Source organism: Amphiura filiformis, chromosome 6, assembly GCF_039555335.1.
Source record: "Amphiura filiformis chromosome 6, Afil_fr2py, whole genome shotgun sequence".
NCBI lineage: Eukaryota > Metazoa > Echinodermata > Ophiuroidea > Amphilepidida > Amphiuridae > Amphiura > Amphiura filiformis.
In genome coordinates, this window is record NC_092633.1 from 22500089 (window position 1) to 22560253 (window position 60165).

A 60165-nucleotide genomic window follows, 5' to 3' on the forward strand; every position below is an offset into this window, starting at 1 on the left:
ATCCTGAGTTTTACCTCAAGTTTGGTAGTTACGCTGGTCATTAATTGTTTGTGTCACAAGCATTTTTACAACCTGCCTTTGTATGCATGTGTATACACTCTGCAGAATTGGATAAGCACTCAATATTGGATATTATACAGTCATATAAAGCACCTACGTCACTACAAACTCAAGGTGAAACAAGGTATAGGAAGTTACAGTTAACACTTGCCAGGCAATTGGAACAAACAGGTCACACTAATACTTAATCAGTTACAGAATAAAGCACGACTTATGTAATGAATAGAAGCTGATAAAAGGTATTCAGCGATGTACCTTAAATTTAGGCTAGAATCTCCCATAATAGCATACCAATGGCCATCTACGATGAAGTTGACTAAATAATCACCTAATTGATTTATAAATATATTTTCATGTGCTACCTGCAATGCATTCCTGGTCCCTTGTTAACCTTGTCAGCAGGGGCAGAATTTTGTCATTTGATTCTGGCAATTTGTGTGAATCAGTTGATATTTAATTCTCAGCCAATCTTTGTGCATGAATCAAGTAAGATTCACAAGAATCTTAGCGAGAATGGATTGGATTCACAGATTCTTTCCAAATTCTAGCCTTCGCTGTGGTTGTGCCAACCAGGATTATATGTACTTACAGAGATATTAGGTGGAAAAGGTTTAAGAGAGACCCTCTGCTTCATAACATCAAATAATAAATTTTCAGTAAAGTTGAAATAAACAGCATGTTTCCATTCTAGCCCTATGCACACACAGTTAAAGAAGCAATGCGAGAAATATGCAATGATAGTTTAAACCAAGAGGACCATAGCTATGAAGCTCAATCGTTGGCCAGTTAAAAGTTATGTAATTGTGGCCCTTGAACATGTTTGAAACAAAACTGCCAAGAGGTTATACAGGTGGTTTTGCTTTAAACATGTTCAGGGGCCAATGACACATGTTTTTACTGCCCAATGATGTCATGTCATTCTCAAGAATATCAGCATATCAGTGTACACTTGCACATATTCAGTTAAGGCATTTTCATATGAAAATGATTGTTTACTTTGATTAATCCGAGTTGAAGGGCACACAAGTCTTAGAATACCTTACATAATATTGTTTGTTTCCACTTCAGCTTGTAAAACAAGTAATTCTTGAATTGCTTTGAACTTGCATTGAAAACAAAAACTCACCTCTGAGGGAACAGTTAACGCTTTCTTTCAATTCAAAAGTCAAAAATGTTCAACCCTTTTTTAAGATAATTAATACAGAGCTTTCTTGGTAAAAAGATGATAGTGTTTATATACCAAGCAGCAGCAGCAGCTTCAAATTTATAATACAAGACATTTTCAGCATTTTAATAAATCGGTTAAAAGGGCCGGGCCACTTCTTTGAGCTAGTGTTATTTTAATAAGAAAATAAATATGTGACGCCATCTGATTCAACCAAGTCAAAGGATACAACTTTGGATATTAATCATCATCTTGCCAAATTTTTAAGGGTTTTTTTTGCTCCCTATTTTTGCCTTAATATCTAAATAAAAGCTTACACGTCATACACTGGCACTTGAAACATTACACACCAGTGCACAAGATTAATACGATGCGCATCATGTTTTTGATCTTGTGTGTATTGTTTTCCCTGACAACTAAAATACAATGCGTCATTCATTCTTCCCTTCGGCCTGGTTGAATCAGATTACTTCACATATGTGATGCGATCAAGCAAAATCAGTCGTAACTCGGAAATATTGATTTTGAGATATAGCCATACAAAGGAAGTATTTTCTTTTGTTTCCTGTTGTTTTGGAAACTCTTTAATTAATTGCTCATATCTTTGGAACTAATTGTTCAATTTCAATGGGTTTTTCTGCAAAATCCAGATTTGTAAAATTAATGCGCTTTACTAAAATTCAATATTTTTAAATTCCGACTGATTTTGCTTGATCAAGCAAAATCAGTGGGAAATTGGATATATTGATTTTTAGATATAGCCAATCAAAGGCAATAATTTCTTTTGTTGCATTTTGTTTTGTAAACACTTCAGCTGTTCACATGTTTGGAACTAAATGTTAAATTTCAATTGAGTTTCCTGCAAAATTAGCTTTGCAAAATGCTTTATACAATCATGTAAAAAACTTAAAATTGAATATGCCCGACTTCAGACTGATTTTGCTTAATCACACTACATATGGTATTCTGTTCATAAGCACACTAACATACTCATCCACAAATCTGCTGAAATGCTACATGGTCTTGCAGCCTCACCCCACACAAAAATGCTGTATTTTTGCAATCTTTATCAACATGTTTATCATTTGGAAACAGACATCGCATCTATGCATTATTTGTTTACAAATGTGAAACGTTTCACACAAATATGAACCAATGTAGCTTGGCAGTTTAATACTGTGTTCGCTCACAAATATTATATATCAGAAATATTAAGCAACAAATCCGACAGGTAAATTAGCGGAAGATAAGGCAACACTTGATCAAAAATCACTATTTCTGCTGTTTCTTTACAACAATATAATGCAGAGTGATAAGAAGCAGCAAAATGAAATACATCAGATGTTGCTGAAATTGACTTGAGATAACACCAAAATATTGGGATTCTTTCAATTGGTTACATTAATCAGCAATTGATACATCTGAATATAAAGTACAATTTGGACGGTGGTTTCAGCACGCCATTGGGCCATTTAATACTAATCTCATTTTGCTTGATTACATAGAATTTTCTCAAACCTAACAATGCTAATTTACTTTCCTATCAATACCTGCTATATCTCAATTGATTTCCCCTTTATCAAGAATCGTTGGGCTTGGTAAGTCCAATCTTACTGAGTAAATGTTCTCCAAAAAACTGTTTACACTAACACAGAACCACAACTCTATAATAATAAGCAACCCATAAAAACTTTGCCCAGAAATAAAGAAAATATTGTAATACAAGATGTTTCTGTTAATTAATTTATTAAAGGTTGTATCAATTTTGAGCAGCCTGGTCATACTCAGTGCAGTGGATACCACTTACGAATGATGTGGGTTCTTCACACCGGTATACAATCCTGTTCTGTGTATGTCTTGTGCATCTTGCAGGACTGTAAATATTGTTCACAACCAACATTCATTGCATCCTTGTAACATGGACCACATTCCTTATAGGATATTTGCTAAGCTCCCCAATCTCATAAAAGAAAGTCTCTTGCCCAAACTAAGCAATTATATAACTATACTTGTCAGAGTTCTGGGTACCGATGGCGATTCATAACCTCATTAATAAACGCGATGTGTGCGATCCAATTATACTTAGTTATTTGTGAAAACGCTAACGCAAATCGAGGTCATTAATATCTCACAATTGACCGCAAAATGCGTAATTGTTCCAATGTCGCACACAATTGACCGGCGTTCGCGTGTTGTTGTGCGTCGAACAAATTTGCTGGCGCTGGCTGCCGTATTTGGATTTGCGCTACCATATTTGCACAGATTGTGATACGTACTTTTGTTATTGGTCGTCATGTTTTAGCCTGATCGATTTTTGGAAAGGGAAGATGTAAAAATCATCTATTTTTATAAACTTTTGAGTAAACTTTTGTGTATTTTGTAAGGTGAAGAGATTAAAGTGATGGTTATGAATGAGGTTAATAACTTTGCATCGGTAATATATCGGGCATTGTGAAAAATCTAAACATTTTGCTTTGGACCTCGGAATATCCCTCGGGCGAGGCAAAATGTTTAGATTTTTTCACAATGCCCTCCAAATAACCGATGCATGCAGTTATTAACCTCTAATCATTGAGCATGTACATGAGGTTAAGTCTCCACCCCTCTACCAACAGGCTATTCCAATTAATATCCATGATACACCTATGGAAGTCATAGCCTTAATCTCACACACATGGGATATGAATTTTAAATGGAGTCAGCCATTCAGGTAACCCCATTTGAATTTCACACTCCCTATGTAGGAGATTAAGGTCTTCCATAGGGGTTGTATGGATTTCAACTGGAATAGCTCAATGGGCCAACCTTATTGTGGACATCATTGCTTTTTGTAACACTTCCGTGTTCACCCTTGACGACAGCACATAACTCTGAACAGTTAGAGAATTTAGTTTAGTCCAGTTTTATATTTTCAATTCAAACTGTGGCTGGATGGAGAGTTGATGGCTAGGCAAGCAAGTGTTGTCATATACATGCATAGATGGGGGTTTTCAACTCTTTGTACAGTAGCAAAACATAAAAACCTAGTTCTGGAGTTGAGTTTTTCCCAATTTAAAAGGTCAAGTGATGCCATCATGCTTTGTATGTACACACCACACACCTCACAACACACCTCACAAGTCTACAACTTGCATGACTGATTAATGTTTTTCACATGATTATCTAGAAACAATAACATGTTTACAGACATGTATGCATGCACAAATGTTAGATTTTACCAGCAGATTCAAAATGCTCACGATTTATGTTTCAATGGCTGGGGAATTTACACTGTACGTATTAAATTAAAGTTGGAAGACAACAAATAATTGGTTATTCCATGTAAGCAAATAAATTAGGGTACTTATCAATTGATAGTTGCAAGAAACATCAATGTACTAATATTTTCTACCTTGCCACCTGTAGACACTCTACCATCTCCTAAAACAGAGAAACTAAAACGGAGAAAAACACACACAGGCAAGCTTTTTTCATGCATTGAGTGATAAATGGTGAGCAAAGGGAATTGGGTAACTTAATTTTAAGTTGAAAACCAATTGAGTTTTTGTTTTGCTATGAAATTGACCACCAATTGGTTTTTGGTTATTCAGGCATGATATTGATCATTTGTCAAAAATAGGAAAATATGAAAAAAATTCGGAAAACACAAAAAAAAATGGGCTAAAATGCCCTAAATTAAACTGAAAAATATATGAAAACGTGTAAATATTGGCTATAACAAAATAGGGATTCCTATTGAAATAGGAAAAATATCACACCTGTTATTGCAGCATCAATTATTTTCAAACTTTTAAGAGCCACCATTAAAGGTTAATATAAGAAAGTTCATTTTGCAACTTCCAAACCGCACCCATTTGTTTCGTAATCTTTGGTGGTCATTTGTTCAAACTGCAGCTAACAAAATTGCACAAAGAAGCGCATACTTTATCTCTCATAATGCTTCTACCCAATTGTGTGAAAAACATATCGTCGTTGGACAGGAAAAACCTCCTGTGTGCTACTGCTTATGGCCCCGAAACATGTTTAAAACAAAACTGCCAGCAGGTTACATAGGCAGTTTTGCTTTAAACATGTTCAGGGACCAAAGACGCATAGGTTTTTCCTGCCCAACGATTTATATGGACAAAGTCAAACTTCAAGTGTAGACTTTCTTTTTGTGGGGTGTAAAGTACAATGTATGTTGGTCAAGCCTTATGGCACAACACAAGCAGGCTACCATATCATACTTTCAATTAAAATGCTGATATTAACAAACATTGCAACAGCTTGAAAGGATATATACCATCCGCATCACAAACCATAAAAACGTTATATATATATATTTATAAAGAAGTGTTAATAGCGCTTTTTTTCAATCTTAATATTTCTATGCTACACTAATATCAATACACATTTACCTAAATAACATATTATATCACAGACTTATTTTTTTATGATACACTATTAACTGCCTCATTTCTGTATTACATGACACACTGTGTATGTTACAACAATAGAAACCAGCTGGTTCTTAATTGTGCAAGCAAATGGGGTTGACAAATACAACATCATAATTAAATAAAGAATTGTGTCAGAAAATTAGAAACGTTACAATTTATAATGACAATTATTATCTACCGGGCTATTGCAGTTGAAATCCACACACCCCTATTGAAGACATGACCTTAATCTCCCACACAGGGAGTGTAGATTTTAAATGGAAGCCAGCATTCAGGTAACCCAATTTGAAATTCACACTCTGCATGGGAGATTAAGGTCATGTCTTCCATACAGAAATGTATGGATTTCAACTGGAATAGCCCATTGCAGCTCCAGTGACACCTCATTATTTTCCCTGAACCTTTGGATGTATTGTAATAAGAATTACACTTTGAAAATCAATAACAGGACTGTAGTGCTAGTTGTCATACCCCACCGGTGACCTAATCCTACTCAGGGCAATATGCATTGAGATGTCACTGGAATTGGAACAGATAATAATGATTTTTTGCCAAAAATGAAAGAAACACTGATGCTAGAGTTGCCAGTGACTTCATTCTAGCACAAAAACCAACAATAGTTATATTATTTCCTCTCAAATGTGATTCTATTTCGCCTGGCCGATATATCGTTCTGCTTCGTCGAAAAAACAGCTCCAAACCATCCACCAGGGCAGAAATAATCTACACTTCCAATATTATAAATACTTTTTTTTTCTTCTTTTCGTTTCTCTTTAAGTAAGTTTCTCTTTAAGTAAGTTTCTCTTACTTATTTTCTTCTACTTATGTTTTTCTTTTCTTTTCTTTTTTTTTTTTTACTTGTTTTGCTTCATTTTTGCTTTTCATTTTTCATCTTTTTTGCACGTTATAATTTTCTCATTAGGGTTGTGCATTATTAATTGTCATGTGTGGCACTTTCTCTTCACATTCATGTATACATTAAGACAAAATGGGCTATTCCAGTTGAAATAAACATTACCCGTGTTAGATTTTGGAAATATCTTCCACAGGGGAGTATGAATTTCAAATGGAATGAACACGATAGATGCTCCATTTGAAACTCGGCCTCCCTCTGTGGAAGATTCAGGTTGAATCATTTTCAGAGGGAGTATGAAATTCAAATGGAGCTGCCAAATGTGCTAATTCCATTTCAAATTCATGCTCCCTCTGTGGGACACGTTTCCAAAATCTTCCACATGGGTAATGTGGATTTCAAATGTAATAGCCCAATTTCAATCCATAGTCAACATGGACAATATACAGCATGAAAATGTCATATGATTTTTTTGTTAAAAATGGAGATCTTTGGGAATTTACTAATTCTTTGGTAGAAAGAAAATGCCACACAAATCACTTTTTTTTCTTTCTTTTTTTAAACCTACAAAGGTTCAGCAACACACATGCGACTCAATAATAATAATAAAAAAAAATCCTCTGGACCTTAAGACGCTTCTTTCATCATCTTCAAGCAGTAACTTGTGATTGCTGGTTCGATGGCTTGCCAAATCCTCCTCTTGGACCTCCTCCACGGTTAGAATACTGTCCTCTTGGAGCCCCTCCCATTCCTCCACGTCCACCTGAAATTGATATGAAATGATTTGTTAGTTACTTGCTGGGCAAAAGACCCTTTCAAAAGCCGATTGGAATGATCATCCATGAAAAAACCTGAAAAGTTTCAAAAAGCCTGAAAAAGCGTGTGAAATGAGTATAAAAAGACCAAAAACAGGCTGAAATTAAAAAGAAAGTGCGGAAATTTGGACCACAAAAAAGCAGGAAATCCTGCAAAAGCAGGAAGATTCTAATGCCTGAGTTTAGAAAGATCTTGTGTGCGGTACTAAATCATCACTATTAATCACGCATTGGTGTCAGTGCAGTCAATGAGTGTGTGCTGTGGCATGGCATGATCGTTCACTCACTCACATCAGTCATGTACTGTGTTGTTCTTACTTGAAGCAGCATATTGAATGCGGTATACACTGTGTGGTATAATTATGTTTAAATCACCAGCTGATCAGTTAAATGTTTTGAGTGTCGCCCATAATTGGGTGTTTTTCATAAAAGTCCTAAAAATATCTATGAACTACTCAACTTACATGTCCTTTATCTTGCAAAAAGTAAATCGGAACTGAACAACGATTTTGCTTTTGATATTATTATTAGGCACTAGTTAAGTGTATTTGAGCCTTAATGATATGTAACAATACACACCTCTGGGAGTTGGTCCACGGGGTGGGCCGCCTCTTCTGTAGAACTCTTGCTGTTGAGGGCGCCCTGAAAATGAGCCAAAATTGGGGTTGTTGTTGTAGCCACCCATGTCTGGTCTCCCTTGGTTGTAATTATCTCGGGGTATGTATCCGGAATTGTAATTATTGGGACCACCTGTAAGGAAACAATAGTCAATATTCGCTTTATAAAATCAAACAGTACAAGGTTTATTCTTCTTTTGGTTCTTAATACTATTCCCTACTCTGCAGACCTTATCATTTTCATCTCCACTCTAGTTCCCATCCTAAAGGTCCGTTAATACTACGCCACAATTGCTGTGCGATGCGTTGCGTTGCCGATATATCGATTACTTTTTGCCGCAACTCATTGCATTTCCAAGTTTAAAATTTACTTAACTTTATTGCAATACCGCAATGCAGTATTCTGCAGTACGATGCAGCGCAGCAACCCATTGCGGCGTAGTATGAACGGAACTTTATTCATGTATTTTTAGTCCTTATTTCCAAATGCCGGTTAGTTCCAATTAAAAAGGATTAGACTAAGTGTCATTTGGCCAAGAGATATTCTAATTAACTCTACATCTTACTTCTTGGGCTCTGCTGGTTGTTGCCGTATCTTGGGCCAGTGGCTCTTACAAATGGCATGCCAGATCTGTTATTGCGATATGTTGTAGGGCTGTTCATTCCTCCTCTTCCACCACTGCCACCAGAACCACCTCTGTTACGGTTTCCATTACGGTATGTGTTAGGGGGCGGCTGATAATTGGAATTGTAAGTTGTGTAGCTGGAGCGATTACCTGTTATGGATACACACACACACATAATTAAAAGATCAATTTTAATATACTGAGCTTCAGTCTAGAAGTATAAACTAAATCTGTCACATCGGGGTTAAAAACGTGATGCATAAAGAGTGTGGTGCGCTCGGCAAGTACAAAGAAGGCATTTACACACCCACTGCACTGAAATAATTATTCTCATACCTCCAGTTTCCGAGTTCTATTTACTTTGTACTTCTGAATTGACGGACTATAGTCAAACTATGATAAATTCAATGCAACTGGATGTCAGTAATAAACTTTGCAGAATCGCTTATTTCTGGATATTTTTACACTGGCAAAATAGGGAAGGGGTCACATTGAACAATCGCATTCTATTCTTTTTTTTTTTGTCTAACCCTTAGGAAACACACATAATCCACTTGTGCATCTAAATGTTACATTTATTATGTTGCTGCTTTATATCGTGGTAATTATGGACAATCTGAAGTACACATTATCTTGATATTTTTCCATTTTCTCCTGCAATGATCTCACTTTTCCCAGCCATCCATTAATAGCCATAGGATATACCAACCTTTGTAATCATTAGAATCAACATTAGACAATCCCGGTGGTGTGTCTCTTGTATCTTCTGCAGACATGTGTGATTGTGAATGATCCATATCTCCTTGTTGCTGTGAATCCATAGCCTGATATGAACTCATATCCTGTGGTTGCTGCTGCTGCTGCTGTTGTTGTTGTGACTGATTTATCTGTGATGACTGCATACTCTGCATTTGTGGCGATGATCTCTGTGATCCTGTCATCTGGAATGGCGGAGCACTAGCATTCATGGTGGACTTGGGTGCGGTGATATTGCTACTTGTTTGTGTCTGCACTGGCGGTGTGACTGATCCATGTGTTGAACGCATCTCTCTGGGAAGGGACATGCCTGGAGGTTCTGAGATGCCTGTCATTTGTGTTGACAGTGAATCACTTGACATCTGATTTGATCCTGCATGACAAAAGTTGGTATGAAAAGTGATGAATACACACAAGAAACACACAAAAAAAGATTACTCTGATAAATCTTAAAACACATTTTAAAACAAGTACGTAAGATACACATTTCACTGGTCTCAGACTTAAATCTCTTAAGCTGAACGGCATGTTCTTTTGATTATTTTGCTTCTTTATTAAAAAAATAATTTTAGGGTGTTTGAATATTAATTTCAGGGTGTTTGGAATTAACAAACCACTAATGACTAACAAAAATGAGGAGTCATTGGACGCATTATGAGAAACACACATTCAGTGTAATCCTTATTTCTGCTACAATTGGTTTTCCCTGGTGGAAGTAATACTATCCATCACAATTTTGCTTCACACTTATCACAAAATGATATTTTTGCTTGACAAAACCAAGTGAATTTTGACTCACTACAATATTGCATTCTTCACATCGGAGGTCATCTGATCCACTTTCGAAGGAAACTGGTTTCACCAGAACATCGGAAACCACTTTCCTGGGAAAATGGGTTAGATGACCATATCAGTCATACCCGATGTAGTCCTCCAACATGAGAGACGAAATACTGTAGTGAGTAAAAATTCATTTGGTTTTATCCAGCAAAAATACAAATTTGTTTATCACACAATTTGTTATTGTAACCACAGCATAACCTTGAACCTCTACGCACTGACATTTCATTATTGAAAGTGTGGATTTTGTGGTGAGATATGATAGTAATGTCCTACCATGGGGACCTATTATATCCCATATATATTATTACAGCGTCTAGTGGCCTCTGCCGCTCTCTTACGGCCGTGGATGGCCATAGTTGCTGTGGGTCCGCAGTCACAGACGGGCTTACGTTTGTTTGTGAAATAAAATACCCTTCTCACACACACACCCATCTGAAAGATGTATACATACCTAATGACTGAGAGTATGTACTACTGCTGTCTTGTGGCTGCTGCAAGTTCTGTTGTTGCAAACTGCCTGCAGGGTTTAACTGTGCTGTGCTTGTGCTAGGATTGCTGCTGTGTGACAAGCTTGACTGTTGAGGCTGCTGACTTCCCATCATAGGGTTGTGTAGACTGCTCGTACCACTTACTAGCGATATCGGATCCTAAAACAAATCAAATCAATTCATTTTAATAGTAATGTCAAAATTCTTTTCATAACTAAAGCAAGACCGCTCCATTAAGTTTCATCAACGAAGGTTTTCCTTTTCCCTTTGCATTATAACCACTGTAGAGGGTGATGATATCAACATTTCTGGCTAGCAAATCACATGTGTGGTGTGATCAAGCAAAATCAGTCGGAAGTTGGGCATATTACATTTTCAGTTTTCTATATGATTGCACCAATCATTTGAAGCTACTTTTTGCAGAAAACCCCATTGAAATTGAACATTTAGATCCAAAGATGAGAACAGTTGAAGTATTTCCAAAACAATAGGCAGCAAAAGAAACTATTTCCTTTGTTTGGCTATATCTGAAAATCAATATTTCCGACTTCCGACTGTGATCAAGCAAAATGAGTTGATGTCGTGAATATTGATTTTGAGATATAGCTACTAGTATTCAAATTCCTTTATATTTTGATCGACATCAGACATATTTAGCTTGTTGGCATCACATTATGGCACTTGGCATACATAAATATGCAAATATCACCACAATACTATTCTAAATAATTTTATCATCAAACCCTTTCCATCTGTCATTTCGAAAGTACGAGAAACAAATTTAAAGCATACAACGCACCTCCGACTTCATTTGTGTTTCTATTTGTGAGCTGGAATAGTCCGATAGATCCCCTAATCCTTGCGCTTGCGCCGACACTCCTAATGAGCCTTGACCCAAACCACTCTGACTGCTGCCACCTAGTGTTGATTGGCTACTCAACACTTGCTGTGAGTTTAATGTTTGTTGTGTACTCAATGTTTGCTGGGAACTAAGTGTTTGTTGTACACCGAGACTTGACTGAAGACCTTGCGGCGGTCTGTCGTAGGCTGACTGTGATGATCCATAGGACATATCTGTTGAGCTGTAAGTCTGATCTGATAGACTCCCTACTGTGGTAAGATTGGCTTGTGTGTTTAATGTTACTTGTGATGTGCTTATTGGTTCTGGAATGCTGTGGTCAATGCCTGTTGTTTGACCCAGTTGGAGAGTTGCTTGTGATGAAACACCTTCTGGAAAGAAAAAAAAACCATTATTGATATATAACATAGATACAAATTGTTTTAATGATTTATAATATTTGGCCGAAGCCAGGCAAAGCCAAATAATGCTCAAAAGCTAATACAGTAAAGGGATGCCAACCGAATATGACAAAACAAGGGTATGGGAAGAGTTCCGATTTTAGATGCATGAGGAAAACCGGAGCACCCAGAGAAAAACCTGCGACAACAAGCACGGATCGACAACCAAACTCACATATGGCAACACAAGGAATCTAACCCGGGCAGCAGAAGTGAAAAGCGAGTGAGAAGACCACTACATTAACCCGTCCTCCCCACTTGCTCCCCAGTTCAATTAAAAAACAGATCTGTAGTATATATTAACTCAATTTCCACACTGATGAGGTAGAGCTAAATAAAAGTCTTTACGTTGCTGCATCTTCAGGAAAATATTTTTTTTAAATGAAGAAACTTTTTAGTCAGGAAAGCATGTTGGGCTGAGAAGTAGTTATCCAGTGTTCAAAATCATCCAATATTTACTCATGCCTTTAGGCCTACACAATACCCCAGGGAGGAGCAAGGATTCCTGAACATTCCTATGATACAGGGCTCTAAATAGATGATATGGTGATTTACCCGACAATGGCAAACAGCCCTCAAAAATTTGATTACAGGGGCAATATTTAATACAAAGTAGCACCTAAAAGCAAACTGTTTTGAGGCTTGTGGCTCAAAATAAATGGGAATATTGGTATTTAGCCCCCAAAGTCCTGAAACTAGCCCCAGAAAGTAAAATTACGGGGATGATATTTTAGTCTTACCTGTTGCTAATGATGGCGGTGTTGATGTGTAACTTTGTGTTGGGATAAATGCTTGGGAAACTGCTAACACTGCTGGATCCATATGTGGAGCTGTTGTGTGGGAGTGAAATGAGTGTATAAAAGCGTTATTTAGATATTCAAACATGGAAAAAAATATTATGTGTTTAACTAGAACTACCAAACTTGCTTATCTGGACATGATTGGACTTTCCTCAACACAATTTTACATTAGATCTCCAAATTGCTAAACTAAGGACTACAGTAGAGTACCAAACTGAAGGATGCCTTGGAATTAAACTGAAAGGTATCCATATCATTATCATTGCCAGTGCTGTACGGTGCGACCAATTTAGGCGCATTGGCGACTAGATTTTTTCTGATGCGACTAAACCTTCAATCCTTGGCGCCAATGGCGACCAACTGTTGAAGCTTTTATTCGCCAGCAAATGCAAAATGTGTAAATAATGTAGTGTTCAATAGTACAAATGTACGGCTATGAATATCATGACATCTCAATGGGGACTTTCTGTACACTACACTGTACATGCTGTGTATGAAGTATGTTGATTGAGTACAGCAGCTATGATTCATTCAACGCAACATGTGGCTGTGACAGGGAAACCCCCTTAAAATTGAACGTAGATATAAACATTGTGGCAGAATGACTTCGAGAAAAGTTGGAATACGGTGCGTTGACGCCTCAGTTTTTTTACTTGGGAGCAAAATTTGGGCGCCTAAATTTATAAAGTTAGGAGCCATTGGCTCCTCAATCAGTTTTTGCACCGTACAGCACTGATCATTGCCAAACTATGTTACTGACAACACAAAGCAATGTCAAAGCATAAAAGCCATATCATACTAAGCAATTGCTACAAGTGTAGCACTTTTGTTTTTGTGACATAACTTACGTCACTTATCGGAAAAGCGATTGCTGGTATCTGATAAGTCTCTAGCATGTCTGATAAGTCTCTAGCAACAAATCGCAATCAAATCATTTGAAGGCAACTTTGTCGCTAGCAACGATTGACGCTGGTGGCGATTGTGAAAATGCTACCAGTGTTTGATTCATGCTGCGCCTGCTAATATGATATGGATGACACATTTGCGATACACATGTTTTCCATGAGCAATAGAAGGCCAGATATGCAAGCTTGGATTGTACACAAATCATTCAGCTCACTTACATTCATAGTCAACCATGGCATCTTGCACCATTGAATCCTGCACAAAATTAAAGCTGCCCTGTACCGATGCTAGCACTTCTGAGACATCTAGTGCTTGGCCTTTTGGTGGTGGCATCTCTATCGGTTCTGGTACAATGTGTTCTGAGGCATATCCTCCATGAGGCTCTTCCATTTGGGGCTGTGGTGGTTCTGATGCTGCTACTACTGGTAATGATGCTTCCTGCAATGAAAAAATGTAAACATGTCACACAGGGTCTTAGCTAGGAATTGAGGTTTGCCCGTCATTTGAATAAAATTGCCTGTCCTAATTTGACCTTTAAAACATTTACCAGACTTCTGCAGATATGTATTGTTATAGCCTTGTTTCGCAAATCTGGTCTACTAAAAAGGTCAATAGCCTTTCTCGACACCTACAATTACTATGTAGCATCTGTCAAAGGCATTAATTTTGGCAGTCCCAGGAGCTAATTCCCCGTCTGAGATGACAGGCAAGGGGGTGGCAAGCTAAGACACTGTTGCCACATTTCTAAGAATGTATTTCTTGGCCCAATATGTTGGAAACATACTGGTTCCACAGTCAGCACAAAAAATTTAATAATATTTTTTATTTAGCAGGCCTTGCCGTCTAGATTTCAAAGGCGAGTGGTCAATTGCTCGCTACCTTGATGCTAGGCGAGTAATTGAATCACTCGCTAGTGGTCAAATCACTCGCTAGTGGTCGAATCACTCTAGGTCTGAAAGAGCAATTAGTATGACACACTTACGCACTGCTGACATCCTGTCTTTCCGAAATCAAGACTAATTTATTACGATAAATTGAATACATTGGAAGTGTAAAACTTGAATGTAATTTAGATTCAATTTGGGTGATTGGCAGCGAGCGATATTTATTGTCTATGGTGAGTGGAAAATCGCTCGCTAGAAATTGAGTTTGGGCGAGCGGGGGCGAGCGGTGGCGAGCGAGAGCGATCGCTCGCCTCAAACGGCAAGGCCTGACTTAGGGGTAAGGTTAAGCTTGTTACTATTATGAGTAAAGCTATAGTATTATTTCTGATATAGTATGTGAAAGAATAGCTCAATTTAAGAATGGGGTTTGAGTGGTCTGACTTTCAAGAAATGGGCTTGAATTCCATACAGAAGGTGGTAACACTTGCTCTACAATGAAGACACTTGACTAGTCTTACCTCTGAAGCATCTGACGGGTCAGCTACCTCTTCAGCACTAAACATGCCATAATTTGTGGACGAGGCAGTGATGTCAACAGTTGGCTTCGGTGCAATAGGAGCTGGCTCTTCAATCTCCTCCTCCTCTTGAACAAAAGCATCCTCTCCTATTTAAGGAACAATACAAAGGTTATGTCTACAAAATTGTTTCATTGGCCTTGCATGATGTTAAAGAGCTTGAAATTGTCCCAAGTGAAGTGAATACAGGTAACTATACAAAATACACTAAGCCCCAAAAGTATCTGGACACCTTGCATGAGAGCTAGTAATAATAAACTATTCTGAGTTTAGAAAAGCTATTCACAATATTGTTACATCATCATAACATTATGAATAAATGTGATACATGCGATCCAATCATTTTCATTTATTTGTCAAAACGCAAACGCGGTTACTAATATTCAACAGTGGACCTTGGCGCTGTCAGCATAAATATTAGTAGTAGCCTACGCTGACGCTGTGTTGTGCGTTGAACAAACTGCATGTGCATTGGCCACCTTATTTGGATTTTGCGCTCATATTTGCACAGCTTGTGAATGTGATTCACACTTCTGTTATTGGTCATCCTGTTTTAGCCTGTACGATTTTTGGAAAAGCAAAATGTAAAAATTGTTTATTTTTACAAACTTTTGAGGAAAATTTTGTGTTATTTTGTAAAGTGAAGCAATGAAAGTGACGGTTATGAATAAGGTTAATAACTTTGCATCGTAATGTCGGGCATTGTGAAAAATCTAACCATTTTGCTTTGGACCTGGGAATGTCCCTCAGGGTCGGGGCCTCGGTTCTAAAGGCAAAATGTTACACAATGCCCTCCAAATAACAGATGTGCAGATATTAACCTCAAATTCTAAATATATATTTTTCTAAGAATAAAATGAAAATGAAAGTTGTGCTATTTTTAAGTCAGAGGGTCTTAAATCACTGTATCCAGTGTCCACACATAATTCAATGGGAAGTGTTGATTACCATCACCATGATCAGTATTGCGTTAAGCATAATTGGTAATGTTTTTCACCAAATTCTCTTTAAAAAGATGTTCTTCAAAAACTATGCAACACCATTTTGTGGTATGCGAGGAAAACTGTTGTGTCAAGAGCTGTTTGGCCAGTTCTATGACGTCAACTCCATCCTTCACAATTACACCTACTCACTATGAATTATGAAATTAAAGTACAATTGAAATTTATTTTTGAATCATTTTTTTTTCACAAAATACTCTTGAAAAATATTGACCATTTCTATGACGTCAACTCCAGCCTTCACAATATATATCTATTCAACACACTTCCAGCGTTGTGGAACTTCTTCTGTAGACTTAAGGTAGGTTTGGACAGGATGCAGGCTTCTGTCAATAATATAGAGTGTTTACCTGTACTGGTTTGCTCTTCAGCTGGTGCTACTGTCACAGCAGGAACTTCCTCTGCTTCAGGGAATTCTGGGATATTATCTAGGTAGCCACAGTCGTGAATTTGGTCCACTAGATTTTTGAATTCTTTGTCTAAAACGTGTACGCTAAGGAAAAGGTACGATCAATTCAAATGTAATACATGAAAATATGAGCTATTCTCATTCTGGCAAAATCAAGACCAAGTAAAACAGCATTTTGACATTCTATATTATGTTACCAATCCAATTTTTGAAATTGACACCAAAATTAAATGACACCGAATCATCAGTTTTCAAGAAAAACCTATTTGACACTAAGCATCTTATCCACATTTCATGTTAAATTGCTCAAGATACGACATGTCAAATATGTGTTCAGTTTGTATAATCCCCATTGTGGGTGTGCCATTATCAAAGAGTGTGATAACAATATTAAGGTATCAAAGCCATGAATAAAACACTGCACATTAATATTTATTAAGGGGATATAAATGACCTTTTGAATGAAAAATGAAAAAAAAAATGTCAGTGTAATTAAAATATTCCTGATTGCTTTTGGCACATGTTACTTTTTAATTATCCGGTATAATTTGTTTGTAAAATTGCTACTTGTGACATACAAAAACTGCATGACGCATTTGTAACACCCACACATCTATATTAGATGATGCAATATTTTGGTAAAATATCACATTCCCACTATGATTGATGAGTAATGTGACAATTGGTTTTGTTTCTAGCCAAGTTATTTTAAAGCGATTCCATTCCTCACATATATTTTCAAGGTTTGTTTGGTAACCCGTACTGGATCTGATGGGTAAAAGCAGAGTTTCCAAACATAATTTTCCAAAATTGCCATAAATGGTTCAGAAAGTTGCCTAATTTACTAAAGACTTATGCCAAACAATGTTGGTCTTTCACTGTCATCAAATTAATCTACCAAGTCATAGTTAAGTAATTGGATGACGTTCATATATAGGCACTAGCTTTCACTTTTAAACTTGAATTTTTGGCTTACACAACAATCAACATGTAACTTAAAAAAGGTCAACATATTTACTTCTAGTATGACTCGTATTCCTATAATCACAGCAGCCTAGCCAAACTTAGTGCTGCTACATTTGGCAATATTTCCTTCCTGCTGCTAGCTCTTCATATTTTGGATTATATATTTTTTGTGGCTGAATAATATCAGTATCTACAGTAAGACACAGTTCATTTGCTATGAGGTATCAAAGGATACAAGAAGTTCCTCCACAGGCCTCTTTATCTTCTGCTTTCACATAGCTGGTAAGATGCTCCGATGCATCATCTAACTTCTGCTCAAAACTGGAAAAAAAAGAAAAAGCATTATTAGTGGTACAGATTGGTATGAAATAACCACAAATGGTGCAGCAAAACTAATGACTGATACATTTCCCATTAATGATGGTTTATTTCAAATTTAATTCTGTTTATTAAGTCAAATAAATGAAATAAATGCAATGATTCTCACGCAGCTTGACAAAATGTTACCTTTGTTTCTTAATGCTTATATAAAGGTACAGAGAGTAATGTTATTATTCATAATACATTCAGTATGGTTTCAGATAGGGCACTCTTGCATTTTGTTAAAAGTTACCCTAGACTTGTTACTATGTGTGTGTACATCTATTTTCACCCGTAACACAGCGGACTTTTTTTGTATAAATGAAATCTCGTAAAATGTGGACACACAAACACCATGGATGACCACAGTTACAAGACCTATTCTAGCGGGCGCTACATATCTTTAAGAAAGAATTGAGCCCATAGGTCCTCGCATTCAAGAAATAATGTCAGGTCCAACATGTGGTAAGTAATTGTCAGATTTGTGTACCAAGTTCATGGTTTCAATAGTGAAATGTCACCATTTTCATGACCCCAGTTACATGTGGGTGAATGTAAGTACGGGAGGTGTGAGTTTGGTGAGAGAATTTTTTTAAATTCACCTCTTTTCTGGAGCTTCTTCTCCATCTGGGTCCTTTTCTTCCTCTTCTCCTTCCCCTTCTCTTGCTGGATTAATCAGCTTGTAGAACTCATCAAAAAGATTCAACTGATCCTCACTCACTTGCTGTGGAGAGAAATTGTAAATGTATTAGATTTAATATCCAGTTCATCTTGTATTCATCTACAATTGAACAAAACCATGCTCTGAATACTGCACGACCTTAACATGTTTCCACTTATTATTTTGTGCAGCCCAACATTTGAAAGAAATTAATAATCATTAACTCAGGCAGTATCAAGGAAACTATAGAAAATAATTCCATCTCATGTTTATGTTTCAAATTCATTTTCTTCCTGGACAAGATTTGAGGTAAAAGGTTTCTATTACAAAGACATTATATTGTTTTTACACAATGTACCACAGAAAAATATTCTGAGAAATTGCAATTTTTTTTGAAAATGGGCTTGTCCTTCCTCCACAAAATGTCAGCAGCCGATTGAAGAAGTCATTCAATTTGCTGAATGCCATTAACAATTGATATTGCCATTACTTCTTTGTGTTGATGTACAGGCATCTCAAGATATTATCAAACATTACCATGCTCAACACATGAATGAGCCAATTCGACACTAGAATGGTAGTATTCTCACAAGTGTGATCAATATACTAATCAGAGCAGAGAGGGCTACTTTAAGGCTTTTTTCTTTCATTTTTAAAATACTAGTTTTTGTACATACCACTGCACCATTGGCTCCTGTTTGGAAGTCACCTCGGACATTCTCATTTCCCAAGTGGTATAACACATTCTGCAGCAGCAGCACATCTCGGATTTTCTTTGTCTCTGCCTCTTGCTTCATAGACTCCTCCTTCTTTGCTTGCTTCTTATGCTGTTTTGAAGACTAAACAAAACATTTGGCTTTGAAATCATGATTTATGATCAAATCACTGAATGTTAATTTCACATGTTTACATCTAGGTTTATATGTTTTCAAAGCCTCAACTCACAATCACCTGCTCCCACAAAATCAGCCTAAAGTTGCCAGGGCACAATAGAAGATACAGTTCATCAATCATGACAAAATTCAATAGAAAACAAAACATAGGCAGAGTGCACCACTATCGTAAGTGCAGTAGAATGTAATAGCTGCCTTTTGTAAAACACCTAAAGTTTGAAGCACAATCCCCTCATCATGCTGACATGCTCATTGTAAAGTGTTGATGTTCTGTAGTATACTTTCCTGATGGCCACTAAGCTAACCCCAAGATACCACCTTTACATGTAGTTGGGTGTTTTTTCTAGTGTTATTGGTTAAAAGTAAGTACATTTATTGAAATGTTTCAAATGGCAGCTACACAAGTATACAAGTTGTCTGTAGTCAACGTCATGTCGCTGGGACTGGTCTTTTGTTTGATTTTCATGGATTCCCTCACTTTTCTTGGAAAAAACTTGACCCTAAATAGGGATGGGGGCCCAAGAACTATATATGATTCTCTTCTAGAAACACCATAACAAAGAACAAAAAGGACATTGTCAACATCTGGAAACACTAGAGAATCATCTGTAAGTCTACCAACAGCATTACACGGTCACCGCTGATGACGCAAAATTGTTTCTCTGAACCTTTGATGTCTATTCCCAACACGTATAAATCTCTACATTTGCGCATAAGGCACTTGAAACTTGATTCTGAGTTTAGCGTCTGCCGCCCGCGTTATGAATTTTGTGCCACGTTTGAGATGTAAAATCTGAAAATAATTCATTATTGTGCAAACTACTACTAAACCAGAAAGAAAATTTGTTGTGCAAAATGTTTAAACCCCTTTTTTTTATTTGAAGCCTTCAAAAACTATGGAAAACCTTGACAACTAGTGGAAGAATTCATCTAAATATTTGAGCATTAAAAATATACAGATTTTTGACCCTTGCTCTATCCAATTATTTCAATTATACCTTTGGGATACCAGGTTAGACTAGAAGTGAACTTAACCTAGCCATGGACATAGTGTATGTTGTAAATAATTTAAGATAGGAGATACTACAAAAGGCCTATTTTTAATAAATTGGTGCCAATAATAATTATTTCAATGTTCTGCATGATTGTTATGAGTCAACCCCCCCCCCCCCAATTTTCCCCCTATCCTTAAATGTATATGGAGAGGTTAGTACAAATTGGAGTGAAGAAGACTGATATACTTCGGAATACATTGAGTTTGTTTTAAAACTTGATTTAAACAAAAAGCAAGATAATTATACATTCGTAATTTTAAGGCCGCATATAATGAAACCTTGAAAATAATGAATAATGAAATGGTTGCCTCATTATGAGCTGAAAAAAAGGGACGCTAAACTCGATATCAAGTTTCAAGTGCCTAATGTATGAACTTGGTTTAACTTACCTCACTAACAACCGTGATAAATGTCTTTTGCAAATCTCTTGCAAAGTCTAACATGCCCAGCACCTCATCAAAGTGGGACACAGCACTCTCCTGATCTTTGTTAAGTGTTTTGCCATCAGTCACCATTTGACGATAGTTTTCTAACTTGGCCTGCAACAACAAATAAGTCATGACACATGCTAGTTAGTTTTATTATTGATAGTTCTATTTTGATCACTATGATTGATAAGTACATTCTGTGCCACACTGCACCTGTTTAAAATTCAAATGTATTAAGTTTTTATATACGGTACACTACAACAATTTAATGTCGGCACCCTCTTGCAGAATCTTTAAAGTACTGATGATTTGAAATTAACTAGCGGTCACCCGTCTTTCGCGGTTTGTAAATGATAGCAAGTTTTTTATAGCGAGTTTTCATTGTGAACAAATTTACCAACTGACTAATTTATGAGACATGAATCAGTCATTTTATTTTACTAATTTTAATCTGACATCTTCTACCTTATCTCCTCCACCTCCATCTGTTTCGCCTCCATCTTTCTCCCCTCTCTCTCTTTCCTCTACCCATTTCCTTTATCATGTTTATCCTTCTCTGTTCCTCATAAACTGTCAACAAATCCGTTTGTAAATAAAAATGGTCAGTAGGTCTATGCCAATTTTTTTAAATAAATTTGTATCTTCGCAAAGTTTGATGTCACACATGTTTTGCATTTTGCTAAATGATAGATAGCGTCAATGTTTCCCCAGATCATTAATTCAGATATTCCCATGCTTCATTTTTCCCGTTTTCTTTACTCAATTAGGCCTATCTAATTTCTAATTGAACCCCACTGTTTGTCAGGGGGTCAAACCCCCACCCTTTTTATTTTTCCACCATGCTTTTTAGCCATACACCCTTTTTACCAGAAATTGAACCCCACCCTTTTGTGACCAAAGTTTTCAACATTGTAGTTGTCAAATTTGGAAGCTTCGTCGCTACCGCAATTACATAGTCATTTCCGGCTTCTCACCCGCCATTGTCCATTTCAAAGTACGAATTGATGCAAAATTTATCCTCATCTAACAAACGCTCATGATTTTCTTCTTCATCTAAAACATTTGCAACATTATATTGGCACAATTACTCGCCCCAAAAGGTCCCTGGACGAACTGTGCGTCAGCTTTTTCGAAGCCATTTTCATCATCGGACATCGATTTCGTTTCGTTCAGATGACAACAACATGCGTGAACTTCTGCACATGGCTGACATCCTGAATTGGTTCCGAATTTCGGATACATCAGTCTCTACACAGCCACTGTGGTTCCGCTCGCTCCACTTCTAGTGTGGAGCGAGTGGGCCAAAGCAGCTGTTTTGAGACTTGCCATTGTCATTGCCATTCATAAAAATTCATGGCTAGTCGATTCTACTATGGGTGGCGTTTACGAGTTGAAAACATCAGCAAATTAATTTCCGCAATTTTCGTTCAAAATTTACAAATAAAATATGAATGTTTTTGAAGAGATCATCAAATTACTTTATTATATTTCTTTTCAATTGGTAGCTTTATCCACACGCTTAATATATTACTCACAAGCTTTTTAGAAACCCACTCTTTATACAGCAAAATTTTAACCCCCACCCTTTTTACTGATTTTCGGAATTCCAAACCCCCACGCTGTAGAAAGCGTGCCGGACAAACAATGACCCTCAATATCAAAACTCAACCTTAATAAAATAGTTATAGCTGCATGAGAAACATGCAGCAAATTATCAATTATCAAGGATTGCAAACACCCAACCTTTAAATTTAGCAGATAGGCGAGGTCTGCTTATTTCTGTAGACATCTGACAAGGAGCAGTCTTCAGTGAACGGCTCTTTTCAGAGCCACCAAATTTCTAAAATTAGCAGATAGGCGAGGTCTGCTTGTTTTCTGTAGACATGGGGCAGTCTTCAATGAACGGCTCTTTTCAGAGCGATCAGTAGGCAAGGGACGGCCTACATGTCTCATTCTTAGGTACTTGGTCCTGAAGAAGTCAGAGCTACTCCTGACAAAAGCTTGACAGTTCTAAAACTTGTCCAACGGCGAACCCGCTAAGAACCCACTAATTGAGAGAAAAAAAAAACACCCGCCCACACCATGGAAAAACTTGTCTTGCCCACGACAAACATGCAGTGTAAAAAGCTAAGGTTACCACCACTGGTCAAAAAACTGCCAGCTATATTGGGCTTGCAAGTGCCAGCTTTAAACCTAGGTTCAACAATCATACCAAATACCTGCCAGCTATATTGGGCTAGCAAGTGCCAGCTTTAAACCTAGGTTCAACAATCATACCAAATTGTTCTGTCACACATGCTACGAAAAGGAAACGGAACTTTCAAACTATGCTGTAAAAGGAAAAAAAAAAATCTTGATTGCAAAGGGAAATCCTCAAATAATCTAACAAACAAGCAGGCGTAGATCTGGTCAATGCAATCTTTGTATGGAGGAAAAACTTTGCACAGTAGTAGAGACGATTCAGCTCAGAATGCGTTCCAATCAATAAATAAGCATAATGAGCTTGTGTCTAAATGCATTCATGCATGAATCATGCATGGTAAACCATTGACACAAACCACCCAACCGAACCAAAAAAAAGAAAGAATGATTATTGATTTGAAATTACTTGGTACTCCAGGTCAGTAAACATGAGCAAGGTTTAATCTTTCCCTGGAGAAGTCCTTTTCAGAGGGCTGAGCTTTGAAGATGGTACTTGCTACAAAAGCTCAGCCCTCTGAAAAGGATTTCTCTAGGGAAAGATTAAACCTTGTAATGATATTGTTCACAAACATTAATCACCTGATGATCGTCATACATAAGGCTAAAAAAAAAAGAAAGCCCGTCTCAGACACACTATAATCAAATTAGGTAATTCTTGGCCAAACTGGAACATGCCCGTTGCGTCCATGTGGTGTACTAAGCGTGTACGCAGTGTAAGGTGTGTGTATACTTTCTTCTGTACCACGCTATATTCGTGTGTTTATCGCGGAGCCACTAGCGTTCAGTGTTCCAGTTTGGCCAAGAATTACTTAATTTGATTTATTAGTAAAAAAGCTTAGAAGTGCTATGCTTTTTTTATTTTTTTTAATGAGCTATGCGATATGCGGTATTTTTTTTTTACAAGGCACAATGTTTATGTACTTTGTAATATTCAAAAACGATCCCGCTAAAAGACTCATTCCACTAAACTTGCGACATTACGCAGTACAAGCAGTACATTCATACTCTCATGATCGAGAAATTATTATTTTAGCTATATCACCGTCTTATACACATGGTGCATAGCAATTTTACGGTCAGCGTTAAGACTACAATTACAACGACAAGCTGTATTTGATTTGATTTCCTTCATTAAAAGGACCAGTGTAGGCAGAGTCAGCGAGCTGCGGTGCAGGAAAACATTTTAAAAAGGAAGAAAATAAAAAGAATTTTATGGCCAACGCGTAGCGCCAAATTAGAGTAGCAATGTGTGCGGGACTGCGGATGGCCGAAACTTTCTTTTTTTTTGGCCTAATGTACACATGTGAAACTCAAGAACTATCTTTGAATTAATTTGTACACGATTATAGTTTAAATACGCATTCGATAATAAAAGTATGTTGCTATTGTTTTTCGGTTGGACAGCGTTGACAGTTTTTGCAACAGATCATGGGAATTGTCAATTGAGATGTTATTTATTAATATTATTGTGTTGATATTTGGATGAAGGTTATTTTGATGAGTCAACTGTGCCCAGTCAGTAGTAAAGCACAACAATAATTAAATATTTTGCAATTATCAAATTTGGAGGTGAGAGTGTGTCTGTGATTGTCATGCTCATGCTGCTCATGCATGCATCCATGAATGATGATGATCATGATGGCTTAATTTTGAAGTTAAGCTTTCCTCCATGCCTCATCATCATCCATTTCATGATTTTATTAATATTATTGAGCAATTATCCACGATCACGACGATCTTTTGAATATATTTCTTTCGTCATATTTCCTATACATTTCATATTGATGATCACTTTGTTCCCGAACGTCGTAGAATTCAGTTCCGGTACATTGCTACACGTATACTTTCGGTATCAACAACGATGACTTTAAGCCTCAATTTTGAATATTTATCGAGTACATTAATTCCCCAAACCTCACCTTTCGTTTCTCTAAATTTCTAACTTTCTTCTCCACCATTCCTATCAACATTTTGGCTGTATCTTGCGCCTCCATGGAGGCGGTTTGGTTTGCAGGTTTCGACGAAGCAGAAGGCATGTTCTCGCATGCAATTTGTGTGTGAGATCTACGTGCTATTGCGTTGGTTTCTAAATTTCTTTATTTCACGTGGTGTGGTCGACCGGTCAGTCGATGTGTTACCTTAGTCTGCAACAACTCAAAATTACCCATGATGCACCACGGTACACAAAACTAGAAAGGTAAAATATCTTTAAAAAGAGCATTTTTTTCACAAAAATATATGACATACATGTATTTAAAATATTTAAATAGAAAGTAGTGAGCTAAGAAGTGCTAAGAAGGAGCTAAATTTTATTTTATTAGAGAAATACGAAAACCAACTTTCTACAGCTTCATATTGGGGTATCGAATCTAAGGGATATGACGTCATCCTTAAAAGGACATTGTCTATCAGTTGTTCATAAATTACATAATGATATGCCGCACGATTTCTTGGTATGTCTCGGAACCGGAAAAGGGGACCGAGTCCCCATCAGTGAGTCAGTGACTCAGGGCCAAGCCCATGTTAGGGGTGGGGTCTGTAATTTTCTTCGGAAGGGGAGGGGGGGGGGTCATGAAAATACTGGGGGGGGGTGGTAAAAGAATAAAAAAAAAAAAAATAGGGGGGTTATAATTTTTTAACAACCAAAATAGGGGGGTTATAGAATTGGCTGGTGACTCAAAATTTTTTAACTTAAAAATCAAAATGTGCGCACAATCTTTAGTTATACAATCATGATGCACTACGATCAAAATTTTTATCGTGCTTTGCGCACTCCACTTCAAGATTTTGGTGCGCAGGCTCCGCGCCTGAGACGAATAGGGGAGAGCGGGGAGTGTTCGCCCTATTTTTTTCTGACCAGCCTAGCGATGTCAATTTTAAGGTTAGGGATGATCTGATTAGCCCATGTGAAAGCCCTATGTCTTAGCTATATATGACCACAATCTCAAAACTATAGGCCTTACAATAGCAACAGGATAGAGCAAACAAAAAAGTTTTGCAAAGTGGCGAACTTGCCCCATATTGGGGCAGGTTCGCCCATATGGTGGGGTAAGTTCACCCTAATCACAAAAAAGGTTTAAACATTGCGTAACAATAACATATTCAATGCAAACATTTAGCACGAGTATACAGGGCATTCATTCTCTTCTGGGGAATCACTAAATTTGTTGCAGGGGTCGGGTCAAGGCAAAATGTAGGGGTCCAAAGTGAGCTTAAACGTATAATGTTTACAACTTCGGGGGGGTTATGGATTAGGACATAAACGGTGGTATGTGTAATACTGATACCATATAACTTTAAAAAATATGCTTTTCAGTAGTTTTACCTTGTTTAATGGTATAATTATCAATATTTTGCATAATAGGCTGATGGGGCAGGTCCGCCCTCCAGTTTGGGGCAAGTCCGCCCGTGGAAGATATAGGGCGAACACGCCCCATCCTCAAAAGGGCGAACGTGCCCCTTGTGCACATTTTTGTATTTTCTTCAGGGTATGCAAAAAACAAATCGAATAAGGAGTTTATAACTGCATTATATCTTTAACAAATCCCATATGTTCCAAATACAGATTTCCATTAAAACCATCTGTATTTATGTATCAATGATAAAAAACATTATTAATGCAAGAAAAATTACGTTTTGGTGTAATTTTTTTGTTTTGGCTGCAGTTCAATGAACACGTCCCTATATGTCGCGTAGCTAATATGAGAAGTTTATCATGACCTATGTCACCTAATTTTGCCATCACCAAATTCCTCGATAGCCGTAGTGCTGAGAAACAAGGGGTGGGCGAACCTGCCCCTAGGGCGAACACTCCCCGCTCTCCCCTATAGGGCCTATACCCCTTACCTATATACCTAAAGCTCCGCGCCTTACGGTCCCGGCTTACGGTACTTCTTCCAGCAATGAATATTTGGCTTGAGTCTCATAGGCCTAGGTGGAAGGGGGGAGGGGGTCATAACAATTTTCGACCTACGATAGGGGGGTCATAGAAAAAATTTGCCCGCGATAGGGGGCAAGTTATAAAAATTGACTCCGGTCACCGATATATTCAAGACCCCCCTGCCGAAGAAAATGACATTATGCCTTATCATGTGTCCACCAGGGTACAACATGTAGGCTCTAGTCTAGTCTTAGGGGAAGGTGCATTGAGGCAGTTGGCGATGATCGGGGTGGGGGGGAGCAAGCGAGTTGTTTTGGGCATGCACTGCACCGTTTCTATTAGGCCTATTTTAGGCCTAGGCAGGTAGGAAAACGTTAGTCCGGAATGCGTCAGACTCTACAACTCATTTTGGAGCTCTACGCCGAAACGCTACGGGGGGGGTCATGGGGAAAATGCCCCCAGACAGAAGCTCTGCCCCTGCCCCCAAATTTCATCCCCAGAAAAATTGAAGAGGGATGAAAAGCCACGTTTTAGCCCAAACACCCCCCCCCCCCCAGTCGGAGGCTCTGCCCCCCCTCCCCCCCCCTCCCCCCCCCCCGGGAAAAATGTCTGGCGCCGCCACTGGCTGCCGGCTGTACAATAAGGGGAGTGGCGGGTTCCAGGTGGGGGATAAGATGGTAGAGGTCAGGGTGGTGATGGGGTAGGGTGGTAGGTGGGGCAGGTGGTAGGTGGTAGGCCAGTGGGCCTAAGGTGAAGTGGTGGGGTAGTGGGTCCGGGTGTGGTGATCATAGGGGTGGTACCGGGGGTGGTAGGGGTGGGGTAAGGCAGTAGAGGTAGTTCAAGAGGGTGGTGGTGGGGTAGGGTTATGGTGTAGAGTTATGGGGTCGGGTGGTGCATTCACTGCATTGGTAGAAGGGTAGGGTTGTGGGGTCAGTAGGGAATGGAACTGTACAGGGGTGGGGAGGGTGTGGGGTAGAGTGGAGGGTGTGTCCAGGTTGGGTAGGGTGGTTTAGGATGGTGGTCGGTGGGCAGGGGTGCAAATTGTGATTTCTTCTCAGGATAGGAGCAAGGTTTTTTAGGCTCAAGATTTCCTCTATCATACCAGGCACAAATTAGCTTTATTCTACACTTCAAAAGATAAGATTGGTAGTAACAATACATAACATGTTTTTCTTAGAGAGACTCTACATGTGGGGTTGGGTGGTGGGGTTGTGGGGACAGGATGTGGTGCGGTAGTGGGGAGGGTGAGTCAGGGTGTAGAGGTGGTTAGAGTTGTGGAAGTGAGTGGTGAGATCAGGGTGTTCTGGGGTAGTTGGTTGTGTAGGGTGCTAGGTGGTAGGGGTGGGTTGTGGGATATCGGGGTGGTACGTGGTAGGCCACTGGATGGTAGGGTAGTGGGGTAGGGTGTGGTGGAGTAGTCTAAGGTAGAGGTGATAAGGGTTGTGGTGTGGCTGTTGGATGGGGTAACCTTTATGTTGTGTGGTAGGGTGTGGTGGGGTAGAGTATGATGGTGGGGATGGGTAAGGGTGTGGTGGGGTAATGGGTGGGGTAGGTGTAGGTGGGTAGGGTGATTGGGGTGATAGGGTAGGGTGTGGAGTTTGGTGGTGGGTTGTGGGATAGGGGTATGGTAGGGGTTGTGAGGCCTACCCCACCACCCCAAAACAGACATCATCATCATCATCATCATTTATAAATAAAATAAAAATAATGGGGTAGGGTGGTGGGTTGGTAGAGTAGGGTTGTGGGGTGGGGTAGGGTGGTGGGCAATTGTGTGTCTGGGTGTAGCGTGGGGTAGGGTGGTGGTGGGTTGGGTGGTGGGGTGTGGGGACAGGGTGTGGTGCGGTAGTGGGTGGGTAGGGTGATAAGTGTGGGTGGTATGGGTATTATATGGTGACTGGGTAGATTGGTGGGGCATAAGGGATATAAAATCATTTGAAAGACCATTTCAAGATCAAATTGAAATGTCTTTATCATTTCCCTTGGGTGCCACAACCCCTAACAGCTCCTAACTACGCCACTGGGTAGGGTGGTCGTGGGTACGTATGGGGGGCCTTTGGGGGAACGAGCCCCCTGGGTCTAACCTCAGTGCAATGGGTTGGGTGGTGGGTGGGGTCAGGGTGTTGTAGTGGTTGAGGTAGGGTGGAGTGGATTGTGGGATCTGCGTGGTGTAGGGTGGCCCAGTAGGGTGGTGGGTGAGTAGGGTAGTATCCCGGGGGTGGTATAATAGGCGGTGAGTAGTGTGGTGGTTAGGGTGGTGGTGTTGTTGGGTAATGGGTTGCGAGTTCAGGGTGTGGTGTGGTATGTGGATGGGGTAGGGTGTTGGGACAATGTAGTGGGGTCTGGGTGTGGTGGGTATGATGGTTGTGCATTGTGTGGTAGTGGTAAGTGTTGGTGGGGTTATGTGGAGGGGGTTGTGGGGTCAAGGTGTGCTGAGGTAGTGGGTACGGTAGTGGGTACGGTAGGGTGCTGGGTGGTAGGGTAGTGGAGCTTGTGGAGTCCGGGTGTGGTAGGATGAGTAGGGTTGGTTAGGGTAGTGGGGATGAGTAGTGGGTTATAGGGATGAGTGGGGTTCATGGGGCCATGGTCTAGTGGAGTAGTGGGTGGGTAGGGCGATGGGGTATATGATCGGGTAGTAGTAATGTTGGGTGTGGTGGACTTTTAGTGGCTGTCGGAGGTAGGGTGGTAAGGGTTGTGGTGTAGGGTGGTAGGGGTATAGGGTTGGGTAATTAATGTGGTGTGGTAGGGTAGAGTGGTGGGGGTAGTGGGGTCAGGGTGTGATGGGGTAATGGGTGTGGTAGGGTGGTAGGTTAGTGGGGTGTGGTAGGGTAGTAGGTTACTAGTTTAGTGGATGGGGTAGTGTGGTAGGTTAATAGTTAGAGAAGTGGTGAGGTGTGGCGGGACAGTGGTATATGGTGGCAAGGCTAGGGTGTGGGGTGGTAGGGGTAATGGGGTACCATAATAGCTGTGGATGGGGTGGAATGATGGGCTGGGAGGTTGTTGGGTAGGGAGGCATAGGGTGGTTTGGGTAGTTATGGTGGTGGTGTGATAGTGTGCTAGTTATGGTATAAGTGTGGGGTAGGATGGTGTGTATAAGTGTTGGGTGGTGATAGGGTAGGGTGGAGTGGTGGGGTCGGTAGTTGGGGTAGTGGGGCAAGAGTTTGATTGGGTAGATTGGAGGGCATAAATAATCATTTCACAGACCATTTTAAGACCAAAATTCAACTGTCTGTATATTCTTTCCCTCAGGCGCAAACCATTTTCACCCCACCCTACCTCAGAGCACCCCTGGTCCACTCTTACCCACCCGGAACACCCCCGAATCCATCTGGAACACCTCTATAACTCCCAGACGATTTGCTTGGAATACCGAAACACTGTGAAGTCCCTGATCCACACCACAAATAGGATCCCGCCCACGACATCCCTGAATCCATATTTTAAAATGCCCTGAATAATCCAAAATCACTTACCTGCATCCAAATGGGACCTTACCAGAGCTGGAACACACCCGGAGCCATCTGGAACACCCCGACTAATCCTATCTATTCAAAAGCAACAAGATGGATGGAGGTACGGACCTTCCATGGTACGGACCTGGAACTTACCAATGTGACCTCCCTCCCCGATTCCATCTGGAACACTAATCCTAGATCATTTTCACCCTACCTGGAACAACCCTGATTTAAACACTCCCTGATCCACACAGAACACCCCCAAATGTGCACACCCTGCCAAATCACAGACCACTTGCAATACACAAAATGGAACCCCCGACTGGAACGGGGACTGAAATACCATCAAATGGGTTCCCACCCAGGACATCTGAAGACTAAACCCAAATCCCTTTCACCCCACACTACCTGGAACAACCCTAATCCCAGAAACAAATCCAAGCCAGCATCACTGTAAGGCCAAAATTGAGCTCATTGTCAATATGAATCTGCAAATTAGACCCGCAACGTTTTTTCTGTGGCCTACCTGTCCTAAACTATCCAAAATCAATCCATTCAAGAGCTACAGGAATACCAGTAGACTGCTGCTATTTTGGAAATATGTGCTTATTTAAGCATCAAGTGGCAAGTTTGCGTAAAAGCTGACAACCAAATCAATTTGGTTAATTCGGGTATGCTGAATTAAAAAATTTTGTCTGCCAAGCTATATTGGAACTTTGAAAAAGACCCCCAAACCCCCTACATGCTCATACAGGGGGCAAAAATTAAACATGCTCCAAATTCACTAAAAACATGTCAAATTATTTGAGTGGGTCTAAGGATCACAAAAATGTAACATATTTGAAAGTAGGACATATACCAAGTTATGAGGCTCAACAGGTCTAAGGTCAATTTGCATGTTATACAGTGGTGAAAAATTAAAGTTGCTCCGATTTTAGTAAAAATGGATGCAAACTATTCCTCAAGTTCAAGGGATTCAGAAAAAGAATAGTTTTTACTATCTGCGATGTCAAGTTCAAAAGATAGATGATAAATACATTTTTGCATTCCATGGGGCCATAAGCACAATTTGACATGTTTGAAAGTGTTATTGGAATAAAATAAAAAATTTTACCCCTATACGATCCTATGGGGTCATTTGGGGGTCTTTTTGAGGGTCAGTCTCAAAATATTGCTTGGCAGACAGCAGATTCGAGTTCAGCATACCCAAATTAACAAAATTTGCTGGTTGCCAACTTTTACACAAACTTGCCGCTAGGAACATGATTGTTCCAAAATAGAACCAGTCTATACAGGATCTTGACAAATGAAGTCTCTACCCAGAACACCCCCAATCCACCTGGAATACAAATCACTGATTTTCTTTAAACACTGAACCAAGGGCGGGGCACTTGCATCACTTTCTGTCGTATCTCACAAAATAAAGTTTCTGAGAAAATCGTGATTGAAATTCTTTTGGAATACATTATGTCATGTATGTTGCTTTGTACGTGTATACACGTCTAACATCACAAAAAGAATTCTAATTTTGTTATGAAGCAATTTTCTAGAAAATTTTATCACATTTTCCATCAGAAATAATATGGCATTAAAGTTACAGATCTCTATGTGAAACATACTTCTGCCATATCTGCTCCTGTTTTTGTGAGTAGGGAGATCGCATTCTAGATCAATAGCTAAGTGAAATTCCTGTTAGAGATACGACAGTATATGAAATTTAGTTGTGGGGATCTTGTCCCGATCCTGATGTTTGTGACTATGAGCGAGTCTGCGATCTAACACGCTAGTAGGCTCAATCCACCAAGTTCAGTCATCCCGCATTTACGCAAGAGTATCAGGTTGTGCTGATCATGAGGGAGGAAAACTCTCTTTTTCCTTTTTCTCAGGTCTGTGGACACAGCTAATACAACTAGATACTGAAATCAATTCCAAAAATATTACTGTGCAGAAAATCTGGCATTGATCATTTAAAACAAAATAAAATACACCACACATTTAAAAATGCAATTTAAAATAAATTATTATTTATTATTTACAACTAGATACACTACTTTGTGAATGCATTTTTTCCACAGAGTATTTTCATTGTGTAATGATGAAGACAGACAGCATATCTGAGTACTTGTAAATCCAGTATCTGTTACAATGTTTGACGAATCATTGGTGCAAACTTAGTGTGGAAGAATCACATACCTTTTATTACAAATGGTTTCAACAATAGTAAACAGCAGTGAAACCTCAAGCACAAGTGAAAGCAATACCTCAGCTACCTCAGGAATAAATTGCACGATTTCCAAAAATAAATAAAGTTTTAAAGAGAAAAAAAGATATGTTTTTAATTTAATTAACATGTCACATAAATACACCAAATTGCTTTGTTAGGCAATATTGTTTTCTCTCTGTGACCTTGAACTTATGTGTATCCAAATGTTATAAATGTTATCAATTTCAGCAACAAATTTAAGATCATAGAGAAGAACCTGTGGGATAAAACTGGGACAAGTGAGCAATTTTACATTTCCCCCCCAAAACAAAATTTTCTACCCTTTTTAATTTAATGTAATTCACAATGTATTTGAAAATGATAAGCATAAGGAAAACTTCACTATATAGTTTGTTTGACTTATAATCTGGTGGAAAAAAACACCCTAAGACTTAATAATTTATTGTGTATTGATATAGAATGGTGTGCACACTCTTGGGGCCAGCACTTACACTAGTTCCGCATTATGTATATTTACGCGAGCGTTAGTTGGACATAAAAGTAACACATGCATTAACAAAAACTAAATTTTAGCCAATTATAAGCCGGACAAACTATAAACATGCATTTTTTAAACATATTGAAGTTAACTTGCCCAATAACAAGGAACTTTTTTCACTTGTTTTTGGCCATGCATGTGTACAGACTACAGTGGATTTCTGAAGCCCCCCCTCCCAAAAAAATAAAGCCTTAACTAATATCCATCCTGTTCCATCAAACTACTTGCACATATAGGTTTCACTGCATGCCAGATGTGTGGATAGGTGACCTTATCCTACAGCAAAATTTAACTGGCATAACTACATGCTGATCAATTATATACAAATAATGTATGCAATACTTGCAAACTGCAGTTTCTACAAAGACCAATGTGCTTTGGCATATATCCATAACACACATGCTACAACAACACCATGATACCACCAAATAAAAATACCACCATGATATCATCAAATAAAATGAGTCTATTTCGACTTTCCTACATAATTAATTTACATCATTTGTAAACACTGTTTCTGTTCATTGCATAATAATAGTTTTTGTAACTGATTTTGTAACTTGCTACCCAGTCCCATGTATGTGCTTGGATATACATGTATAAGTCGTGTGATCAAGCAAGCAAAATCAGTCTGAAGTCGGGCATATTCAATTTTTGTTTTTCTACTTTGATGTCTTTAGCATTTGCAAAGCTACATTTGGCAAAAAAACCTATTGAAATTGGACGAACTGTTCCGAAGATATGAGCAATTGAAGGATTTCCAGAACAGGAGAAAGAGAATTTCCTTTATTTGGCTATATCTCAAAACCAATATTTTTGACTTCTGACTGATTTTGCTTGATCACATCAAATATGTGAATGATGAAACATCTCAATTATTTGTTCAATTCACAATTTGATTGATAGCCCTCTATTGTGGATCCCTTAGGTAGCAAGTGAAATAAATCACAAAAAGCTTTAATTACCAGAGTATGAACTGAACCACTATATTTGGCTAAAACTGCTTCAAAATGAATCCATAGAATTGCAAAAGAATACCTGTCCCTAAAACACAAAACCCTAAATGATTGTTTGCTCTATACTGTAAAAGTGGAAATTTTTACGCAATTAATTGTTCGCGCTTTGGCAATTTTGCACCGTTTCCTTTGTTTTTAAATTTGTGATTCTAAGTTTCCTTACATAGATCTATACACAAAAGGAATATATTTGTGTGTTGTTATTTTTGCGGTAGCAGCTTGGAACGTGAAAAGCGTGAAAAACAATTTAACATGAAAATTTCCACTTTTACAGTAATGCTTTAAATGCACTATCATTCCCTGATAGTGCCTCTCAGGGAACAAACTGATTGATAAAGCCATATTAGAGGCAACTAATTTCAATAGAATGCTGATACCATCCCTCTCCCTCTCTAACAAAATCAGGAGCAACTCAAAACAGCAGTATACAAAAAACACAACTTGTAACCCCCAAACTAGTTTTAGTTTATTGCCCCATTTCATTTTGTTTGATTGTCTAATTTTTTTCTCTTCACATCCTTCTTAATGGGAAAAGCAGTTTCCTGATGTGGTTGAATTTTGGTGCATTTTCAAAAATCTTAGCAAAATGTTGGTGCATTTTCAAAATTCTTGACTTTGTGATACAGAAACCTTTGGTCTCCACTCTCCAGGCATTCGGTACATTTATGTCTCTCATTTTATACACATGTAGGTGTAACAAAAGCCTTTCTTCAAAATTTGGCTTGTAAATGGTTTACACCATTGCCAAGAACCTATGGCTCAGAATAATTTAAGTTTTGCGAGTGCGATATCTGTGCACAATTGTTCTCAAATCCTTGTCAATCCACACATTAAAAACAGACACTTCCTGGACAGATAAAAATACCACTTCTGTGACATACTGCCCTTAATTCAATTGTTTTATACTTCATGTGGAAAGAGATCACACTGCAGTCAAGGGATGCTGAACAGTGAACATTCAATATCATGTATCTGTTCAGTAAGTTGTTTTTCATTCTCATTTTTGTCGACTTCATTTGCCAATCATTTTAATGATATTACAATAGTTACAAAGTAACTAGTAAGTCTAAAATTTGTAGAATTTAAACCAGTTTATCAATAATTCCACATGTCTTTTTAACTTCCTTTGGGTCCTTTGGTCTTGCTTTGTGTTACCATACTTGTGCTACAAGTGAGTAAACAGGACTTCAAAATGGATCCAAAATATGACAAAAAGAAATCCATTTTCTACTTTTTCCAGCACTTCCACAGGCAGGTATTTAGTACTTTGATGCCCTTTCCATGACTTTTACCATTTGATTTCAATCAAAATTTGACACCCATTCCCAGATGCAAGTGAAAAGTTGTGACTTTAAAACTCTATAGATCTGAGAATCAAGTTTTTCTTCTTGCATGGAACCGACCAAAATCCAAGAACCAACCATCTCCGAACAACAACCAATAAGCCTTTTTGAAATATGGCGGGCACAAAATGAGAGGGTGTACTTTGATTCGGGTAATCTTTTGTTAGCTGAGAAGCATACAAAAGATTACCCAAACCAAAGTACGCCTTACCATAGCTCGCCATACTTCAAAAAGGCTATGTAAACAAGCGATTCTATCCTAGTGTGCTACCCTGCTGTAGGGAAACACACCTGTTCTACAACACCGCAGAACTGGTATCTCAATTACAAACTTATTAATACCAGCTCAGCACATTATCTAATATCTACAAATTAACCTTTTTTTGTGGGCCATCTAATTAGAACATTTTTATTACCAGTTAAACTGGTACTAATTATTACATTAATATACTAATTACAAGCCGACGTCAAACGTCGGCTTGTGCTGTCTCTTCTCAATTCTTTCTTCTTCTTCTTTCTTCTGGCAACCGCAATCAACTGCATGTAGCTCCGCAAGGGATTGACAGATTTCAACCAAAGTTGACCCAAATGACCATTGGGCTAGGCCAAACCTTCCATTTGACTTTGACCTCGCTGTGACCTTTGACCTAGCTATAATGGTCAAAAATGTGATTTCACAAAAAAATGCTACTCCTTCCACAAATTACATGCAATGATCATGTGACTCATGCATATGAATCAACATGTAGCAGTGCTTATACCTTGCTAAAAAGAGTTGAGGTCAAAGGTCATTAAGGGGTCATTTCGGTCTGAAAGCTAAAAATATTCAAAAAATCACTGTCTTTACAAATTATATAGCAGAGAGTCGCTTTTAGCACACATGCATCGCTACTAGCCAGGGTCTTTAGGATGCCTACAGTTTTGGGGTCAAAGGTCATTATAGGGTTACTTCGGTCAAAAACCGAAATATTCAAAAAATTTTATCTCAAAATGTAAACAGACCAGAGTAATATAACCATCATACATGAATAAGTGTTCCCTGATGTATGCATGGTATTTTTATTTTGGGGGTCAAAGGTCATTAAGGGGTCACTTCCTGTTTTTAGCTGAATAACTTTAAGAAATTTTATCTCAAGAACTAAACATGTAAGAATTTTTTAATTAAAATTAGAACAATGCATTTTGTCGGTGTACACAAGGTTTTTTTTTTTTTTATGTTAAAGGTCATTAAGGGGGTCAAAAGGTCAATCAAAATTTTCAAAAATCAAAATCCATGTATAAGTTCCGATTAAGCTGAAATTCACCAGGAATATTTCTTATGACCTCCTAAGCACAATGCAAGAGCAGTTGACCCCATCCGTAACCCAGGGGTCAAGTTATAGGGGTCAAATTGCGGCTTGTATCAGCGTCTGTTGACTCTAGTTATACTAATTGAATCAACACAAATTAACAGAAAAGATTTAACACTAGTACTTTTCATTATGAATACACCAATCAACTGTTTTGAGTTATTTTTGTTTTACTTCCTCTGCCAATTTGAAGCAATTAGAGGAAACCAAACCCAAGTTTTGTTAACTATTGGGATAATGGATAATACATAAATTTGTGCATTTTGACAAAAAGCAAAAAATTGCACTTGACATACAAAGCTGCAAAGTCCTTTAACTATGTTTTGATTTTCTTTGAAAACTTAAAATCACCACAGGTAATCTCCATAAATTAATAACATATTTTGCACATGCATTATTCATTCACAACAAAAATGCCTTGCATCTTTGTATTTAAATTCCACGTTATCTATGCCTTCCTGCCTGCACACAATTACACAACCCCGAGCCGTAAGTACAACATGCTGGCACCAGGCCTTGAAATTCAGAGAGACACCAAGGCCATAGCTGCTGGTGCCCGTAAACCCTTTTAATTTCAAATCATTCTTTGATATATATTGGCTTTTGTGCACAGCATCAAGGCCTTTATAACTCTTTGTCAGATGCAAAGAATCTTGAATGAAAGTGGATATGTGAATCCAATATAGAATAAAAATATTGCACTCGGTTATTTGATCATCTAATGGTTCTCAAGCAGAACTAGCTAAGCACTGATTTATAAGTGGCAAGTTTTTAAAGGTTATTAAGCATCAGACTGGATCCTCAACTGGCCCATTGATTAGCTAGTGGCCATGGCTATTACCATAGTACAATTACATTCTCTGATACATAGTTTGTACTAGCCCGATACCAGGAAGTGCCAAACCACTTGTCTTATTTTGAAATCAGAGTCACTTCTACAACCACATGGCCTGTTGAGTTGAAAGTGCAGTATTTGAATCCTTTAGAATCTGTTTAGTGATCCATGTTTAATCATTCCAAGTTTCCAATTATCACCTTGAATTTTTAAAAACGATCTCTATTACTTTTTATTATTGATATGTGACCATCCACCATACCAGGTGTAAAGTTGGGCCTTTTCCAAGATATGGCTCAATAAACTAAACAAATTGTAACTAATTCAAAAGCTAAAGATTGAAAATTGCAACTTTACACCTGTCGGTGTCACCCAGTGCCTCAGATTCGATGAGAATCTCTGAATCGATTCTCATAATATTTGTTGCGAGAATCAATGTCTTTCATTGAATCATGCAGTAAGTGAAGTGACTCAAAAACTGGCACAAAATCTAGGCCCTGGTCACCTTTTCACAATTTTACAACTATTTTCATATAAAGTATACTGTTCCTGTATTTAATTCTTGGACATAAAACGAACATATGTAAGCTAAGAGTGCATCCCACAAGTATATGATACCGTAAACTACGCAAGACTCGGCAAAACTACATACACATGTGTCCAAGAATTAATATACTAACAGTAATGTGGTCTTTCACAGTAAGCTTATGCAGCATTGAGAATGAAGAGGACCTCTTCAACTATTTGTCCACACACTTAACAGTTTTCATATTTGTTAGGGGTCTAATAATTTAAGTACTTTCAACAAAATTATCCTTGAGCCATTGAAATGAATTGCCAAAGTGTCTAAATATAATATTTTGCAGTAAACCTTTGCCAAGAGTGTATTTTAAGTGTAAATCGTGTATTTACTGCGTTGAAATAAACTTGTCTGATTGGCTGCTGAGGCGATCTGCTGTTGCCGAGTGGAAAGTTATTAATGAACTTTGCGGCGTACATGTTGTTAGCTCCAACTTTGCAACATCACAGTAGTACGCGCTTGACAAAGGTTTACTGCAAAATATTATAGATGTTTTACCCAACGAAAAGCTGAATAAAAGTAAATAGTAGAATAAGTTTCAAACTTTCAATATACTGTGCAGTGGAAGTGAAGTAAGTTTAGAAATAAATTGTCCTACTGATACCTGATGCGATTACAATGGCTTGTTCCTGCCCATTTGCCTAAAATACCCTTCAATCGAAAAACTACCAACGATTTCAGATCCCAAGTTGTTTTTGATTGCAACGGCCTGCATAATTTTGCACAAAACTAGGAACTGTGGAACATATTCGTTGGGTCCACTATATAAAAATACTTCCATTTTTATTCTATCTGGAGGAAATGAAAAAATAAATAAATGGATAAAAAACGAAAGTTTCAACAATTTAAAATAAAATAAGCATTCTACACATGTACACTTCCACATCTTAATGGCAGTGGTTCCAAGTGATGCATACACACATAATTAAAAAACTTGAAACAGTACACATTAACTATTCACTACAAGACAGGATGTGACTTGGTGCGTTTCCTATGTTGTCGACCATTTTTTGGAACCTGCAAATCGAGCGTGTTGTTTTCTCCAAATATGAACCGTACTTTACGTGTGTTACTTTCCAAGTTTTCACTTACATGGTCTTCACTGCGTGCAGCCATTGCTATACCATTGAAGCTTAGACTCGCCACATGACTACCGAATACATTATGAGCTGGGTTAGGCGATGGTGTGTCGTTAGAGCTTTCATTTAAACTTTCTGGTGGAGTAGGAGGTGATATTGTTTTCACTTTCATTTGTTTACACATAGGATGTGGAGGGATTTCATACAGCTGCTTTAACTGTGACATGCGTGGCACAAAATGATGAATAACACGCCGTCGGTCCTGCTCTTGTGAAACTATATTTACATCAGTGTTGGGCTGGCTTTTTTTCTTTGTTTGGTTTTGACCCTGGGGTAGGCCTAGCTCCTGGAGTTGGGATTTTCTTGCCCATGAGTGACAGGGCTTAAATTTTCAGGAAAAGAGTCAACTCTGTCACTACATAGTTCACTTTTGGTTCTCTTTATGCTTCTAGGTGATACTTCATCTTCTGATGAAGTAACAATTTCATCTCCAATTCTAATCTTTAGCTTGGGGACTCTCTTACTTGCTTCTTTGATAAGTTGTGCATCGTACTTGGTTAATTTCCGCTTTGCCGCTAGTTTTTCTACGCTACTCTTTTCTTTACTCGACTCATGAGTCTTTTCTGTTCTACTACCTGATGTATTGTCTGCTGTGCAACTTTTCTCTCCATAGAATTTCATGCGACGGATACCTCGTATTTTGATTTTGGTTTCACAGTCAGAAAGTTCTGACTCGTAGGTAAAAGACTGTGAGCAGCGTGTAACTGGTCTGTCCCGTTTTGGTTGAGTAGGTGGTTCAAGCTTGAATGTGATCTCACTATCAGAGCTACAGGAGGACAACTGGTCTGAAGAAAATGGGGTACCTGAGTGAGAGGTGGCCTTGTGCTCTACTCGCATTCATTACTACCATTGGACTGATACACTTTCAAGACTAAATGCCCTGTATCTTTATTTTCTCCTCCACTTTGTCTTCTTACCCTCTGCAATTTTGTTTCAACGTTTCCATTTATTCTTGGTTCTCCATTAGTTCTCACTAGAACACTGGGTTTTGTTCTTGATTCTTCATTAGTTCTTGCTGGTGACATGCCATTTTTCATTGCATGCAAAGTGTCAAACAAAGAGATTCGTTCCTCTTTTTCATCACTATCCTCTTCTTTGTCGATCACAGAATTCAATCTTGAACACAATCGAGTCCTGCACCGGTCAGCTTCAAGCAAAGTTCTTGTTTTATCACTTTCCAATTCACCTTCTAAAGAATGTCCATTCACACTTTCCAATTTCTTAAAGTAACGAGTCCTTATCTTGCCTTCACTATTAATAACCGCCCCTTCCACCTCAACAGTATCTTCACAATTCACCTTTTGGGGCGTCAGAACAATCTTCGCTTCTCTCAGTTGATAGCCTTCTGCCACAAGAAGTTGGGCGTCGCATTTAGAAAGGCACTTCTTTTCGGCTATGAGGTTGACTAGAGCTTGGTTGGCTTGGTTAGATGGGGTAAGAGGAGATGAGTTGGACCTACTTCTCGTGCAGAACGTTGCCAAAGGAACTTCGTCATCCGAGTTTTCACTCTCTTCTGAATCAGATTCTAATGCAGAGGAGAAATTAAATGCAACATGTGACTAAAGTGATATTGTCAATCAAATGTAATAAAGGTATTTTTAGAGCCTCACTCAATTTGTTTATTACCTTTAGTGATGGTGGTGGATTAAATCTTGGCAAAATATATCAGAATGCTCTAGTATTTTATACTCCTCTATGTAAATCGGAATAACTTGGAACATTGAACATCGTTGTGATCAGCATGTGCAAATGGCAGGCTTATTCTGTGTCCAAAATAAAGAAGATACCCGTTCCTAGACAAGACCAAGACTTATTCTAATAAATCTGAAAATAGACATTTGTGGTGATATGTGCACCAAGTTTTACATGCACAAATCTTTGTGATGTTCATACTCTTTACATGCCAATTAATGTTAAGACTTCAGTCAAAACCAAAGAATACCAGCAGTGTCCTATTTTGGTCTAAAGGCCTAAAAAAGAAAATTGTTTGATTGGCGTGGCCTGACCCTAGACTTTTTTCTTATCAAACAATTTTCTCTTTTAGGCCTTGCATTAGCTGATCTAATTTCTCTAGACATGTCGAACATGTTGATCACAGGTATCTTACCACTTGTTCCTCCACTTCTACGAGAACGGAATGTGGAAATGCTGCCTTCCGGTTTCTTAGTCTCCTTTTTCCATCTCTTGACACGTTTATCAGTATCCCGCAAACTGTATTTGTTTTCTTCATCTTCTTTTGTGACTGGTTCCTTAGGTGTGAATGCACCTTGCTGACGCCTATACAAATAAATGTATCAATACGAAATGCTAAGATCGGCAAAAATAAATGTATCATCAAGTAACTAATGTTACCGTTCAGATGGCAAGTTAATAAAAGTCTCATAATGGGGATCTCAAATTCTGCTTCTCATTCTTTTCAAGGCAATGTCTCAACTTAACCCTAACCCTACACATGTTTTTTGTTTGCTATCGGAAGGGAAAGAAGAAACGAAAAAAGGAGAGAAGGTGAAGAAAGAAGTCACTTGGTACCCCTGGGATTTGAACCCGGAACCCCTCGCATGCCACACACACAATCACCGACATGTAGCTGCCGAGGTTTGGCTGCCCCGGGCAGCAATTCCCTGGGTATTTATGACTTAGGCTAATTGCGTCATCAAGTTACGCGGAATGCATGCACGCAGAGTGGTTTTAATAGTGAGATTTAGCGAGACCTAGTTGGGCTAGGGTTAATGAATGAAAAAACTGAGGGATGAAATAATTTGCTGTCATAGTGCACGTTAGAATATGACCGTTGCTAGGTTAACTGGATCACTTTTTTTTTTACGAACCACTGATCGAAATGATCACAACACAAAGCCTTTGGCATTGCAGCAGTAACCAATGGTTACTAACGTGCACTACGACAGCTAATAACAGATGGTTATCATGTATGGATGAATTGTAGAAGATAGGAGTAAAATTGGAAGGAAAATCTATTTATCGATATTGAGTTGCCAATATATTGATTTATTTTTAATCCCGACATCGACGGTCATTACCCACAAGTACATACCTCTCACATGTTTCACATTCACAGTAACAATTATCCTCTCCAAAGAAACCATCACCATAGAAACAAGTGATTTCCTCCTCGGGCTGAATGTCTCTTAGTACTTTCACGCATGCTGTATCCCTACCAGTTGATACAAACTGAAACATTAAACAAATATCAAACATTAATACTCTTCACATTATTATTGTACTTGAGGTTAGAACAGTGCTGTACGGTGCGACCATTTTAGGTGCATTGGCGACTAGATTTTTGCTGATGGCGACTAAATATTCAATCCATGGCGCCAATGGCAACCAACTGCTGAAACTTTTAATCGCCAAAAACAAAACATGTACCGTATGTAATGTAGCATTCAAGAGTACGAATGTATGCTATAAATATGCATTTATCATGGTGTCTCAATGGGGACTTCCTGGAAAACATATAGGCCTACACTGTACATGCTGCTTATGAAGTATGTAGCATTCAATGGGAATATGTAGATTAGAGTACAGCAGGCAGCAGCTATATGAACATTCAACACATGTGACTGTTCAGTTAACGTTTTTTACCTGGGAGCAAAATTTGGGCGCCTAAATTTATAAAGTTAGGAGCCATTGGCTCCTCAATCAGTTTTTGCACCGTACAGCACTGGGTTAGAATGTACCAGCTACTCCCTGGATCCCTGCAATGTTTGATACTATAGTCTATCCACATAGAAGTACAAAGTAAATAGACCTCTGAAACTGGAGGTATGCGAATAATTATTTCAGTGCAATGCTTCTTTGGCGCGCCAACTGCTGCGCGATTTGTGCACCACGCTTTTTACGCGTTGCGTCACGCTCGCGTGTGACGCAAAGCATCGACCCCGATGTCACATATTTGGTTTGTACTTCTAAGTGGACAGACTGTAGTTAATGGAAGCAGATATTTCCAGAAAACCAATTATCAATTTTGTTCATCAAATCTAACATTTTAAAAGTACTAACACAATTTGGGATATGAATGTAGAATACTCTTTCAGCTCCTAGCTTCATAAGAACGCTACCCTTCGTATTAAAGTGAGTGTAATTCATAGCTATATTGCTGGTGCTATATTTATATTTACCAAGCAGTTCTCCAAAGCAAAAGCAATATGTGGCTTACCCTCCAAATTAAAAAAAATAAATATATACTTTAAAAGCACTCACCTTGCAATTGGGTCTGCAATCTGAAATAATAAACATACAAGATATTAGTATTGATGGTAATCCACATGAACACAAATTATAGATCATGCTGCTCTGGAACAACACAAGCAGCTTCACACAATAACATTGAGCATATTTCTATTGGGTCTATTTCAACTTGCCATAGTAGGATAAATTAGCCTGTTTCTACAATTACTGTATTGACATTGTTATACACGAATTCGATGAGCCAAGTGATGGTTAGGATTTAAGTCTGCCATAGCAGGGGGTCATCTGCGCCAAACTAGCTTAGTTCGTTTGGATTGTGATCCAAGACGCCTATCGCGAGCGCACCGGAGTGCGTAGCACTTGCGCCGCGTCACAGGAGCGGCAAACGCTGCACGCCTGTGATACTGGCGTCACGTAAAATGGATGGAAGGCCCCAGCTATGGCCGCCATGTCGGTGCATATTACATGAAGTTATATTATGTGATGAAGTTTATAAAATGCTTATGTTTTTCAGGTTCTTCAGCGGTTTGCCAATTTAGCGCATTTTATGCCATATATTTAATAAGTGGGGTCATCATCACATCAGCAGCTCATTCTCTGGTCAAGCTGTGAAGCATCACATGACCTAATTCTTTTTACGCGATAATCAGAAAGAGCAGACGGACACCGCTGAAGGAATTTGCTGAATACTAATAAACAAGAAATATTGTACAACATTATCTTTTATTGGACACATTTTACAACTACTGTCAACATACCATGGTTGATAAAGGCAGCCGGGCCCAGCCACAACTGTGCACAATTCTTTCTTGTAGAAAACATCACACTGAAGTCATTGATACCCTGTTTTAGAAAGGAGTTTTCCTCGGCTTCTGTTAACTCGGCAATACACCCTACAAGCATGGGAATGTTCTCATTTTTGCTCCTGAAAAAAAGGATATAAGTTCAGTTAATGTTTTTCCTATGAGAGTATTTTGTATAATAAAGAGGGAAGAGAGAAAGATACGGACAATGAAGAGAGGAAAGAATGTAAGGATATAAATAGAGGGATGAGGAAAAGACAGGGGTTGAGAGAGAAAGCGAGCACAAATGCATGTAACATACCAGTATTTCGTAGCAACAATTTTGCCACCGTCTCCTTCCATTGAGTAACGAAAACAAGACCGAACTTCAAATCCAGCATTCTTGTCAAACATGGCCAGATACCTAAAAACCTACAACATAGAAAATGAAAAGTTGATCAACACTTGCATTCTATACTCTTTATAAGGTTACTCACACTACTATTATACATCACAGTACGGATGAAGAAACTTTGGCATAGGATTTTTTTTAACCTAGAAACTTTTTAATAATACACTGAACGAGCCCTAGAATAGTAGGGATACAGGATTTAGGACATGGGGCTGATGGCATTAAATCTTATGCACTGATACCACCAGTCCTTGTCAACAGAGTGGAAGTGCCCCGATTCTTTTAACCTGAGGTACCAGGTTCATTTTAGTCAAGCATATGACTTTTTATCAACAAGAAATCTTGATGGTGTATTTTGCTAACAAAAGTCACATTTATTTAACTTTTTTACTAGCCCCACAATAAAGAAACGTTATCAGCAACAAGTTGGTAGGGCTGGTGCTCAGTAAAGTACATCCAAAGCTCAAGGGTTGGGTATGTAATATGTATGCTTAGCGTGGGTGGGGTAATACTCAGGAATGTAGCTATGGCGGGTGGTGGAGGGCGGCAAAGCACGGCACTCAGATTTAAAGCCCACCACTGATGAACAAAAAGCTATAGCACCCAGCACTCAAGGGTCAAAAATTGCAAAATCACATAGAATTTGGCCAAATTTTGACAATTTTCAATAAAATTGTCAATTTCACAAAAAATTCCCTCAAAAACCACCCGGCACTAAACATTTTCTAGTTAAAACCCTGGTAATACTTACATGTTGTTTAAAAACAGTCTGCTGTTGTTTAGGCTTATTGAGAAAATATACACGAGCCCAGTCTCCGGAAGTAATCCCTCTGTATGCCTTTTCGTAATTCTGATCTTTCTTGAACCTGAGGACTACTGCTTTAAGATAATCAGACTTGGCTACCACTGGACGAAATCTGCAAAAGTACAAAATTAATATTAATGCCCAGTACATACTGATTGCAAGATTGTCATTGCTAACATCATTTGAACAATATTCTTGTTAACCAGCATTTGAATGTGTATGTCCATCGTTGATTCCGAATTTTATACTGAATACGGGACACTCCAAATTGTCCGGGTCTGAACTGTTTGCATTCAAAATCTTGATGGCAAATGGATAATAGAAGCACATGGTTCTACTTCACAGCTTTTTAATCCACGTTGCATGAATCGCTCTATTGTGGACAACCGGAACAGTTTTGACAGGTCTTTTGTCTACCTCTGTTTGTAAACAGAGAGTCAGACAAGGATGTAAAAATTGAAACTGAGGGCAATCATGGGTACTCAGTGCCTAATACTGCCTTACTGCCTATGGTGCAATAAATAACCCATATGCTTGTAATTATTTACCTTACATAGGAGTGGGACTTAAATCCAAGGTGGGACTATACTCGCGTCAGTACAGTAATAACTTGATACAGTGCAGTGACTGGGTCAGAAACTGCATAATTATTAATTTATAAACTTAATTAGCAAAGCCAGCTTACCGGGTGTTCATTTTGTGGGTCATGAAATTAAGATATGGGTCAAGCACCAAGCTTGTAGCCATGTCATCATTCTCTGCCAATTCTTTTGGAGCAAACCGCTGACTTGACTCGACTACCATCTTGAAAGGTCCTGTCTTGGTCCTGTGATGAAAAACAAACAAAAACAAAATGAGGGGCTAAATAAGGCAGTTCTCAAACAAAATGAGGGGCTAAATAAGGCAGTTCTCAAACCATAAGTCTTACCTCCTTTTGCGATTACTTTTGGTTACAGAAGTAACAAAATAGGGACGGAGGTCCCAAATAGGTCATCCGAAGTAGATTTGGGTAATGATTGTGAACAGTGAACACCACACAAAGTAATTCATTTGAGACAATTTTAATTAAACATTGGACGTAAAGCATCTAAATCATTTGGATCCAATATTTTCACACCATTTGGGACTAACATTTAATAAATGGTTGCAAAATGCAAACTTATGCTTTAAATTGAACTGTTCATAAGAGACCACAAATCTTTATCCAGTCTGGACACCAAACTCATTTATACAGTTGATATACTTCGAGGATGGCCGGCCACTTTTAGCTTCCTGAGAACACTCTTGCACTACTCAAAACTAGAGCGATAACCGCACCATAGCTGAACCATGTGGCTTCGGCAGTATATTGTGGTAGGCCTACACCTACAATTGAAGCATTTTAAAAACTTGACCTTTGACCCCTTTATTGCCCCTTAATGACCCGAAATGAATTTTAAAATATTTGCAACATGTTTAGAATGTCATAAGAATCATTGCGTTTAAATTTCAGCTCAATCGGAGCATTTTGAAAAACTTGACCTTTGACCCCTTTATGACCCCTTAATACCTTAAATGAATCTTAAAATGTTTTAAAATGTTTAGCATGTCATAAGGATCATTGCATATAAATTTCAGCTCAATTGGAGCATTTTGAAAAACTTGACCTTTGACCCCTTTATGACCCCTTAATGACCTTAAATGAATTTTAAAATATTTGCAACATGTTTAGAATGTCATAAGGATCATTGCGTTTAAATTTCAGCTCAATTGGAGCATTTTGAAGAACTTGACCTTTGACCCCTTTAGGACCCCTTAATGACCTTAAATAAATTTAAAAATGTTTTAAACATGTTTAGAATGTCATAAGGATCATTGCATTTAAATTTAAGCTCAATCGGAGCATTTTTGGTTAAAATGACCTTTTTTTTTGACCCCTGGATGACCTCTGACGTTTGGAAATATTTTTATTATATTCTTTATTTTTTCTCTTTCATATGACACCACTCACGGGGTCATACCTTCGTGGCATTTAGAGATATGTCCATTTCAGACCAAATGGTTAGTTAGTTAGTAACATACACACTTATAGGCTGATACCATTTCATGGTTCAGCAAAAATAAAACATATATGACCAGGGCATAATTTAGTGATCAGATTTTGCGTAGCAAAAGTGCTATGCAAAATTCTACTTGTATAGCAGTTTCTCAAGTTTGAGTAGCAGATTTAATTCCCTCCCGATTTTAGGAATATTTTAAAAGTTTTCCTAAAAAATATATCTAGAAACACATCGGCAAAATTCAAGAACAAAGATGGCCGTTTTCATAGCGATCCTGTGTGCACACATGGCAAAATGCAAGGCAAAATACTGCCAAAATTATGACCCCTGAAGGCAAATAACAAGAAAACGTGGTAAATAAGTAACACAAACTTAATTTTGTTGCATGCACATATCAATTTATTAGCTCTTATTGACAACAAGGTGAGTTTATAGTATGTCATGTTTTGTAAGTGGTAAAATTTTGCATCGCACAATATGCGATGCATCGAAAATAATGAATCGCAAGTGACCTAGATTGAGTAGCAAACTGCGATGCGATACCGACTAAATTATGCCCTGTATATGACATGATCAAGGAGAATGAGTCACATGTCGACCCTGATCGAAAATGAGTTTTGCATCTAGGTGTTTAAAGGAGACATTGTGAGCTTTCAGAAACTGAAAACCCCATGTTGATAAGACTTTTCTTTGCAAAGTTACGTCAATTTATCAATCTCTGAAAACAGTATAAAACAAAAGAATTTTCACACTTTCTTTACCAATATCTCAGAATCAATATTAGCGACATCAGACTCATTTCCCTTGATTGTGTCACATACTATTTATTACCAATCCTGCAGAATAACTTACAATACATATTGTCAATTTCATGGAATCCTGTTGCTGAGAATCGCAAATTTCACAAAGAAATGTCAGATGCAGTTCATAAATCACTGATGCAGGGCATAATTTAGTCGGTATCGCATCACAGTTTGCTACTCAATCTAGGTCACTTGCGATTCATTATTTTCGATGCATCGCATATTTTGAGATGCAAAATTTTACCACTTACAAAACATGACATACTATATAATAAACTCACCTTGTTGTCAATAAAAGCTAATAAATTGATATGTGCATGCAACAAAATTAAGTTTGTGTTACTTATTTACCACGTTTTCTTGTTATTTGCCTTCAGGGGTCATAATTTTGGCAGTTTTTTGCCTTGTATTTTGCCGTGTGTGGACACAGGATCGCTATGAAAACGGCCATCTTTGTTCTTGAATTTTGCCGATGTGTTTCTAGATATATTTTTTAGGAAAACTTTTAAAATATTCCTAAAATCGGGAGGGAATTAAATCTGCTACTCAAACTTGAGAAACTGCTTTACAAGTAGAATTTTGCATAGCACTTTTGCTATTCAAAATCTGATCACTAAATTATGCCCTGCACTGATGTGAAGCTGACTTTCTAACAGTCGCTCGCTTTTGCACCGGGCATGATGTGTGCAAAACTTCTGATGGGCGCCATTATCTGAAAATTGTGATTGGTTGCAAAAACCATTTATCACAATCTTAAGCCAAACAATGAACGTGACAGCCTTCGTCAGTAATGTAAAAAAAAATTAATGGGACCCCGCCAGAAAAGTATGTCTAACCTGATAGGTTTACAAAACTACTTGGACAATTGCTAAGCCTGTCTGCGTGCTGACCAGCATGATCCTCAACAACCTTTTGAAGGTTTTCAAGATGGGATTTCACATGGTGTTTCAGCGATCAGCTTGACAACTGCTTTTGCAGGTGCAATAACAATACATGGACATACACTCACTGACATAATACACAATGTAAATGACATGCATCATGTAGCATCAGGTCGATTTTAATTTGTTTTCTTCATCAAAGATGCTTGCGGTGACCATTTTTTTAAAGACACTTTGATAAGGCCTAGGCTATGTAATGAAATTATTAGTTTCCCGTCACCCGCCTGCATCATGTGTCAGTTTTGGTCCGAAAACCGCTGCAAAAACATGCACAAAGTCTGTAAATCTTTAGCAAATTTTCGTAGTTTTACTTCCGCATTTCTTTAATTAAGGGGTTAAGGCCCATGAAAGTCAATTCCGAGTTTATCGTCCCTTTTTTTCCCAGGTTGGTGAGGTGACTTTTTCATTTTTCATTATTTCATCAGATTTCATTATTGACCTAATCCCAAAGTGTGTGTTGATTTAAAGCCACACTCATACATGATATTATAAACATGTTTTTATATGGGTAGGGACTAGAAAAGTCGATCGTTCAGCGAAGCCGAAAGCATGCAAAAAGTGCATGATTTCCTGACATTGCGTTTACAAATATTCATGTATTGCAGAATTCTTAGCAGGTGGGTCAAAATTTTGGGGCTTTTATTATTTTTTATAGAAATTTCTTATTTTAATCATCAATTAATGATTTAGAGGTTAATAACTCGCGATCGGTTATTTGGAGGCATTGTGAAAAATCTAAACATTTTGCCTTTGGAACCGAGGAATATCCCGAGGGCGTAGCCCGATGGATATTCCGAGGTCCAAAGTAAAATGTTTAGATTTTTCACAATGCCCGACATATTACCGATGCAAAGTTATTAATCTCATTCATAACCGTCACTTTAATCTCCTCAGCTTACAAAATAACACAAAATTTTGCTCAAAAGTTTATAAAAATCAGGGATTGAGTTTTAGGCGTGCAAGTGCGATTCGCACGCGCGCCGCACGCCTGAAAAATACGCCGAGGTGCGATTTTCGCACACCTAAAAAAAAATAAAATTTTTTTTTTTTTTTTTTTTTTTTTTTTTTTAAGTTTTTTTTTTTTTTATTTAGAATGTCCCTGGAACTTAAAAATGTCCCTGAAATATTTTTAATTTTTTTTAAAACTTGAAAAAAATTACAAAAAGATTTAAAAAATTATAAATTCATGTTCAAAATAGGCAAATTTATAATTGATGTTCACATTACAACCTATTTATGAAGTAAAGAAGCATACAAAACAAATGCATTTTAAAATCATTCATAGATTATTATGTGAACATAATTTACAAATTTGCCTATTTTAAACAAGAATTTATAATTTTTAAAATCTTTTTTTTAAATTAAAAAAATTCCAGGGACATTCTAAAGTTCCAGGGACATTCTAGGGACATTCTAAATCCAAAAAAAAACTAATTAAAAAAAAAAAAATTACAAATGACACTAGCAATAAGTCCAAAGTCCAGGGACATCTATGCAGTATACACCATTCATTACCCCAGAGCTTTTACCATGGAAATTTAAAAAAAGTACATGTATGTTGTCACAATTGCTAAGTTTTAGCTGAAAATGAAATCATAGTCATACACCAGTTTTGAAAAAAGCACACCTTGGTTTATTTAGGTGTGCGATTTGCAGCACACCTAAAAGCACACCTCGGGTTATCCAGGCGTGCGATTTACAGCACACCTGTCACATTGCAAAACTCAATGCCTGAAAAATAGATGATTTTTACATCTTCCCTTTCCAAAAATCGATCAGGCTAATACAGGACGACCAATAACAAAAGTGCGTATCACAATCTGTGCAAATATGGTTGCGCGCAATCCAAATACGGCAGCCAGCGCGCGCGCAGTTTGTTCGACGCACAACAGCACGCAAACGCCGGTCAATTGTGTGCGACATTGGAACAATTACGCATTTTGCGGTCAATTGTGAGATATTAATGACCTCGATTTGCGTTCGCGTTTTCACAAATAGTAAAATATGATTGGATCGCACGCATCGCGTTTATTAATGAGGTTATGAATAAATTTCGTTGTCTGCGTCCACAATAAGGCACATGCATGTGACGTCATGGACGCAAAGTACTTGATCAGTCATCTGAAACTTTGTTAAATACGCGTCTACTGGACGCAATCTAACGGGAAGCCTGAATTCATGATCAGATGACGAGATGTACAGAATTTAAGGGATCTAAAATGAGCGTTTATTGCGTTTCGACAGTATTTTTTGTGGGACATGAGAGCACCTCAGACCTATCGAATTGCATTCTGAATCTGAAGCATGTCTTTCTGATATCAAATAATTTTCATTTTTGAAAATCACAATATAAATACAAATTTTATGACAAATTATAAAAATTTGATATTTTTCAAATTTTGATATATAACAGTCCTCGAAGTAAATTATATAAATCTAATGATATATTCTTAAAGTGTATGTAGCAGGAGGAAAAGCCGACGGTCAATTGAAAATTTTGACCTTTCATATTGAAGATATGGATTTTTTTCCCAAAAGACCTAATTTTTTTGGTGTTTTGGAAAAAAAATCCATATCTTCAATCTGAAAGGTCAAAATTTTCAATTGATCGTCGGCTTTTCATCCCACCTACATACACTTTAAGTATAAATCATCAGATTTGTAAAGTTTACTTCAAGTACTGTTAAATATCAAAAATATCAATTTTTAATGATTTGCCATAAAATGTGTATTAAATTGCTAATTTCAAAAATCAAAATTATTTGATATCAGAATGGCATTCTTAAAGTATTCAGACCGGTATTCAGAATGCAATTCGATATGTCTGATTTGCTCTAATGTCCCACAATAAATACTGTCCAAACGTTCATTACCCCAGCCCTTCTTAAGTCTAGGCACTAGCTAAAAAAAATGTAAATAAAAAATATTTTCTCAAAATCAACGGATTTTACAAAATGATATTATACAAAGAAAAAAAAACTTGTCCCGCCGCGGAATGTACACAGTCGCTGCGCGATAAATCACGGAAGTCATGACGTACCGGTGAAGTTTGTAATTTGCGCTATCATTTATTGACAATGGCAGTGAATGGACTATGTAAAAGTTGACGTCCCGATTGTCAATCAATCAAAATGACCATGTACTTTGTAATTACGTTTTCCCAAACCATTGTACTCCAAAAATATTTGAAAACTTACCGTTTGATGTATAAATATTTACAGGCCCAAACAGCCTGACTAGAAGGTAACCGCAAACCAATAAATGCAAGTTTGTGTTGATTACAATATGCTTACAAAATACTGAACCTTCGCCTTCCGCCTTTATTTCCAAAATGGCGTTTTAGTAACCGTTTTACTGCAACTATTAAAATAGATCCTATATTATATTCATAATGTTGCACAAAAATCGAACAAAATTATGCATATACTGCTGATTAAAAATTTAATAGAAATGTTGCTTCTAATGCTAGCTATTTCAAGACTTTTAATTCTTTGCGTGAAAATGACGGCCCACTTTCTGTGACGAAGTTGCGGAGCGATTCTTTTGCAAGTGATACGTCAAAGGCGTATAGGATAGATCATTCAATCATTAACATGTACGCACTACTTTGTACGCAGTATCTCTAGCCTAAATCCCTGAATCCACTCCTGCTCCGGGGTCAGGGCAGGCCAGGTGGTGGTCACCGTGCATTCTCTAAATTCAGTAAATTTCCATCGTCAACCATGTAATTTAATGGGATTATTTTGAAATTTTAAAGCGTTTGAAATATCACAAAAAGTAGGCCTATATAGGCCCTATGTTAATAAATAATATAATAAATACAAGCTAAAACCGTTGGGGTTCGATAATGAAACCCACAAAACTAACCGAGTAGGATGGAAAATGCCATACGGCCGGTAAGTTCACAAGTTGCCGGCTCGATCATGCCACTCGCCGCCTGGGGCAGGCCATTTTTGACGTCTCCATCACAAACAATTCTAAATTTGCCATGTTGTGTACTTGTAGTGAAGCAAAATTACGACAAATTACCCCGCAAAGTATGTTTTTTTTTTCAATGTATAACTGCAACCGTCTATTCGGGCTATAGAATTGACAGCCACCAGCCCACCACACATAATTACATTCATCCGTCACTTGAGATAATTTTATTCATAGCCACTTCGGTCTGTGTTCATAGGCCTAGCTATATTTAATATTGGAAAAAGAAAAACATGTAGCAGTGTTAAACCAATACCGTACTCTATACCCACACCCCACACCCTACCACACAACATAAATTACCCCAAGGAAGAACAACTTAGGGTTGAAGTGGGCCCTCCGTGGCTAAATAAAGTTGAATGAATCATCACCCTTCCTCACCGTATATCCCACCACCAAAGTCCACACCCTACCCTATCACCCCTATCACTCTACCCAACCCACTATACTTACCACCCTACCCCGCCCATTACCCACTGACCCCAATCCCCACCACCATACTCTACACCCTATCATCATGCAGTTATTAACTACATGTATGCACACAACACAGGGACACTCACCATGCTCACAATAGGCAGTTGAACCCTACTGGTAGCGCTGTGTTGTAGATATACCACTATGCCATAGTCGAATTCTATTAAAAATATGTTATTATTATAGTCATGATGAACCCATTTCGTTGAACTCAAAATTATACTGATGTTTATTATTTAAAGTATTCAATTGTAAAATGGTCATAAAGAGTTAAAAATATCAGATGATTAGTGACAATAAAAGTAATTGAATGCAACATTATCTTGCATAATTATAATGGCTCACTTTAATACTGAACAATTCTGATTTTGGAATCTATTTATTGATAGCGAGCCCCGAAAATTCGACTATGGACTTTGAATTGTAAGCAGAACTTTACCCCCTGGACTTTGCTCTCTAAAAACACAAGGTCAAGCATACTTGTTTATCAGTCCATTAACCACAAGTACGCGCTAGATGTTTGATGAGAGATTAACTTTCGCGTCGACACAAAAGCGCCGCAAACGCCACAAACGCCACAAACGCCACAGACAGTTGTGTACGGTGTAGTATGGGCGGCCATGAGGGCCAAAAGGGTCTCAAAATCACACACGGGTCTCAAAAGTACAATAAGGTCTCAAAAACACACAAAGGTCTCAGAAATAAACACACAATAAGGTCTCAAACGTATAAAAAGGTCTCAAAAACACATAAAGGTCTCAGAAATAAACACAATAAGGTCTCAAAAGTATAATAAGGTCTCAAAAACAGAGAAAGGTCTCAGAAACAAACACACAACAAGGTCTCAATAGTACAATAAGGTCTCAAAAATAGAGAAAGGTCTCAAATACAGAGAAAGGTTTCAAAAACAGAAAAAGGTCTCAAAAACAGAAAAAGGTTTCAAAAACAGAGAAAGGTCTCAAAAACAGAGAAAGGTCTCAAAAACAGAGAAAGGTCTCAAATACAGAGAAAGGTCTCAAAAACAGAGAAAGATCTCAAAACAAAAAAAGGTCTCAAAAACAGAGAAAGGTCTCAAATACAGAGAAAGGTCTCAAAAACAGAGAAAGGTCTCATAATCAAAGAAAGGTCACAAAAACAGAGAAAGGTCTCAAAAACAGAGAAAGGTCTCTAAAACAGAAAAGGTCTCAAAAACAGTGAAAGGTCTCACAAACAGAAAAAGGTCTCAAAAACTCAGAGAAAGGTCTCAAAAACAGAGAAAGGTCTCAAATACAGAGAAATGTCTCAAAAACAGAGAAAGGTCTCAAAAACAGGGAAAGGTCTCAAATACAGAGAAAGGTCTCAAACACAGAATGGTCTCAAAAACAGAGAAAGGTCTCAAAAAATAGAGAAAGGTCTCAGAGACATATACCTCAGAGACATAGACTGCACATAACGGTCGGTTGACTTTGTAATACCTGATATGAGACCTAGACGCGTTTTTGAGACATGAACGTGTTCTGACACCCTTTTTGGCACACACGGCCGCCCATAGTATTCCTCGGCTTTGACCCCGGCGGCCGCGCCGTGAGTGCCAAAAGGGTCTTAAAAGTACGTCTTGGTCTCAAAAACACATCTTGGTCTCAAAAACACGTCTAGGTCTCAAATCAGGTATTACAACCGACCGTATATATGCAGTACCGCATACAGTACTGCAACATCCGCTTGCAGTCCGGCATGGGGAACTGCAATATTTTGGTGTATTTCCGTATGGGGAACTGCAATATGTTTGGTGTATTTCCGCATGGGGAAATGCAATTTTTGATACATTTCCGAATTGGATGTATTAATCAAAAGTTTAAGTCAAATGGCTACGTGCTTTGACATGCAGTTAAAAGGACATTTCGTGATCCACAGCCTCATCCCCCCACTTTTTCAAAAAAAAGTTGAGATTTTTATACCATTGGGAACTTTTGGCTACATAATGTTTATGTACTAAATATTTCTTGCAGATTAATTCATTTAGCAAAAATATCGTGACATGAAAAATTTGAATTTTGTTCTGTTACCGGTATACCAGATCGAAATTACAACAGTGGCCTATGGAGCAGTGTAATACACATAATCATACAGAACTCGCAAACGCAAAATCGGATTGAAATTTTGTGAATAAGCTTTTTTCGTGGATATCTACTGAAAAATGTCATAAAAAAGGATGCTAGGATCACATGCTAAATTAAGTTACTAAGCTCGTCACAATATAGGCCCTATCATAGGCCTACTTATTGGGTTAGATGGTTTGTTAATATCTACACCACATTTCGCCATACTGCATTTTAGAAACGCTTGCTGTTAGAATAAGAAAAATTTTAATTGTAATTATTGCACATTCTAGGGAAGCGTGGTTACCTTTTTAAGGGGGTACTACACCCCTGGTCAATTTTATGCCTATTTTTGCATTTTTCTCAAAAATTATAGCACATTCGTGACAAGTAAGATATGTATATTATAGGGGCAAGGACTACAACTACTGTACTGAATATTCAGCAACTCAAAGCTAGTAGTTATTTGATTTATTGATCAAATACTGGTTTTCCCTCATTTTTGACTGTAACTCCACAACTGTTGTCTGTGCTGAAATAACATTTCCAGTGCAGTAGTTGTAGTCCTTGCCCCTATAATATACATATCTTACTTGTCCCAAATGCGCTATAATTTTTGAGAAAAATGCAAAAACAGGCATAAAATCGGGCAGGGGTGTAGTACCCCCTTAAAATAACCGAGTGAGAGGGTTTTCAAGAAAATATTTTTCCTGTCAAAACTGAAGCATCCACTGTATAAAAGAAAATATGAATATTAACTGCACATCATATATAACGATTCGTGATACCCAATTGTGGCACATTTGATGTCGTTTTATGAGGCAGAGAATTTTATTTCAATTTTATATACGCCAAAATATTTTTTAAATTGAGCGAGAATGGCGATAGAAAAAACGTTGAAAATTCCATGTATAAATTACATTAGACCCAACCAATGATAACTGTTTCGTTTTTATGGTCATCTAATCTTTTATTTCCTGAAATAAAATTAGGGGTCTAATGTGGATTAATTGTGTAATTGATGAAAACATCGACGTGTATAAAAGAAGCTACAAGAAAAATGGTAGGCCACGCCACATTGATCTATGCTTTTAGTATACGGCGAGTTCGTAGCGCACGTGTGAATCAAAATCGATTATACTATTGTGCGTGTATAGCCTCATTCCTATTTCTGTATATAAAACACGCAGTTATCAACAATTGAGCGCTATTAATACACATTAATGTTTTTAAACAAATAAAATTCCAAAATATGGTACGTTTTCTGTATTTGCTTGTCACGTGGTGTGTTGAAGTAATGAAGTTGCGATTATATTTTTAAATTTTCATCATGACACCATCAAGCCTTGATAGCCGAGCGGTCTAAGGCGCTGGTGTCGGACTGACGGGGTTTCGGACTGGGGTCTACACAGAGAGCTATACAAGGTTTGAGAAGTGTTCTTAATCAATTTTGGGGTGCTGATTCAGAATCTTTGATTTTTAGGAATAAATTCAGTACAAACAGAATTATTAGCTCTAAATCATAAGTGCTTTATATAAATGACAAGAAGTAATGCTCTTTAGCTGTAAGTTTAGAGGGCTTGTCACAGTTCCCTCAGGCCCGTAGTACGCAGGATTTTTTTGGAGGTGCTGATTTTGAGAAAGTGTACTTTTTTCAGGGGGGGGGGGTGATATTGTGAAAAGTGGAATTTTCACCTTTTTTGACCAAAAAAAGCGTAAAAAAACCCGATTTTTTTGCTTGCTATGCTCACAAAAATGTGATATTTTGGTACTGTGTGTATACTTGTGCAAATTTGGGGGTGAAGGTGTGGTCGCATCCCTCCCCCACTCCCCCATGTACAGGCCTGAGTTCCCAAGGACAAAAGAGCTAAAATTTTCACTTTCATGGCTGCTTTGTTATGATTCTTGTAATTCCTTGTTGATATTGCTTATCTCAATTAAAAAGTGACAGACAAACAACCCAACTTTTAATGTTAATTATGCATATTCAAAATAATACGGGCACTGCTAGTAAAATTTGATAATTTTAAACAACAAATTGATTAACAATTCTAAAAATGTAACACATGCTTTAGGTTTTACAACTTTGTGTATTTTTGTTTGAATCATACATGTATACTGACCACATGTTGGAATACTTGTGTGTGTTTAGAAAAATAAAGTGACTATAAATAAGAATACAATTTAACATGTATCTATGTGTTTGTTAATTTGTTTTCATGGTGACTGGTGTAAGGGCTGATCAATATTAGACAAGTTAATTGTTGAGCTTTTTTAATGGCAAGGGGTGAAACAAGAAAAAAACATTTATAAGGAAAACAATTTTAAGCAAAATATGTCAATGTTTTTGAGCTGAAAACAATTCATAAATTGCCTCAAAATATTCTCTTTGTGATGCTTTTTATCTTTCACATTTACCCCTTGCACAAAGAAGACTTTTTTTCTGTGGTGTAAAACAGGCATTGATTTTTGCCAAAAACTGAGGGTTTCAGTGAAGTTTTGTTTTGATGAGGGGAGCTGTAAGTTGTTTTGAAAATGTCCAAATTAGTGAATGCAATGCCTGCTGCTGAATTCCAATAAAACTCAATTTTTGAATAAGATTCATCCTCCACAGTGATATACCAACATGGGGTGAGTGATCCCATGTTCCAAATACCTGGACAAAATTGATAAATCTTCTCAATAGACCCATTTCATACTAAATTTCTATTCAATTCATTTACATCTCTAGGCGCCTGAACTTGTCAGGGGTGGTGCAATAAAGTGTACCCCCGGGGCCGGGTTGGTGAATTATAGGGGGGGGGGGGGACGCAAAGATTTTTTGGCATGTCAAGGGGGGAGCATTTTGGCAGGTCGAAAGGGTGGGGGAGGGGGGAGCAAGCAATTTTTGGCACATATATTTTGGGCAACGTTTCTCATATTACACCCTAAAAGGTGTAGGAAAACGTTAAGAACGTGTTCAAATATGCAAAATTTCTTTTCAATCGCATTATGATAAGACTTTTTAAGTCCAACTTGTAATTTTGTAAGAAATTTGGACAAAAGTTTTGGCCAAATCTAACACAAATTGTCTTAGTTTTTACAACTTACAACCGCAAGCAATTTGAGAAACATTTTGTGATGCAAAGTTGGTCTATTTTCCAAAAGAAATTAAGACAATTTTGAAAACAAATTGACCCATCCATAGGCCTATATACCGAAATTCCCCATGCGGAAATACCCCAAAAATATTGCAGTTCCCCATGCGGAACTGCACATCCCGACCTGCATCACCGCATGCGGAAATGCAAGTTGGGATATGTAGTTCCTCATGCGGAAGTGCGTGACGGAATGCGTAGTTTCGCCTGCTGATGTGTGCAGTATAGTACTGCATGCGGTACTGCACATATAACGGTCGGTTGTAATACCTGGTTTGAGACCTTGACGTATTTTTGAGACCATAACGTGTTTTGAGACCATAACGTGTTTTTGATACCATAATGTGTTTTTAAGACCATAACGTGTTTTTGAGACCATAACGTGTTTTGAGACCATAACGTGTTTTTGAGACCATAACGTGTTTTGAGACCATAAGAGACCATAACGTGGTTTTGAGACCATAACGTGTTTTGAGACCATAACGTGTTTTTGAGACCATAACGTGTTTTTGAGACCATAACGTGTTTTTGAGACCATAACGTGTTTTTGAGACCTTTTTCTTTTTTTGAGACCTTTCTCTGTTTTGAGACCTTTCTCTGTTTTTGAGACCTTTCTCTGTTTTTGAGACCTTTTCTGTTTTTGAGACCTTTCTCTGTATTTGAGACCTTTCTCTGTTTTTGATACCTTTCTCTGTATTTGAGACCTTTCTCTGTTTTTGAGACCTTTCTCTGTTTTTGAGACCTTTCTCTGTATTTGAGACCTTTCTCTGTTTTTGAGACCTTTCTCTGTTTTTGAGACCTTTCTCTGTGTTTGAGACCTTTCTCTGTTTTTGAGACCTTTCTCTGTTTTTGATACCTTTCTCTGTATTTGAGGCCTTTCTCTGTTTTTGATACCTTTCTCTGTTTTTGAGACCTTCCTCTGTTTTTGAGACCTTTCTCTGTTTTTGAGACCTTTCTCTGTATTTGAGCCCTTTCTCTGTTTTTGATACCTTTCTCTGTTTTTGAGACCTTTCTCTGTTTTTGAGACCTTTCTCTGTATTTGAGACA

General features: G+C 37.9%; 2 protein-coding genes across 3 annotated transcripts; both read right to left on the bottom strand.

The window, feature by feature from the left end:
• Positions 1-6444: 6444 nt before the first annotated feature.
• LOC140155152 (uncharacterized) lies at positions 6445-25200 on the bottom strand. Of its 2 annotated transcripts, none has more exons than XM_072177877.1 (15): positions 25021-25200; positions 20861-21010; positions 19201-19362; positions 18465-18586; positions 17738-17823; positions 16478-16606; positions 15070-15215; positions 13886-14105; positions 12702-12791; positions 11462-11889; positions 10626-10821; positions 9285-9704; positions 8516-8725; positions 7912-8082; positions 6445-7280 (listed from the first exon to the last, which is right to left on the bottom strand). In XM_072177877.1, the coding sequence occupies exons 1-15, from the start codon at positions 25135-25137 to the stop codon at positions 7168-7170; spliced, it is 2760 nt and encodes a 919-aa protein (XP_072033978.1). In that variant the 5' UTR covers positions 25138-25200; the 3' UTR covers positions 6445-7167. The 2 variants fall into 2 exon arrangements, with proteins under 2 accessions (XP_072033978.1, XP_072033977.1); XM_072177876.1 differs by having other exon boundaries at positions 11462-11892; positions 25021-25199.
• A 13677-nt stretch (positions 25201-38877) lies between these two features.
• LOC140155151 (uncharacterized) lies at positions 38878-52762 on the bottom strand. The gene is given in 11 exon segments (XM_072177875.1): positions 38878-39752; positions 39755-40288; positions 40291-40982; positions 41565-41734; positions 42510-42646; positions 43679-43698; positions 44425-44591; positions 44771-44880; positions 45612-45777; positions 46351-46491; positions 52646-52762. Coding segments are annotated over 10 exon segments (2589 nt in total). The 5' UTR covers positions 46470-46491; positions 52646-52762; the 3' UTR covers positions 38878-39278.
• Between the last annotated feature and the right edge of the window lie 7403 nt (positions 52763-60165).

Excerpts from the sequence above, each read along its gene's own strand:
- LOC140155152 (XM_072177876.1), bottom strand. The coding sequence starts at position 25,137 with ATGCCTTCTGCTTCGTCGAAACCTGCAAACCAAACCGCCTCCATGGAG. Across the intron at positions 19,363-20,860 it reads TTATCACGGTTGTTAGTGAG|TCTTCAAAACAGCATAAGAA; the intron begins GTAAGTTAAACC and ends TGTTTTGTTTAG. Across the intron at positions 7,281-7,911 it reads CCGTGGACCAACTCCCAGAG|GTGGACGTGGAGGAATGGGA; the intron begins GTGTGTATTGTT and ends TATCAATTTCAG.